This window comes from Ixodes scapularis, unplaced genomic scaffold (assembly GCF_016920785.2).
Source record: "Ixodes scapularis isolate PalLabHiFi unplaced genomic scaffold, ASM1692078v2 PGA_scaffold3__209_contigs__length_174095766, whole genome shotgun sequence".
NCBI classification, from domain to species: Eukaryota; Metazoa; Arthropoda; class Arachnida; order Ixodida; family Ixodidae; genus Ixodes; species Ixodes scapularis.
The window spans coordinates 135,263,511-135,335,599 of NW_024609868.1; positions in this window are offsets into that span (position 1 = coordinate 135,263,511).

The following is a 72,089-nucleotide window of genomic DNA, read 5'->3' on the forward strand; positions in this document are numbered from 1 at the left end:
ATAGAAAAGAACACTGGTATTCGCCTCGAAATTCAATCGGCACGGCTCACGTGGTAAAAAAGCAGAACTACGCTTTGTATTGCACTCATTTGGAGCAACGTGAATGCAACGGACAAGTGACCGAAGCCTTGCGAGCGTGGGAGACGCCAATGCAGCCCTCGCGCACTGGAATCAACTACTAAGAGCTCGTGCTCTGTACCCTTGCCCGTGCTCCATGCCGTTAGTGGGGATGGTTTGTCTCCACCTGCCTTGTCGAACGAAGGTATTACGATGTGCCTCATGGAGACGCATGGATAAACGAGAGCACGCTTCCCCAAAATTCAACCTGGGTCTCGAGGCGAATACAGCTCGTAATATTTAACACCGCGTAGACCAACGTTTTTAGATAATCTCAGTTGTGGAACTTCCCAGAGGCGCTGTACAATGGAGGGTGTTGGGAAGCGAGTCCGCAGCGGTGGAGCTGTCGGCGTTGCAGGGACGCGTTGTTGTCAGTAAGCTCTGCCGGTCGCTCTGCTTGCATGACATGTTGCTGGCTCCTCTTCGACGTTGGGTACGGTCTTCGCCAGTGAGACTAGTGGTTGACTCTCCGCTTTTACGCTGTCTATATTTTTTAAAGCACCTCCCGCATCGTTTTTCTTGTCAACGTGAAGTTTTGTGCTAAACAACGCGATAATTGTCGCGCTAAGCGTATAAAAAGAAGTTTTTTTTTTTTTTTTTTTTTTTTTTTTTACACTCTTCTTTTGAGTTTTGGGATCCCACTGCACTAGAGGCGCCATTTGGGCAAGGTAGTGGTATGGCTGGTCGCGGTCACAGCACGCTAATACAAATGTCAGCGTTCAGTCGTTTCGCCAAATAGTTGCGCCGTGTTTCCTGTTTGAACCTACGATCGCCACAGAAGGCAAACTATCGTGGGCATTATTGTTAGACAAAAGATAGATAGGTAGGTGTGAACTTATTTGCGGTTGTAAGCGCATAATTCATAAAAAGGCATGCATGGCGTAGTACATAGTGCTTATGAAAACCCACTGCTTTGATGCGTACTATTGCGGATAATAGGAGCTGAAACAATCCTCCATGCTTCTTTTCGCGTACCTGCTAGTTTTTTAGAGAGCCGTGGTTTGAACTCGGAATTAAATGAGTCTACTTTGGCGTTATTTGAGGAATGAAGAGATAATAGAACTTGTGGAAATCATAGACGCAAAAAAAAATAGTTCGGTCAGATTTGTCAGCTTTAATGTAATAATAACGTCTCGTTAGTATTAAATTGACAACGAGCGTCTTGGTTCAATAGATACGAATACATGAAAGGATAAAACACAGAGGACGGGGACGGAAACAACATTTTTTAAAGAAGGTTGGTTTCAGTCATTGTCCTCCGTGTTTTATCCTCTCAGTTGTTCGTACGGCTCGTTAATATAAAAAACTTCCGTTGCTCCCCCCAAAATCTACATACGAGTCTTCCATGAAACAGCAAAGACAAAAATACACCTACCATTTACCCAGTGTGTCCCCGGAGGTGTTTGTCTACACATAGCGGGTTATTTAATTAAACGGGAAACATGGTCGGCTTCTAATACGCAGTCCTCATAAATATAATAATATAAATGCTAACTTCACGCGTACACGTGAATGCAAAAAAAAAAAAAAAAAAAACGAAAAACAGGTAAGCCGTTTCATGACCCCGATACCTAGGAGCTTCCGTTCCATTACTATGCTGGTAGAGCCACGTGAGATGCTCTAAGTCATATTACACTTGTTAAAATCGAGTACATCCTTCAGACAAGCTCGCTGCTTGTAATTATTGTCTGTAGATATCCGAAAGCGATATCCTCATATTTTACGGCAACAGCAATGGTGAACAATTATACGTCGTTCGAATGGAGTATTTTGTATGTTTTTGTGTGTGTGTGTGTTCGTGTGCTTACACGTTTTAACATCTTGAGTAAAAGGGCTGGCAAGCGCATTAACATACTGTTTTAAGCTGCGTAGCGCTTAACGCCAGGGTAATTTCATTTGCAAAAACATAACTATTAATATTAATAATATTGTTATTATTAATATTATTATGAGTGGTATATTTCAATTTTTTATTATTATAATTATTATCATAATTTTTAGTAATATTATTAATATTACGGTGTCACTTGCGTCATAAAAACTTTAAATATAGAGCAGCCTTTTTTTGGGCCGTGGAAGTCTTAGGAACTCGTACTCTCGAAACTGCAAATCACGCCTTGTGCGACAGCTGCTTGTCTCTCGGGGGGAAGCTTGCTGTCCGAAAGGCTAGGCGCTCTTCATCTCAAATGGGCTTAAAAAGCTCTCTCGAATGATGCTTGCGGCCTGTGCCCACTTCGACACACGGGTGCGCAGCACACCGGCATGTCTTACGGCCAAAATACTCAAGGATTGTCGCTTGAGTTCCCGTGACGATTTCCTAACGATTCGTCAACTCAGATTCCGCAGACGTCTCGACCTTTTTTCTCGTAGAAGCGTTAAATGCGCACCAGGGTTGAAACACTCTTTGCAACAAATGGCAGACGACAAATGAGATGCTGTTGCGGAATTCCATAACTGAGTTGATATACACCATTACAATGTCTACGAATCTACAGTCCAGCGTGGAATGTCCACAACCCAGCACGCGCATGTTCGTAACTTCGGAAAGCGAGCAATTCACGCGCCGTAACCACGAACGCTGGAAATGTTACCGACCTGAGGCTGTTGAACGATTGCAAGTGGCGCGACAGGCCGCCGCCATGTCTCTGCCCATGGGGAAGAGTCCGTGCAATTGCGAGTTTGCCAGGGGGGCTACGCTCACGCGCACACTTCACATGCTTGAACACTTGTGGCATGCTATATATGGGACACCAGTCGGAGGGCAGGCTGAGCCAACGCTAAGCCATGGTGCGCTAGGCTAAGGCGCAAGAGCATGTTGGGACGCCATTCCAGTGCCACTCAGCGCTTGCGCTGGCTGTGGCAGTGCTCTCTGTCACGCAGCCTTCGCCAACATGCGGATTCTAGCAAGCGGGTCCTCATCATCAAGAAACAGTGGAAGAGAATGTCGCACAAACTTCGGCTGCGGCGAACGGCCGAAGCCGTCAAGACCCTGACGATAGCCATGTCACGACGAGACGGCGCCAAAGAAACACTTGAGAGAAACGCAAGAAAAAACAAAAAAAAAAACCGACAGGACGGCGAAAATCGGTTAGGTTAAACTAAGATACCAGGAAAGAAACGAAGTCGTTTGAAGTCTCGAAGGAATGACGAGATCAAAGTACCCCAACTCTCATATTCAGTAACCCGGTCTGCAAGAGAATAATGATCATAACGATTCCCCTGCGCCGTCATAGAATAAAAATGTTATTTTTGGGTCCCCACTTTTATTGATGACTCGCGATTATATTCTTTTGCCGAAATCCCTGAACTCGCGGTTCGTCTGATAAAAATCAAAAGAATCGGGCGTCATTTCTCTTTTATCTTTCCTGTTTTTAAAAGAGCAACACTCGGATTTCATTCAATCTACCTTGAGAAAGTAATGAATGTCGTGGTGCAAAGCACCGAGTATAATTCGGACAAACGAGCTTCTTCTTATCCGTGAAGATAGCCAAGCAAGCTCGATGGTGACTATTTCCGGCCCTGTGCTTTGCGCCACCACTCGGCAGAAATAGCCTCGAACCATTAGTCTTTTATATGTCAGTTTCTTTCTGCGAACGGAGCAGCCGGAGAAGAGTTTTGTGTGCAAAGAGTCCCGGAGGCCATGCGTTTACAGATTTAAGTTCTTTCCCGACCGAAAGCGTCCATTAAGGTCGGTGCTCGCTGATGGCAAATTCCTTAAGACCTAGGGTTGAAACACTTGTGTGTAAAACTATAAAAAATCAAGTACTATTCGTAAACTAAAAATAAAAAAAACCGCTTCACGCGATAATTTCTATTGCAGTCTAGTTTACTTGTGGCTCGCAACTATTATTAGTCTGCAGCGGATATCATCGCGTGTTTATTGTGTCTTTTTAATTATGTAAATTTGTTTTGAAGTTACAACTTTTATGCATTTTTTTTTTGCTAGGAATTTGGCACACAAGCTCCATTTCTCATTGGCCGTGTTCCAAAATTTACTTGATCTTACTCCAGGGTAAGGGATTTGTACCCTTGGCGTTCTAAAACCTACCCGCGTCCAGCGTCTTTCAATCTGTGCTGTCACGTGATACGATCCGTCGGAGTGACTCGGATCCATTTGGGTAAGATTTGGAACACAGCCATTTTTCTTCCATCGACAGAAGGAAGTCAATGAGAGAAAATCAAGTTAACGGGTGTTGCAGTTGAAAAAAAAAAACGATAACTCCAAGCTCCCATCGTGCCCTTAACATACGCCGTATAACTTGTTTGCAACTGATGATAAGTAGCCGGGATCGCAACTGACGACGTCTTGATGAGACAACTCTTGGCCGTGATGCGAAAAATAGGAACCACGAAGGATCACCGCTCAAAAAGCTCCGCTCTGTATGATGGCTTCAGGACACGCCTTTTCAATTCCGGTAAACCTCGTTTCGCCATGCTGAAAAGCAGGGTCTGCCCCATTTTCACTTCGTTTGCCGGCAAAATATTACCCATTATTATGATATTGGTGTTGGTGTAAAACTGACAAGCATGGCCGAGTGGCTCTGCCGACAACAGAACTCCACGTGCGCGTTCTGTAGTGGCTTAGGGAGTCCAAGAAGCTCGCGCTCATTCTTCCAGACCAGGGGTTTCCAAGCCCCGGCCCGCGGGCGAAATCTGCCTCGCGGAGGTCTTTAGACCGGCCAGCGGCTGACCGTGGTTCTTCCAATCAAGCCCGGCCCGCGGCCCTCTTCCAGCAGGCCCGCTCCTGCCGGCGAAAACATAAGCGACGCACCAACGCAGATCAACCGCGTAAACAAAAATACCACAAAAAAAAGGGGAAAAATTGCTTTTTTGAAGGCGCGTTTCCTGGTTATTCATTCATTGAAGATTGTCACCACCAGCATCACCAGTTTTAGTCCCCTGCTTTGTAGTGCTGTAATTATGTGTGATGAAATTCCTTTCCGTTCCCGTGTTCTTGCTCGGTGTACTTTGTCGTTTCTATTTCATATTGTCAGCAACAGTTCTATCAATTCTCGTTAGTCTTCTACCCTGTTGGAACATTCCAAAGTTCCTATTCACTTTGAGTTGTGCCTGGTGAGTTTTCTGAGTCCCAATAGTTGTGCAATACTACAATTAGCAAAATATTGAATTTATAAGCGAAGTAGATTTAGTCTTCTACCTTATGCTTTTCTTTTTTAAAGTTTAATGTACCTTTCACTTTTTTATTTAGATGCTTATCGATAAGATCATTTATTTTGTTTTTCACCATTTATATATATATATATTCTTTTTTTTCCTGGGGGGGGGGGGGGGGGGTAAGGCACAACTCAAAGTGAGTTCGAGGCAGCGGCCGTTTCCCGATCTGCCCCTGTTGCCAAAAGGTGTTGAAATCCCTGCTCAAGACGGCAAAAGGCTCGAGGTATACCTAAGCACTTCTTACGAGTTGTGAATGCGAGAGCATGCACGTCATTCTTCCGCTTCCTTAGTTCATGTGCTGCCTACTGGCGTGGACGTCCAGGTTTCGCTACTGCTATCGCGCGCTCTTGTGAAGTGGCTGCGCCGCGCTGAGATTGGCTGTGCAGCGCCATGGGGTGGTGCTGGTCTAAACTGACGCGCAGAGCCGTATATTAGGAGTCTGGCCAGTGGGTGTGGCGACGAAGGCGCTCGACAGGATAGAAGTGAAGGAAAGGGAGGAGAGCGCCAAAGGAGCGGGAGAGAAAGAAGGGAGCAAAGACGAGACGACCTCCATTTTGACGCAACGCTGTCGGCACATATCACTGGGCTTATTTCTTTTTCGCTACGGGCTTATTTCTTTTTCGCTACGGGCTTATTTCTTTTTCGCCTGATTCAAAGTTTGCGTTCAAACATGGAGAAACTTCATTCCTTAGCTTGTTAAGCCACCGAGCAATAACACTATATAATTCTCTTGCCAGAGTCTGCAAAATAAAAGGAACTAACCGAAATTTGGGTGTGGATCCCATGCATTCCGCCGGGCGAATTAATGAAAATGGCGTCCCTCCCTGCTCAGCCGGGAGCAGCCGGGAGTTCAGTGCGCATGTGCTCACGCCTCTCTCTCTCTGCGCCGCGGAATGGTTGGCTGACTCGGTTGAAGTGCATTACGGCGGCGAGATCATATACTGGCCAAACACACTCTTCTTAGACGGCCCTGCTGACGCGCCTACCAATGGGAGCCTCGTTCCTTGACCCTGTGACGCGCGCCAGCCAATGGGAGCCTATTATTCAGAATTCGGGTCCTTTCGATCCTTTTACCGCTCATTCACACTGAAAGCGGATCCGCGTTTGCAAAGCGGTTGCGAACGCGGTTGTAAAAAGATCCAGTACAATTGCACGCGTACTCGATGACATCAAGTGCGCATGCAATTGTACTGTATCTTTATACAACCGCGTTCGCAAGCGCTTTGCGAACGCGGATCCGCTTTCAGTGTGAATGAGCGGTTAGAGAGGTGAATTTAGCTGCCGTTTTGCGTGGCTTTTTCCGGAGCTTCAAAGCTGGGAGGCTTCATATCGCGGCTTCAGTTCGCTCCAACGGGAGGGGGGAATTTAGCTGTCATTTGGCGCGACCTCAAAGCTGATGACGTCGGCTCGCCCATTGGGACCAGGTGATGCTTTCGCATTAAAACGCAACATCCGGTTCACGCTACTCCGGAGCGAATGAGTCGCGCTCTCGTACACCGAGTTCTGAGACGATGCGCGAGGTGTGCAAGGGGCGCGGTATGACCTATTTCCGGCTCGCTGACAAAGTTCCGTTGCTGAAAGAGGAAAAACAAACAAAATGGCCGGACAAGCTGCGTTGGCTGTGGCGTGTGTCTGCGGTTCCCTTGATTTCGTTATTCAAAAATGCTCAAGGTAAAAGGGGTAACGCCTCCGAATTTCGTTCCAACCCAAGGTCTTTTTTGGGAAAATGTCTTGGAACGTCTTTCGTTGGTTTTCAATATGCTAAGAAAACAAATTAAGGTTCATTCGACCCCATGATCTAAACGCCTTTGGGCGAGAAACTAGGTGATTATCGATGGTAGTCCGGTCCGGGCTGAACGGTCTGAGGCAAGATATGATGTGACTTTGGTGCGCGGTTGGGCACTCGTACAACACATAATCCCGATTATTGTTTTTTGGCGTAGCTACAATGCGGTGTATGCGAGTATGAAACCTTGAGTGGGGGTTTGATGGGTTTGATGAGCGTGCCGTAAGCTAAAACTGGATGTTGTTTTGCGACAAACTGATAGTGTAACAGTTTGCCTACATTCCTGTTTTAAAGATTGCACCTTGTTTACGTTCTCCATGGTTTTCATCTAAAAATTAAACAAAGTATCCGAACAAGAAGCGTTCATATAAGCGAAAGTACAGCTCTAACTTGGACCGCGATTGTACCTCCTATCATGCGCATGAGTTATGCTGCGAAAAATTGATAAATGAGGCTTCGACGCTGATTGTCTCGAATATGCTACGGTCAGACCCGAGGAAATTTGAAGGGTTGCAAACCCACCCCTTGCAAGTGTGCTTCAGTGCTCGGGTTATGGTGGCACCTTAATTAGTGAATCTCAGTTGGCCGACCTGTTCAGCGAGTTTTTCAGCAGTGTTTTCACTGATGAGGATGTTCTTTTGTATTCTACTATATCAAAAATGTCAGTTGAAAGCAATATGAAAGATATTGTAATTCTTACGTATGGGTTTGTATGTGCCATTGACAAATTGCCCACTTACTCTAGTCCTCGCCCGTACGGCATAACCGCAAAGGCATTAAAGCTAGCCAAATCAATTTCTGGTCTTCTTCCTAAAAGGCTGTTTTAAAAACTCCTCTCCGTGGATGAATGACCAGACGATTGGAAATATGCCCATGTTGTTCCTATATTTAAGACGGGGGATAAAATTTCATTTGGAAATACAGACCCGTCTCACTCACCTGTGTTTCATGTAAACTTCTAAAACACTTTATATCATCGCAAATTATGACCCATCTAACTACCAATGAACTTCTTTTTATTAACCAGCACGGCTTTCTGCGTGGACTTCATGTGAGACGCAGATGTTTGAGTTGTTAAATGACCTTCATCATTCTGTCGACATGTCCAGACACGTCAATGCTACTTTTTTTTACTTCGCCAAGGCGTTTTGATCGCGTACCACATAACCGGTTGATATATAAGCTGACTAAACTAAATTTATGTACGGTTGTTGTTAAATGGATTAAAAAATTCGGCTAGCAGACGCCAACAAGCTGTGACTGGCAAACGCCTCTCCTCCCCTCTTCCCGTGATGTCAGGTGTCCCGCAGTGGTCCGTGCTGTGTCCTGATCTTTTTCTATATACATCAATGACCATCACTCGATTATTAAATTGTGTGCTTGTTTTTTTGCGGATGATCGTGTCATTTATTGTCCCGTTATGGACCTTCACGATAGTATAATTTTACAAGATGACATAGACACAGTTTCAAACTGGTGTCACAAGTGGCTGATGAAAACAAATACTCACAAAACAAAAGCTATGACCTTCACTTCGAAACGACATCTCAACCCTTAGACGTACTTCATTGGTAGTGACGCGGTTCAAAATGTCTAATCCTTTAAATATATTGGCGTTCATCTCTCACCGCACTTAACGTGCAACCTTCACATGGAACATAATGCTAACAAGGCGTCGTGAACACTTGGCTTTCCCAAACGAACTTTGTTGGAAGCAAACTCGGGTACAAAACTTCTTGCCTACACTGCACTTGACAGATCTCAGCTTGAGTATGCCTCAATCATCTAGCACCCTTATTAAACATATCTGGCAGATAAGGTTGAATCTATTCAAAACAAAGCTGCTACATTTACAGCTCGCGACTACTTCCGATTCAGAAGTGTAAGCAGTTTAAAACTTTGACTTAACTTGTCACCTCTTCATAAAAAAGGCACATCGAGCGCTTATCATTTATTCATAAACTTTATTTCAGTCCCTCGCCTTTTATGAACTCTTTCCTACTACCGGTTCATTATATGTCGTTCCGCTTAAACCACCTTTTCAAAATTGACCTCATATTTGCACAAAACAACAAGTTTAAAAACTCTCCACTACTCCTCGCTATACCGGATTGGAACAGCCTCCCTAGAGAAATTGCCTCCATCAGTGACCTTCAGTCTTTTTACTCCGGACTAAAGATGCTGAACCTTGAATAGTCTTATATTCCCGAATTATTTCTTTTTGTCAGCGTCTTGTTTCTGATCGACATGTATTTATTGTGAACCATCTTTTTTATATCTTATGTTTGAAGGCAAAAATTTAACCAAATGCTTTGTACCTTCAATTTCTGCTTTGTACTTCCATTTTTTTTATCTTTGTCTTTTTTTGTTGCCACTTGGTTCAGTTGTACCAATCTTTGTATCACGTTCCCTTTATGTTATGCCCGAAAGGGCCTTTAGGGCTAAAATAAGTAAATAAAAAACCTTGGCCGGCAAGCGCGGCCGACTTCAAATGTGTATACGAATACATTTGGTAGAAAGTTCGCAAAGAGGTGCAGAACGATCATACGGCAGTACACGAGTATCGTCACCGGTGGCGGAGGTTCGCCGAGCTCCATAGTTTGCGTGTATTGCCACGTTTTTGTCGGTCATTTAAACAGTAGAAGCCTTTGCACCACGCTGCGAAGGGCTCGATCGCTTTGAATTGCTTCGAACTGCAGCGCTGATGTCTGCGTTCACTCGCTTTTTCTCTTACGACCTAGTCTGAATTTCTTCAATACCGGCGCCGAATAAACGCGATCGTGTTCAACGTCGTCTGCTTCCATTTTATGCGGAGGCAGTCGGCCACAGGGGAGGAACCGGAAACTGCGTAGGAGCAGCTCAAAAGAAGTTGTTTTTTTTTGCCGTGCAGGAGGCGTTCCGAGAACTCCGAGTCGAGTTACTTCGTTCAGAGCTGAGGGAACCGCTTCTGAATGCGCCCAATATGTAAGACCGGGGACTCACTAAAACAGAAAATTTATACACGGGTCAACTCATCACATTATCATGTTCAGTAGACGCGGCACCGCGAGCCTCCATGGTACGGGCTGCTGCCTTTCTGCGGTGCCCCGGCTCTCCAGAGACAAATAAATAAAGACTAAAGAATAAAGACTAAAGACGTTTTCTGGCTTTTCAGAAGAAGTGAAGACCGCACGAGCGCAGCTGTGATCGTCAATCGATGTGCGCGAGCGCACAGATACCTACACTTTTGGCTAATAGCAAATAAAGGTTATCGCAAAGTATAGGCTTAATCGACATTTTTTTATTTGCCCCGGTAATATTCAGAAGGACGAATTAAGCTCCGACCTATCTGAATTCAAAATGAACGCTGGCACATAATAAGATCGAGCACCAGTGTACCAGAGTACCAGAGGATGCTGATTGGCGCCTTCGATCACGACGCAAAAGAACTCGAGCGAGCTGGACAACAATGGCTCTGCGCAAATATAGACCAAAAAGACATAGTAAAAACTAATCAACATGGCGACGGGGGGCGAGCTTTTCTCGAAATCCTTGTTCTTAGCTTCCCAGTGACGTGCGACGCTGTGGATGGTCGTACACCGTAAGATCGGTCCGCTAACGCGATTTGGTGATGCAGGTTCTAATCTGTCACCGAAAACTTTGTAGCTCCGCCAGTTCTTAAATCTCGAAAGCAGGAGTCGGTCCAGTGTCACCTCTTTTGATGTACAGGAATCAGTGCTTGTGATGTTTGTCCTTTGTAATTGAAGATTTCATAAATGATCCTGGGAATATGGCGACTAGGGAGCCTTCATGTGCGCTTTGCTAGGGTGATGCCACCCTTTGTAATACCACTCGCCGACAAACCAGCAGCCATTTTGTTCCTCGGCGATAATCCGTGGGGCTTATAACCCTCCCGGAAACAAGCACCTTATCTCAGAAGTTCGGAGCAGCGTTGTGGAACCCACGGAGGGAGGATTAGCATTTTCCCCTTCGGATGGGATTACCGATGGACACAAAGGCCACTTTCCGGCACACGGGGAACAATGAGAGAAACAAAATGGCAATGGAAGAGGGTGTGGGAAAGGGAAACAGGCAGTTGGCATCACTCTATGCGAAGCGCACATGACGGCACTCTAATGCGACTTATTTTTTATAAAGTGCATAAAGGGGCACATTGGTGTCAGAGCAGCGCGGCTGCTCCTCCGCCTGTATGGGGAGGCTCTACGTGTTGTGACGTTATCAGGCTTGCAATCACACGTGCTGGGTCGCTAAACTCGTCAACCACAACTTTGTGCCCGAAGTTTGCGAAACGCGCTAATTGAACTCTCGCGACGCTGACGTCGCGCCGAGCGAGGTGTCAATCATTATACTCCGTTCCACCTTGTGTTGTACCGCAGCGAAGGCTAGAAGCGCGAGCTCATAGCGTTGGCAGCTGCCCTCGGTGCACGAGACCTTGTGTCGCCGAGATGTGCCCTAGAGCAAGGAGCTCGCGCTTGTAGCCTTTCCCGCGGTACAACACAAGGTGAAACAGAGTATAGAACGCTCATTTCTTTAAGAGCGGCAAAATGTAGCAAAGTTCATCGAGGCGCGCGAGCAGCGCGTGAGGGGCGCAAGGAGCCCGCTGATTAAACGGCTTCACCGATGACGTAGCGCCCGTTTGTCCCTAAATACCTACGCCAAGCTAAAATATACCTATTGCTATATTACCCAAGCATCAAGGAGAATGCAGGGGTCGGTGTTCCACGCGCCTCATGTGCTGGCCTCAGCGGTAGTAAGTTTTCTAAAGCGAATACCTAAAACAAATGGCATCTTGCACGCGCGTTCGTCAACGCGTTATTTTGGCTATTTACTTCGAATTTTTAATATGGGGATGGCGTGCGCGTGTGGCGCGTGGAACACCAATCCCTGCATTCTCCTTGATGCTTGGGTAATATAGCAAATGGTCTAGGTGACCTGCTGACGCTCCAAATCCCTTCAAAATTTGTGTAAAAAAAAGTGATTAGAAACCTCGTTTGTCGATTTTGTCGCTAACGTCAACGTGACGTTTCGGAACTTTGCGAGAGTCGTGGTTTGAGCCCGAAATCTTCGCCTCGGATCGAGGCGAAGTTAAACTTCGTCAACATGGCGGTGCCGTATGCTGCGGCCGAGCCTATCTTCCGCCACCGTCGTCGTCGCTATACCGAGATCACCGGGACGCCTTTCAACTCCCCGACGACGACTTTCGGCGACAGTACCGGCTATCGAAAGTCGTTGTGCGTTGACTCTGCGACGAGCTTCGTTCGGCACCCGGACTTCGAGGCGGCGGACAATCGCGTCTACCATAACCGTGGAACAACAAGTTTTCTGCGCGTTCCGGTACTTCGGAACCGGTGGCTTTCAAGGTATGGTGGCGACTGACGTGCACCTGAGAGTCTCCCACATGACTGTGAGCCGGGCTCTCAGAGGTTTTGCGGCTGATGTCGTTTTTATCTGTATTATCTGAAGAGGTACTGCTAAGCTGGTATACAATTCAGAATGTTGGAAAAGAAACAAGAACCGGGGTAATTCTTGGGTAGGGTCGAGTCTCCCAGCAGCCGGCAGAATTATTTCCCCGAAATTCTACTGGCAGTCGTCACTCATTGGCGGTCAAATCAGTTTATCCAACGACGTGTCATCGACAAATCGTTTCATCGGCACGTGATGTAATCACACGAAGGAGATTTTCTTCACTTAGAGTTAAAATTAAACATTTTCACACCTTTATACATGTAATTGGGGTGTGCCATAACTCACACCTTTAAAAGTGTAGCGATAGACCTTATAAAAAATGTAAGCCTCATACCCTTAACAATGTGTGATTTTTAAACACGTTTCTTAAAATGTGTGATAATGCACTACACCTTTTCATAAATATGTAAAACTACAATACCCCTTCTTGTAAAGGTGTAATTACCAAAATACACTTCTTTTTTGGGGGTGAACACAGTGGCCCGGGACCCAACAAAAATGTCTTGACAAATAAATTACACAAATGAGTCGCCGAAACAGCATGTCGCTACTTGGCCAGTGTCGAGGCAATTTCGGCCGAAAATCGGCTCCAATATTGGCCGGATGTACGGTTTTGCGCCTCGTTCCGACATCGGGCAGGTATACGGACGTACCGATGCAAATAAACGACTTATGTCTAATAGCACTCGCACAACTGATCTCTCAGTAGGCTGGATCGCGGATAGAGGCCTGTATTGCTGGGGTCGAGTGGGCACCACCGGTGGTCATTGCGTGACACAAGCCGATGCATGCTTTAGGAGAAACGGAAAAACTCAATTTTATTTCCTTAGTAGGTTGTTCTCGACCAAGAAACTTCTATCGTGTTTTCCACAAATAAGAGTTAATATTGTTCGCAAGAATATCAAATGCGTTGGAATACGAATATTTTTTAGATAAATGTTTTGTGGTTGAGGGTCGTGGGCGACTTTGTTGGGGTTGATTTGTTAAATGAGACAAGGGTTACCGAGAGTTATTGTGGAGTCATTCGTGACCTCAAAGTCATCAGACCTTATCGAACGATAAGTTAGAAGGTCTTTACTGGGGATATTCGCATCGTTTTAACCGCTTGTACAGAGTACTTCTGGTGAAAGCTTGTTTTTTTTTTGAACTGCTGTGAGGGCTTCCGTGACAAACTGAAACTCGGAGCGTGCCGTTCAGTCGCTGAACGTGTCATTTATTTAGCAATCGAAGCGAGCGACGTCGGTAGAGTCGGTGGTGCTCCGGCCCATTTTTTTTTAATCAACGTTCGAAAGATTGACGAATGTCGATTTAATTTCCAAGCACCCGATATAATGATCACAGCACATATCACAAAATATTCGCCTTCGAGCACCACGTACAAGCTTCAATATTTCCACTTTTGCACGTTTCTCCCTTAGACTTGCGTGTATTGCCTGTTGTCAAGCAATGACCCCGGTGATGTCACCGACGGTTTCCCTATCCGCGATCCAGGCTTGAACTTTGAGATATTTAATGCATCGCACCTGCGGAATGCTGCACAGAGAACCGGCCCCGAACGAACTTGCCGAATTTACCGAGTGCAGTATGATGCTGTCGCCATAGGTGTTGTAGAAGAGTGCCGACCTCAAACCTAAACTAGCGCATTTCAGTTCGACGTGATGAGTGGAAATGCCAGAGTGTAGTTGCTGCCAACGTCTATCTATAAACGTTGGTTGTTGCAACGTGTCACTCATATTTGCGATGACTTCCAATTAAGCAACTCGGTTCTCAGAGATATTTACAGACGCCGTTAGTTTCAGAAACCAGCTGACTACAAAACAGCATACACCAGGAGAAAATTGATGACACTGTACGCGCAGAACCTTTCTCCGTTTTAAGCATGGTATTATGAGCGAACCACTTAAAGGATACGCCTTAAATCTAATTGCTGAAATACCTAGCAATACGTTTCGTATGACTTCTTGTTTCCCTGGTGAAGGCGTCGAGAACGAGAGCTTTCCCAAACAAAATACTGCGGGGCAAGATAGCTGACACTCAATTGTGATTTTGCTCAAGCCTCGGGTAACGTCTCCATGTTTTGCTTTCCCGGACGCTGAGTGAATGCGTCATAGCTTTCTGCCGTGGGAACTTTGTCAACAAATGTTCCATTTTTCACCCGCACTGGAATGATGTGAGATAACGCGGCCTTTGATGGGTTTGTCCTGAGCCTTTCATTACCCGCTGGTAGGTCTTAACGTCTGGGCAGCAACACATATAGCGACTCACATTTTGCAAATAAAGCACGGGTCATCGACTCCACCCTTCGTGAAATATCGGACGTTCACAATTCAAGCTCACGTTTGAGCTTGTGGCCCACGGGACGCGATTTCTAGCAGCGAATCTACGTTTTCTTTCAGTTCCGCTGCGCCAATGCCACATCGTAGCAGACGAACTCCCATCGTCTGCTCTTGCTCCTCGCCTGAGTGAGACATGACGGGATTGACGGCTCTACGGAGCTCAAACACAAGGTACAGCGAGCGACGTGAACGCTGGCCTCCCCGCGCTGTCTTGTGCTCTCGTGCACCGCCTAGGGATCGCGGGAAATTTTTCGCCCCTCCAACGTCAAAAGTTCCGAAGTTGAGCGCACCTTCCAATATGAGGGAGGAGGAAACTTCGCGGCGTTCTTTTGTTCACACCTCCCGCTACGTCAGAACGTTAAGAAGGTTTGTGTTCCACGAGTCTAGCGACCCTGGCCCATGCTCCCAATGAAAATAGGGCGTCTTCAGCGTGAGTATTAAATTAATAAAATATGGCTCTCAAGATGGGTAAAGCAGCAATGATCGCAACTACGCAGATAATGAGGTACAATCATTGTGTACTGTGTATGTTTATACAGCCTTAAGTTAGTCTGCCTCAGCTGGCGACTTGTCTCTTAGCTGTAGATGAGCAATTTAGCGTGTGCAGTACAACAGGTAGCCTGAAGGCTTTCAGGTACACCACGCAGCACTGATACACACCCGGACACCGGCAGAATGCACATCCGGATCGAAACGGGCAGGGGTGGGGATTGAACCTGAACGAGGTATACTCCACTATAGTCAGTGATAGAGTTAGAAGAGGAGGGCGTCTCATTCGAACGCACGGCCTCCAGCAAGCGTTTCCAGCTTTCAACTGTGCTTTGGTTTCGCGCGAGTGCTTGAGATGCATGAGACGACAAAGCGTTGTCGAAAGTTGCAGACTTGCGATTGAAGTAGGGTAAATTAGTTTTCTCCCTGCCGTTTTAAAATTGTGAGTGTCTACAGAGACAGCAAGAACATGCGATCGATGTATGGGACCATGTTTTTTTTGGCATCGGCAATCTCGGGGTCCATGAACAGGGTGGTAATCGTGAATGCCACATTCGACCGCCTACTCTTGTGCCAAGGACGAGCGTCTAACACTCGACTGGAGTCCCTGACAATGCGAGCTCGTGGAGTTGTCCCACCTCAGTTGTCCAACCTCAAGCGCGCGTGTCCTAGTTTCGATAAAATTTCAGCGCTTCGTAACCTGCATTAGTGCATGAGTAGGCAAAGCACGATAGAGGGCAAGGAGCGCGGAGGTCGAGCATCTGAAAAAGAAGATCCGCCTTTTTTTCCCTATCTGTGACTAGAGCAGTTTTATATAAAAAGAACCAGTTTAGACGAAATAAATCAGTAATATTAGAACTGCCGACGAATTGTTTATAATTTTTTTTTTTCACTTAAAAAGTGCGTTTAAAAAAATTGGGAGTGGGTTCATATTAACACAACATATACTTAGTCTGCCTCAACGGCCGACTTCTCTCTCTCTGCTGTAGATGATAAATTTAGCCAGTGCAGTGCAACTGCTAGTCTGGGGGATTTCGCGTGCATCGCGCAGTAGTGGTACACGACCGAACGCCGGCACGATGCTCATCCAGATCGAAACGGGCAGGGGTGGGGATTTAGCCCAGGATCCCTGGGTTCTGTAGCGCGAGCTTTCGCTCCACCTGCTCCGAGTTGGTGTGCTCTTGCCCATTCGGACTCCGATTCCCCGAAATGTGTTAGTTTTTGTTTTTTTTGTTTTCTGTGTATCATCAGATAGTACACTTCTTTCATTCGCTCATACAAAAAAAAAATAATTATTATGTCTAATTTACTTTGTACACGAAGCATGCGTTTTTAGAGAGTTATTCGCCTCAGTCAAGCTATGGGGCATGAGCTATTGCCCTCAAATGCTTCGACACGGATCCTGAAGTTTTTTGTCTAACTTAAAGTTAAGAAAACGATCATAAACTACCGCCATTTAACGCAGAGTGGGCGTCATTGCGTCATGCGAGCAAAAACATGTGCTTGCTAAACATTATAAACACACATAAATCGTGTCATAAACTGCATTGCCATGGCCGCCTGCGCCCACTTGGCACATGTATGTAATACAGAGATTTAGAAGATTATCAATATGGCTCCTGTTATTTCTCGAATCGTATTGACTTGTATGGAGAACCAGTTTGCTTGCCGTTCAGCTCACTCTGTCTCCAGTTTTTAACAAGTGTATTTAAACACTGTGAAATGCGTTTTTGAGAAAACTAATTTGTAACGAAAAAGGCAAGGAAAAAAAGTGAAGGGATTCTAGCATTACTTTTTACCACCGATGTAGGGGAGATTTAAATATAGAGGACGCTTTTTTCATCTTGTTTGCGACAGGGCTTTATGCTTGTTGAGACGAGGCCTGTGCACTAGATGCTAGTGGTAGTGTCCATACCTGGCAATAGTGCTCAGAAATGACACACTCTTAGAAAAAAGGGTACTGTAGTACCCTCCTTAGGGGGGTAACCGACTTGCACACAGGACAGCCCCTTTTGGAGGTAACGTTACCCCCTGCAACGAGGGTGCAAACTTACACCCTGGGTCAGGGTGCAACATTGCCTCCTTTTAGAGGTAACCTTAGTTCCTTTTGGTGTTAAAAATGCATCCTTTTAGGATCAGACTTTACCTTCTTTAGGGGGAACTTTAACCCTTTTGAGAGGTAAGACGACATAATTGAGGGCGCTGCTTTTATCTCCTTTAGGAGGGAACTATGATTCACGTTGGAGTTAAATGTAATCGATGAGGAAAACAGCTCAGAAAACGCGGACTACGAAGAACAAACACGACAGGACAGTGCTGTCCTGTCGTGTTCGTTCTTCGTATAGTCCGCACTCTCCGAGCTGTTTTCCCCATCATGTATAACAGCAATCAACTGGCACACTTCACCACCTTATTACAGGCGAAATGTACACTTGATGGAACCACTTTTACCCCCTAAATAAAGGTACTCTGGCCCTTCGTGGGTGTAATAGTACATGCTTCAAGGGTGGGCATTATAATAGATGAAGACGGCCTAGTTCTGAAAGTAAATGACAATGTTTTATGTGGCTGTCACAAACAAAATGGCATAAAAATCAATGGCATGACTAGACATCGTATAAAAGTTCTAAGATGAAACTACTAAGCGCAATGAAAGCATCTGGAACAACACTTTCGGGGCTCTAGTTCCCAACAGTCAAATAAATTATCACAAACAAGTACATAAACAATCAGTGTCTACCCGGAAAATAACAGTGAATATGCTTGGGGCACTGCTTGGAATAGCGAAGCTTCACCGGGGTGAATTTAAATGACGGAGTCTTGTACAAACCAGAATCAAAATGAACGCACTGTGATATAACATAGATTCTGTATCACACATATTGCAAACAGCAATACAAACCAAGACACGACTAGCAATGACTAGTGCGTTGTAACTCAAGGACAGCAGTACACTTTGCCCGTCCTATACACAGTAGGGGAATGAACGCTGGAGTAGAGGAAAGCAGACTCCGGGATTTGCTCTTCTAATGTGGAAAGAAGAAAGGGCTCGTATCTCCTGCTGCTAATGAGCCGCAACAAACTACCGCGAGGGCCAAAGGGATCTAACCCACTTCAAATGAATCGCGAAAATCGGCTTGGACCATCTTGTATTTAAACCCTGCAAGCCATCAAAAACCATCTTGTATTTAAACCTTGCAAGCAGAAATCACTGTGAACATGGAACCACAACCTTCGAATGCTTTCAGGCACCGAGTATGAAGTAGACTGAAATAAATTAAGTATGCCACTGCTTCACAAAGAAAAAAGTTGTGATTTTGGAAATTACAAAAATGTGACTATAAAGCAATATCATTGACCTTCTGTAACTCTCAGAATCAACCATCTTGCCTTATGTCAGACAAAAAAAAATATCATCCAACAAGCGACATAAAAAAATTCCCAAACCCGCATAAAAGGACATTAAAAAAAAAGAAAAAATACTTTATGTCATTTCTTTTAGGTTTGAAAGCAATGTGTTGCACGGGACTCCCAATTTGAGTGTTTCAGATCAATTAAGTACTATAGTGCAATGAATCTGCACCTGAACTGGTGATGATACGTGTAGTAAAAGATGAAGTAGAGGCAGAATACAACCAGCACTGCTTTAGCAGGCGACGCGGCTTCGAGGTCTCCCTCTACTTCCACATAGCTGTGCGTCTCAGGAATAATTAGGCTTGAGCTGACAGCCACCGGGTAGATTTCACTGCCTGCCTGGAACCAAAACAAATGTAAAAATCATGTAATATGAAGTTGAAACATATCGTCCCCAATTTAAAGAAACTGTGAAGAAATATTAGATTTTTCTAAGACGCATTTGAAGCATTTGATGGGCCACTGATTCCAGCATTATAAAGCATCAACCATGCTTAGCAGACGTGACGAGTCTAACTGTTGACTAACCACCATTGACTAAAATTATCACATGGCGGGTGGTAATCGTAGATTAGTAAACATCGATTAAAAGGTTAAAAGGCGCGAACAGACAGGACGAAAAAAGACACACGTACGACACGGGCAGGCGCCTGTTCGTGTCGTACGTGTGCCTTCTTCTTCCTGTCTGTTCGCGCCTTTTAAACTTTTAATCGACATGAACCAACTAGCCCGAACCAATATTTTATTAGTAAGCATCTTGTATTCACCGGTCATGTTTAAATTTGTCATCCCGATTTAGTTAGGTGACTAACAAATCTTAGTCAAAGAAATAGAACTACTGTAACAGGTTGTATATATATCTGCTGATTGTTGAACGACTTGGTATTGTACGTAAAAAAACATGATTGCGCTTTAAGACAAGGACAGAGGAAGAATATACACAACAGAGCGGTACACCACATTAGCTACTCAGCACCACAGCCGACTCCCATGTCCGCCAACCCTAACTGCCGAACTTCGGCAAATATGCAAATATTTTCGCCGAAGTGCTCTGCCAGATTAAAATTGCATGTATGTTTGATTTAGACATGAGAAGAACAGCACGCAAGGACGAAAAGACCCAAAAAAAAGAACACACCGAAAAAGACACACTCAAACGTCTTGTGTGTCTTACTCTAATTTATTTACTCGAAGTATACCCTCAAATTTCCCTGGAAAATGAACGAACACCACACACACAAAGAAAATATAAAAATCAAGAACCTGATTTCAAGTGCCCCAATGCGAACAAGAGCATCAAAATAATATATCCGACTACGCTTACCTGCAGTTGCGTTCAAGGTAGCGGGCATCCAGCACCCTCGACGAATTCACCCTACATCGTTGACGCAGGAGGAAAGAAATATATTCAATCAACTTCAAATAATGCAAACTTGAGCCATATCTAACTCGCCTACTGAATGATCAGACTTTTAGAAATGCCTGATCAAACGAAAAAAAAAAGCCAAGACAACAATATAATTGGTAGTTTCGCTGCCGGCAATACCTTAAAGACCTTATTCCGTAATATACTACTATTAATGTTTGCGAAGCGCACGAATAATTTCTAACTGCCGAATGTCCAACTTCGGCAAATATGTAAATATGTTTGCCGAAGTAATTTGCCAGATTAAAACTGAATGTATGTTTTATTTGGACATGAGGACAGCACACAAGGACGCAAACACACAAAAAAAATGAACACCGAAAAAGTCACCAAAGCGCCTTGCGTGTCTTACTCTAATTCATTTACTCGAAGTATACCCTCAATTTTCTCTCGGCAATGAACAAGCAGCACACACACAAAATAAACATAAAAATCAAGAGCCCCATTTCAAGGGCACAAATGGGAACAAGAACATCAAAATAAAATATCAGACTACGCTTACCTGCAGTAAGCTGTGTTAAGAACAGTCACGAGATGAGTCCAAGGTAGCGGGCATTTAGTACCCTCGACGAAATCACCTTACGACGTTGCCGCAGGACGAAAGAAATATATTAAATGAACTTCAAATAATGCAAACTTGAGCCATATCTAACTGGCCTACAGAAAGATCAGACTTTTAGAAATGCCTGATCTCGCGCAAAGAAAGTGCCAAGACAATATAATTGCAAGTCTCGCTGCCCGTAACAACTTCATGACCTTATACCGTAATATAGTGCTATTAATGTTTGTGAAGCGCACGAATAATTAGCTTAGACATTTATATTAGGTATTTCAAGGGAACGTGACTTTTTACCAAACTATTTATTAAACCTCGCTAATTTAAAAAAAAACGAACAAAGAAAAAACGTTGATATTAAAAATCTGTGTTTAACACTGAATTTTACAAATATCAACGACGTTGAAAATTAATCGCGCCAGTTAGCCGGCGCCGCCAATGAATGCCTGATCGACTACTGCTCTGCGAAAAAAAAAAAAAAGAAACACCTTATACGATTTTCAAATATTTGATCAGATCCTCAATTTAAGGTCCGACGTGACGCTCCAACGACCCCAAAACGAGAAAACCTCCTACCCCCTCACGCCCTAAACGTAGGCGACCCCCGATTCAAAAGGCATCTTGTCGCCCGGCTCCAGGCTCGCCGGGCCGCCGCTCTCCTCCTTCCTCCACCCGCACACACATACACAGGAAAAGGCTCCTGGCTACGCCACTGGTTAGCGTATATGCGCTAGTGCAAGCGACAGTCATTCCTGTTCTTGCTCTTTATGAACTTCGATGGTCTAAACCGTGTCTGCATTCGCGCCACACACTAATTTTATCGAACGCTCGACGCCTTCAAACGTGCCAACATGTCCGCCAACCCTTTGTCTAAGGGAGACGGGGGTCGCCTTCCCGGAACGGTCATAACCGACGCCAACTGCCGCCCGCGCAGTACATTTCCCTACCTGCATACGGTGCACACGACTTCGTAAGAAAAGACTGAGCCGAACAGAACAATAAAGAACGTTCCTGCGCTGGGACGCCTCCGTCGAACGTTCGAGAAGAAAGACCGTTATGACCGGAAAGGAGCGTCGGCGGAAAACGCGCTTGGCACCGGGCAGGAACTCTCCCACGCATCCGCGAAGAATGACATGTCATACGAGGAGACCAATTAGCGAACTCGTTTGCGCCTTTCCACAGCCAAGCGCAGCGCCCAGGTTTTGGCAGCGCCCAAACAGGTGCACCCTCTGGGAGGTAATACTTACCTCCTTGGTGCTCCTTCGCGGCGAACTTCACCGTGTAGCACCGCATTCTTAGTGTCTGTTGCGTCTGAGGAGGTAACAATCGGAGCGCTTCCCCCCTGGCCGGGAGGAGGGTGGTAAAGGCGGTCTGTTACCTCCGTTTGGTCCCCTTTTTTCTAAAAGTGATAGTAGAAACTCACCCCGAGGTGCTTGCGAAGGTTAGAGAAAGAGGACCTTCTGGCTGCGTACACTTTTTGCAGTGTTTGCAGTGAGTAGTGAAGTTATCGCCACTATATTCGACAAGGTTAAAGTGCAGTTCATAGCCAAACCACGGTAACACCTGCCGCTCGTTACTCACGACAGCATATCGTTTGAAGGATAAAGTTTCATTACTATCCAGCTACTTTCTTTTTTTTTTGACATTTTCCCTCCCTTACTCTTTAGCTTAAGACCTTTTTTATTCCCCTTTCTTATCTGACAGGAGGAGATACGGATGAACAGATGGGTCCATTACAGTCGCAGGGAGGGGACAGATTGATAAACCATTTGGAACGGATTGAAGTGAAAAATATCGTTAGTATCAAACAAGGTAAAGAAAGGAGTGAACAAAAAAAAAACACACAAAGTCGCCTCGAATTGCGTTTTCTTTTCTCTTTAATTACTTCTATGCAGGAATGGGCAGTATTTCAAAAACAAGTATTTGAAATACGTACTTCAAATACTTTGCGTATTTTGCATTTGTATTTAATTACAAATTGGGTAAAGTATTTGACGTGTGTATTTAAATAATAAAACCTGGGTACTTCAAATGCAATTGTAATTAAATACAATTTTGTGGGCGAAAATACATCCCTCAAATTTATTGTCACGATAATTCTTGTTTTTATGCATGTGGTTGTAAAATGTAGTCTCCGTCCTCTATTCGGCCATGGGGATTTTTTTCTTTTTCGTCTCCGGCTTTATTTTAAAGTCACTGTCCAGAGCAGGAAGAAAGCTACGTTCTGCGCCGAATGCAGTGTCTCTCAATCAAGCACAAGCGTTTAGTGACTTTGTGATTACGTTGCTAGTCTAGGGCAAGAATAGTGACAAAATTTACATTCACAGGCAGACTGGCTAAATAAGTGTTTGTGACAACTTGTGATGCTTCCCAGCCTAATTTCCATCCATATTTTTGCCTGGAACATTCTAAAGGCGCGGGTCGTCCAGACTTTCGTAACTGGTGCGAGTTGCAAGAATAAAAAATTCTCTAGCTAGTGCTGCACGTCTTGGTCGTCTCGGTTCTCTGTTGGTCTAAACTAAAATGTAATCGACAAAAAAAGCTGCTTGAAGCTCTGTACTCTTTTTTACCTATTACGCCCAAGCTGATTACATGTTTTTGTGATTATATTTCTGTTACGTTACTAGAGCCTCGCACACTAACTCCCGAGAGTGCGATGCAAAATTAGAATGAGCTACCAAGAAACCCGTTACAGGTGCCCTGAAGGCGCTGAAGCATATTTTGAGAAATGTATTTGGAAAAGTATTTGGAGGGGACCAAGTACATTTGGTTGTATTTCTATCTTGTATTTAAATACTTTTTTGGAAATGTAACTAGATTTGTAATTAAATACATTTTTGACAAAGTATTTTCTATTTGTATTTCGATACATATTTGGATGTATTTTGCCCATCCCTGCTTCTATGCAACGAAGAACAAAATACTGGACCGTAGGTCGCGGGCTCACGACCCCTGGAAAAGGAGAAGTCGACCAGTAGAGACATCGTCTGTGGCCCCGGTCAGACAGTGTCTACTGACGGCGACCCACTTTCGGCCGCGACTGCTGCGCCACCGACGACCGAGGCTTTCGTTCGGCGTTAAACAGTGCACCGTTAGGTGTCTACGCGTCGCGTGTTTCCACGAGGTGGCTCTGTAGCCTGGTTCGAAAAGCGGGGGTACAGTGAACTAGAAAAGATTGAGTGGGGCGAGCTACAGGCTCTGCTCGTGCTTTCAGTTGAGACTCAGAAAGTAGAAACTTGGCGTGGTGGCGCTGAGAATAGTGTGGCGTGCTTCGCTTGGAGTTTCGGCGTAGCAACTTGCTTGAGTTGGCGATGGTGTGAGAGGACTTGCCCCCTCTTGGCTTAAATTTCGAGGCGAGGAATTTCATTTTTGCCACCCTCTCTGGCAAATAAGGTTTCCCCGCTTAGAGCATTTATCTCGTTCATTAGTCCTTTCTATGCAGCGAGTCTAATTTAGTACCAGGGAACTGAACAAAAAAGTGATAAAGTGTTTTTAACACAAAATGTGCTTTCTGAGCCGATTTCTAAGAAAAATGCTCTTGGTTCCACCGCCACGCTCGACCGTTATCCTCAGGCGTTACGTTCGATCCATACACAGGTTATGGTCAGTAAGGTAATATAGCCAGTTATGCGCTATATTTTTTTTATAATCTTGGAGTGAGAGGTCACGTCAAAACACTACGTCACGACGACGTGACGTTACGACGACGTTACGCAACGCCAAGTTGCCGTTTCAAGGCCGTCGTGACGTCGCGTGGCGTTGAGGACGAATCCGTTACGCGACGTCGCCTTTGTGACGCTGTCGTGACGTCGCGCCGCGTTGAGGACGACGTTGACGTCGTTGTCGACGCCAACGATGACGTGAACGCCTCACGCAAGGTCAAACGTTGCTATGACATCACGTTAATGCTGTCGTGAGGTGTCGTGACGCCGCCGTCAACGCGACGTTACAACGACATGACGGCGAAGCCTTGACATTGTGCAACGTCGTCGCCTTCGCCAACATTAAAGTCGATGCGCCGTCCCGACGAAGTCTTGATATCATGTAAAGTCGACATATCATGTAACTTTACGACGTCGACGTGACGTCGAATTGCGTCACGTAGAAAACGAGGTTGATGACTTGACCCCAAGCGTCTTTATGAAGACGGGTTCAGCGACAAGAACGCCGTCGTCTGGACGTCGCATGACGTCGTCATCGTTGTCTCCAACGTCAAGTTTACATCGACGTCGTTTTCAACGCGATATGACGTCAGAACGCAGTCTTAATGTCGTGTAAGGTTCGATGTCAACGTCGACGACAACTTTTACGTCAAGGCGTCGTCGTGATGTCACATGGCTTGTGACGATACGACAGGTCGCGGGGACGTTTTATATTGACGTGACGCCTGACTTCTAGGTTGTATAGAAAATATAGCCCGGGTTTCTATGGCTTCTATGACCTTGACCTGTGTGCCTCTCAGGCGTGGCGTTGGAACGCAACACTTCTTTCATCAAAAAAGGCTAATAAAATGCATTTTGTGTCTGCCACTGCACTCGTAGCGCTTTCTAACAAATGTTTCGTATGCGGAGCTGCAAGAATAGCCCCCAGTGGTCCCAGTCAATCCTTTCGAGTTCACTCTAGCTGGGCTGTTCGATGAGGCCGTAAAAGGGTGAAGACGGGAAAGAGAGCCACGCTGAAAACGTTTGAAATAAAGCAAATGCTAAATGCGCTTTTCCGTGCATCGAAAAATGAAAAAAAAAAGAAAAAAAAACTGAGGTAGAAAACTTCCGCCATCTGCGCCAGCACTTTGTTTCGACCAAAGGTTTTCAGTTCTTGCTTTCTCTTGTCGCGTATAATGTACAGTCCATCTTACGCAAATGGTCGAACCCACTGTAGTATTCACAAAAGAAATGCTGCACACCGCAGCATTTCTTAATGCAAAAAAGTGAAATAAACGTTCCTACCTACCTACCACAAAATAGGGTCGTTTGTTCGCGGAAAGTATCTGTATTTTGCAGGTGCTTTTAGTTAATTTTTCTATTTCAGTTATTGTTACAGTTACTTAAAAACGTATCGAGTTACTCTTACGTTACTAAAAAAGTGACAAATTAAAGTATCTCTATACTAGAAAATACTATCATAGATCAAAGCTGATCATGACAAAACATAGTCTGCCGAAATTATCCAAGCGATTTTTTAGGTTGTATACTTCAGCGTATCTACGTCATGTGAACGTTTTCTTTAACATTCACTCATACAAAACCCGAGTTCAAGTTAGAAATATAAAAACGGAGAATAAAAAAAAAATATGTATATGTAGCTGTTATAACTGAATTTCTTTGTTTTTGTTTCTTTTTATTTGCTTTAACTATTTGTTTTCCTTGTGTTTATTTGCTATAAGCTTCAACCAGCTTGGCTACTCTCTGTTATCTTTCTTTAGGTGTATGAAAGAGCTTTCGAAAAAAATCTGTGAGGAGTTATTTGTTAGAGCGCGTGATCGTGCAACCTATATAGTTTTCAGGTGTACCTATTATTTATATTTCTCTTTCATTGGGTGTATGCCCCCGAATGGGTGACCGCCGTAGTTTTTAACTACGTTAATTCTGATTGAACAAGTTCGGTATTGCGTCCGTGCATTACTTAACAACCAACTATGGCAGATTCAAGTTCTGTGAGCACTCCTCGCAGTGCAAACTGTAGGGTGTCACCGAAAAAAACAAAACAAAACAAAAAACAAGAAAAGCTACAGAGTTTTTTTTATTGCAAACATTTACTACGCATTGCCGAAAGCTCAACACTTATGCGAATTCAGTGCTAGCGTTGAGACCAAAAGACAAATTTTTGGGACCAACAGTTATCTAATCCGAAAGTTGTAAGGGATTTTCTAAAACATTCAATGTAAAATCAGGGCCCGTTTTGGAGGATGACGCCATTCATCCGCATGGCATCGTGGAGTTCGTCTGCTGTCCTACACCCATCGAAAACTTCCGAACATTACCAATAACTTTTCAGTAGGATAGAGGTTAGTTCTAAAGCTTTGACATCTGGCGTAAACCGCTTGTACTATATTTAGGAGAAGGTTGAGCGTTCGGGGATGGAGTCTATTTTTACGGTGCAGCAAGCATTGCAAATGTTTAGGGGCACACCGTACTTCAACCAAGTGTGTGTAAAACATCTTTTTTATTCAGCTTCATCATTAAATGAATTCTTGAATTTGTGTCTGTTGACAAGTTGAGCCCACTATCGGTTCGTTTGACTGATTGTTTCCTCCTACTACCGCCACAAACAACATTGTCTTGTACAGCCACGAATTTGTATAGGTTGTCGGTGACCCTTATTTTCCTCTATAGCAGCGCTGGATCACAAATATAGTCCTTCGTGGCAAGTTGGCGATACTCCCGCGTTAAAAAAAAACAAAAAAAAAAAAAACTTGTTGACAGAAAGTAATTTACGTTGTCTGCTAGCTATAACACCTGCTGTTCGATGTGTGTAACTCGAGTGGGATGACAGCTTGATGGCAAAGCCAATTACTGCGAGAAAGTTCGCAAATCGTGTATCAACGGTATAGGAGTCGACCATTCCGCATCCGACTTACCAATCGCGGAATCCACCCCTTCCCTCCCCCCCCCCCCCCCCCTTGGGTGGCGGAGAAAAGCTCACCGGAGCAGAGCTCACCGGAGGAAAGCGCTGACCGGAGACAAGCTCACCGGAGAAAAGCTCACCGCAAAACCGTCAGATGCGGAGAAAAGCTCACCGGCCTTTCAGCGGATGCGGAGATTAGCTCACCGATTTTTTTTACCTTGCGGATTCTGCGCCAAACGTGGTAATTTAACACGATTCGCACCTGTCACTATATTAAAAATATGTCCTCTTTTTGTGATATTCTTGAAGTTCATCGTGCACATTTACTAATTCATCAAAAATTAGTAATGAACCATTCTGTATATTAATGAAACCGCAAATATAAAATCAGTACATCGTACACCGGTAAAAAAGACAACATGTTATCGAGAGCTGACAGTGCGCCGTCGGTGGCTCTGTCGGATAAAGAGGTTTGTTCTTTGCGAGCTAATATGAATAGCGGTGTGTGAACCATTTCGGTTCCAAATATTGTGTAATGCCTAATAGATAAGTAGGTGGTTGTTGATGTAATCAGTGTCGGCTACGCTGTTTTCCTTCTGTTAATTTCACTAACAGACCTTTAGTTGCGAGAACAGCTTCGTCCTTTCGTGTTTGTTGTCTTGACTCTGTAGCCGTCGTTTAAGTGGTTTTCACCATGTATAACGTTTACCGATTCGCCCGATTCGCTACCTTACAAAAGACGATTTCTTATATAGGTCACGAGTGACAGCGGTGCCAGTGTGCGGCTCTGAAGGTCATCGGTGGCTCACCGTAGAAGGGCACTATATCACACAAAGGCAAAGTGTGGAAACACCAGCACGAACGGCTGAAAAACATGCATGTCCGTAAAAGAAAGAAGCCTCGATATCCTACTTACTGTATTATCCAGACCTGTACGTAATCCGTGACAAGTAACGAAATTACTTGTAATCCGTTACATTTATCAGTATTTTAGTAACGGAATACTTACATATTTTCTAGGGTAATCCTAAAGTAATTCCCGTACATTTTTTATGTAACGGATTCCTTGTAATCCGTTACAATTTTTTGCCCCCCCCCCCTTTTCTAAAGAAAGGGTTGTTTTTGTTTTGCTATGGTTAAATGAAGGCTGTCCTGAGTCGCTGCCAAAGATGAATTATGCCCTATTTTTTCTATCATCTATTTCTTTAGACCCTAACAACAATGTAAAAAAATTCAAATAATCATTTCTACAAAAACAAAGGGGGGGGGGGGGCAAGTTATATCCGCTTTTTTAGTCTCTTTCTTTGTTCTTTGTGATCGAAGACGGGGAGAGGAGGTCACCAAGTGATTGTGTGCCTCTTCGAGAAGCTCGAGGCGGTAAGTGCAGAGGAAAGAATTAGCAATTTCCTTCTCGGTTATAGTGACTACGACCGTTTTCATAATGTCACAACACGAGACAACGCTCGGTCTACAATAAAATCCACTAAAAAATACGCGATATTATGTGAAGGTGTTATTGCCATAAACATCCTCGTTCGTTGCTGCACACTTATCATCTTCTCTTAGAAAGCAGGATGTACTTTTTTTCTGCTGCTCTCACATCAATTGACCCTGTTTTAAAAGCTACTTACTTTGTCGTAGTCCAACTTCTACGGTTGGCCCACTTTATTTGTGAATTGAAGCCAGGTTATCTGCATCTCAGTCACCCTTTTAGGGGCGAAGCTCCTTAGGGTCTGGCCTTGTCCTGCTTCCGTGCTCACATTGATTGCCATCCCATCTGTCTTCTTAAAAAAAGAAAAAAAAAATATTTGCGCAGTCGACAGGACTCGAAACTGTGCGGCGAGACCCCAATAGATTTCTAGTCCATTGCCTTAACCACTCGGCCACGACTGCGGGACGAGTTGGGGGCTCTGAGATGTGGTAGTAACTCGAGAGCTGGGGATGTCATGGATGAAACGTTGCATGTAGCCGCTCAACCTCTATAGAGGAGAGGGCGCTGCGGTCAAATGCGTATATAATCGCGTTAAACTTTGCATGCATTGGCTCAACGTTTATAGATGAGAGGGCGCTGCGGTCAAATGCTCAAATGCGTATATAACCACGTTTCATACCACACATTCTCGTTTTGACATGGACCGTTGACTTAAGCGGTGGAGATGCGTTTCCGCGGCTTCTAGCAGATCTAAGCTGATCCGCTAGAAGAACCACTGGCTCTGCATTTCACCGGCCATAAAGCAGTAATAATGAAGTCGAAACGGCAACCTGGAACTCAGCACTACCTATGAGCAATAAAAAAAATCAGCACCATCAGCACTACCTATGAACAGAATCAGTACCATCAGCACCACCAGAGATTCGCCCAATCAACATTATTTGCCACGTGGAGATGCGGTCATTTTTTTATGAGTCAGCTTTTTGCGAGCACTTGGAAAATGGTAATAGTCTTCCTTTCTTCTTTTTCCTGTTTTGCCCCAGCAGCACGTATCATATCTCAAGCAGATATTTTTACAAATAAAACATAACGGTGTATAGCGTAGACTTGATATTCTGGGCTTGAGGAGAGAGTGAAACTCGTCAAAATTTGGGGGTTTTACGTGCCAAACCTACGACGGGCATCTGGCACGCCCCAGCGGAGGACTGAGGATTAATTTCGACCACCTGGGGATCTTTTGACGTGCAACCGAAAGCTCGGTTACACGGCGCCTTCTCCGCAATAAGCCTCCGTCAGATTGCGGGCACCTCGGTCGGGATTCGAAAGTGAAACTCGTGAGTGTGGCCATAGCGCGGCTTACTTATACTCTGCCCTTCGCTGCCCGTGGCATCAGCTGTCGTCTATCTCGAGAACACCGGAATAAAGTGCAGTCGGTTTGTGCTCCGTGCGTTTTTGAATCGCACAAAGAAAGGTACACACAGCAAACGTGCGTTTACATTTTCTTCGTTTTAACCAACGTTCTAATTATTTGTTGTTATGAATGTCCTTTTTTATTACTTATATTTATAAAGTGGAAATTGTTTTTATTCACCAACATCTCAACCAAGACTCGACCTGTTCGGATCCAAAGGAAGAAGAATATTGAGCTAGACCTTATTTATTTAATTATCACCTTACCGTTACAACTATGTTTTGCTATTGTCTGGCAATATATTTCGTTATAGTAACGTGGACATAAATTAATTCTTATTCTAGTTTTGGCTTGATGTATGATGACTTCCACAGCTTCGCGACTTAGACAATGAAAAATTTTAATATATCGGTCCGATGACTCCGATAACAATACCCGATATCTCGCCGCCGCCTTTGCGCATGCATCATATCGTTATCGGGGGCATCGGAGGTAATGAACGATCTACTAAAACTCTCGAATATCAGGCAACGGCTGCAACGACGAAGCTTTGCTCTGTCTTCGAAGTAAATAATACTTCCATTTCTTCGCTGAAGAAGCTCAATGCAGAGCATAAAGCATTCCTGAGGAACAATATGGCAGTCCCATCCAGTGCCTCAGTTCAGAGGGTATGCAACGTAGCAGCCGACATATTGAGTAAGAAATAACGCAAAATGTCTGACAAGGCTTTCGAGGGCCAGCTGTTGCTCAAAATACTCAAGGTCATTGAATGGAACAGATTTCAACAATAAGAACTTCAATAACCCTCTTCCCTTTGTTTCTTATTTGAGGACAATAATGTTGAAAGTAACGCCACGAAAGTAACGGATTACTTTTTGGGGTAACGGTCAGTTACTTTTATGGGAGGGTAATTGTAATTGTAGTAAATTACAATTTAGCCTTGAGTAATTGTAAATGTAATTCCTTACTATTTTTCAGTAGCCTGAACAAGTCTGGTTTTATCCTGTTTTCAAAGGTTGTTGCGCTTGCAGTTTCGGATTTTCGGCATATACAGTTTTGATATTTAGGTTTCAGGTAGATATTATTAAGTTGTCGAACATTTTCCTGCTCTTCAAGTTCATAAAGTTTTCAGTTAGGCTTTCGTTGCCTAGAGAGTAAGCCACAGAAAACACTCGCCCGCAATTTTTAATTTGGGAGCAATGTACCCCATAAGCTTAACAAATATTACGAAAAAGGGCAATTTCTTTTTTACAAAGCTGACGAATTTTAATGATAATAAATTTATATATGTTACGCATGATCCATTAGCCTCCATATAAAAAAAAAAGAAAAAAAAAGGTGAGCTTTTCTCCGCAATCGACGGTTTTGAAGTGAGCTTTTCTCCGGTGAGCTTATCTCCGGGAGCTCTTCTCCGGTGAGCTCTTCTCCGGTGAGCTTTTCTCCGGGATTCCTCCTCCTTCCCCCTCGCGGTTCCTTCCACACAACCCGTACCCTCAAACGTCCCACAAACCATACCCGAACTCTTACGCTTCCTGAACAATAGACTCGACCGCATGATGGCTGTCGTACTAGACCATAGTCGCAAAATAAAAAAAATGGTCTAGAAGAGGCAATTCTGTTCCGACCACGCAAGATGCCCAGCTGGGCAAGCTTGGAATACCTCGATGAAATCAGGCGCGAACTACAAACGAGAGTTTCTTTCGTCAGTTTCACCAAGCAACGGCTTTTTCCGTCGGTTGCGTCGCAAGATGCATCCATCAGACAAGCCCGCTGCAATTCAGCTCGCCTACTCTGCCCCACACAATTCATGTAAACGCGATGACGAATGGCGTTGTCTAGATGCGGCATCAGCACGACCGACAAACGTTGCGACATCACGACGTCGCAAGATATTTCCATAAAACTAGAACTAGACCGGAAACGAAATGCGCAAGGATAGGCCTCTCTTTCTCAGTACTTAAACTAAAATGCAGTGTCTATATATATATATATATATATATATATATATATATATATATATATATATATATATATATATATATATATATATATATATATATATATATATAGAAACAATCTAGGGCCCTCGAATGCGTGGGGCGGTGGTGACTTTTCGAAAAAATAGGCGTAGAGAGGAACTGGCAGCGCGGAGTGGAGCTGTCATTTCGAGTCGTCGTTTGATCGATTGTTTTGTGCCCGAAGGAAACAACCCACGCGGCGGTGGCGTGCTTGCTCGCAGGCAGGCGAAGCGAGAACGAGCCCTTCGAATTTCGCGTGTCGTCCATTTCAACCCCCCGTCGGTTCGCGTCGCGGTCTTGTATCTTGCAGGGAAGAATTGAAAACAGGAAAAAAACAAAAAAAAAACAAGGAAATGTTCGAGTGCCTTTGTTTTTGTATTGTATCGCGACCGAGTTCGAGATATTGAAAAGGCTACGGGGGCACGCTCGACAGGCTGGAGACACGGGCCCTGGACTGGAGACTCTGAACTGACTCGCCCCCATTGTCAGGAGCGGCCAAGTGCTCGGGTTTTTTTGTTCTTACCAGTGTTGGACAAAATACACGATAAAACTATTTAAGCTAAGTTACGAAATATCTGAATCATAAAGTATATGAAATACTACTCAAGTTACTTTTACTGTAAAGTTGTAGAGTACAAACAGTTAGAAATGTAACTCAATTATTTTTAAAGATACTTCCGCATTGCGTAATTTTTATCCACATCAGTGAAAACGACAATTGTACAGTTGCACAAATCTGGTTTACCAGAATAGTGTATTAACACGTAACAGCACAACACAAAAAATAACAAAAAAGCAGCGTAGGCCTCTATTATGCGGTCTAAGTATAAGGAGAAGGTTATTATCACGAATGACAAATTATGAGGCAGCGAATAACTGAACAAACTAAACGTTCAATGGCACAAACTTGTGCCCAAAGCCAAATAGAGAAAGGCTAGCGTCGCAGGCGTCGATGTCGGAGAAACAGCTGGATCCACCGCAGGGACGAGACTGACTCCGGACCGCCACGCGAAGCACCTTTTGCACCCGCGTGGGTTTCTGGAACATTCGGCGTAGAACGTTCGGCACGTAGAACATTCGTAACTCGATCACACGACAAGGTTCTCGAACTTATTAGAATGTTAAGTTGAAAGAATAAAAAAAAAACAGAAGTCTGCTCACTGGAATCGAACCCGAAGGCTCCGCGCGGGAGCCAAGTGCTGTAATCATTCGGCCACGCGCCTGCTCGGCAAAGCGCGTGTCATTATCACTGATACATATTACAAAATAAACAAAAGAAAACCCCGACGTTTTACTGTAGTGGGGTTAAATATACAAGTTAAACAAAAATGTCTTCTTTTTTTCTGTCCAATTTTCTTTTTTTTTTTTCTTGACACTCAAGTCTGCATTGCTGTCGTAGGTCGATTTTTGGTCTGCGTTGGGCCTCAGTGTGCCAATCTTTACTTCCGTAAAACCACCCCTTTTGTTTGAGGATTTTTTTGGGGGAAACTTTAGGAAACAAAAGGTGCCTTCAGGAAGGCGAGGAGAAAACCTTATTTGTACGAACTTTAGGCTGAAATATGTCACAATCGGCAAAACAGCGATGTTTTCTCACGAGCTCAATCAAAGTCACCGTAGCTAATCGGAGCTAGCAACAGGATTTGGTTACTCGAAAGAATGCTCCCCTTTGCTCGTGCCACGCCCACGGCACTTCATACCGAGAAACACGAAAAATGGCGGACTGTCAAAAATGTATTTGAGATAATGAGTACACGATACTCAGAAATGTAATTAAAATAGAGTATCAGATACTCTCGATCAAAGTTATTTGCAAGATACCAAGATACTTAAAAAAGTATTTGAATTACATTATCTTGAGTGGAGTATTTGAGATCGGCAAAAGTCTGCTTCTTACAGATCGCTAACAACAACACGCTCGTTGAAAGCAACATGAAGAATTAAAAATGGGAAACTAGAAACTAAGAAAAAAAGGGGAAGAGGGGCGTGTTGGCTCCCTCAGAGAATGTGAAAAAAGAACTTGGAAAAATCAAGGGTTAAGATAGCCTACAGAAATTGGCAACTACCTTTGCCTCCAGAGTCCTTTAATGAATATTTGCAGTATTTAACAAGCGATCGTACAAAAATATATACAAGAACTATGGGTCACGCGATGACGGGTTATGTGGCGTAAATTTTCCGGCTACTTTTAGTGGAGAAAATTGATGGTGGATAGATCAAGTGGGCGTCATATCATGTAACAGCAATTTTCACACCAAATGAAGCAGGAAAAATAAATGTTTGTATAAGTTATGTGACGTCACCTAATATAGCAGGGAAATTGATTTGGTTTATAGGTGTCATGAGCAAGTCACGTGACATCAATTTCCCCCGCCACATTTAGCGGAGAAACTGAAACTAGGTATAGGTGGTGTGACGCCACCATGTGGCGTCAATTTCCCCTTAAGTTTAGTGCGAAAAGGGAATTGATGCATTTGTTAGCAAAGTAAGCTCACATGACATCTATTTTCCCGCTAAATTGAGCGGGAAAACTCACTTGGTGTTTATATCACGTGACATCAATTTTCCCCCTAAATTTAGTGGGAAACACCCGAGCGAACAGCATATTGGAAATATGAGATTCCGTTATAAAGCATGTCAGACTTTAGTAACTGGTTTAGTTGTAAATCTACTTTTACTTGGAAGCCGCTACCCTGTCCTTTACTCAGTCGAAAGTTGCGCAGCATTCTCCAGTTCATATAATGAGACTGTTCTAAACAATAATGTTGATAAATAAATAACTAAGACTAACGAGATGCCGAAAATTTTAACGTAACTTAAAATTAATTCCGACTGCACATCTTTTAAATGAGAAGTCAATATCTGAAACGATTGTGTTTAAATATTAATGTTAGAATTAATATTGCATATGTATGTTCTAAATTATATGGTGGACGTAAACGTGGCGTGTCTCTGGGCTACTCGTGCGTTTTTTGTTTAATGATTTATTAGAAAAAATATAGCGGATAACATTTTTTTTTAAATTTTAATCAAGAAGAATTAACTTCCCTTTACAGATGAACCCAGCGCTACTTACTGCAAACACATCATCGGATATTTTCTTCGCTCTTAGTCGGTCAGAATACTATAAAAATCGCAGTTTTTTTACAAAGTTGGTACGTCCGATAAGCCCATGTTACCATACCAGAGATGTTTGTAGCTACGCTCCTCCGAGCAAAATATCACTACGTTGAGATCACTTTTCCGGAAAATGCATCCGCAATGTAAGCATGGTTCGTTCAGTTTTCGCAATATAAATCGTGAAATAACTCTGCAGGTATTTTTCAGTTTTGTCAATCTTATGTCACGTGGCTGCTCCATGAGTTATTTGCGCATTCCGATATTTATTTCGCTATCTTCTTCTATGCATTACTAATTTGTTATATCTTATATTAAAAGACCCAAACGAAGAGTGAGTTATAATTTTTCGAATTGTTAACAGCATTACATTTTGTTATTACCACACCAAACTTTATTCTGGACGTGGATCCATTGATTACGTGTTTTGACTTTTTTAGGTATTTGAAGCGTTAGGTCACGTTAATTTTTCGTTTTTTGTAGGATGCGCAGGGATGAGTATCCAATTCAATAATATAGAGACTTTACCTATTAGGTTTGATCTGCCTGAGGCATGAACTCATAGGTATAAATGCAGGAACACGGGCGAGACCCAGTTCTGCGATATAATGTTTTTCTTTTTTTTTTCAGTCGATCAGACACTCGTATGATCAATTTCTCACAAAAAAACAAACAAATTTGAGGTTCCTGCTTACACGGCAGATTAGGAACCTAGCCAGTGCAGCACAAACCGCTAGCCTAAGGTCTTCAACGTGCATCACGCGGTAGGGATGAACGGCAGCACGCGGTGTACTGCTTTTTCTGATCGAGACGGGCAGGAATGAGTGTGATTTGAAACCAGTATATCTAGGTTTTTTTGTTTTTTTTTTCTTCTCCAGCGCGAGCTTTCGCTACACGAACTCTGAGCTTTGCAGCGTTAACACAACTCGGCCATCGATCCGTCGAACTGTGACATGGCACGGCGCTACCTGTTTTTTGACCGCCAGAGGCGCCCGAGAGTGGTGATACCTATGCGCTGAGATACTCAGGCAGGGCAGTTAACAGAAGCCCGTGGGGAAATCCGAACGCCGACTTTTATTCGATTCAGGGCCTGAAACCGATAAAAATGATAGTTGGGTTACGGTTGCGCTTGTGGTTTTTTTCTTCAAATCGGTTTCGCTTGGGTTTGTTAGGGTTTCGGTGTTTAGCATTTTGGTTACCGGTTTACCGCCCCTAAAAACCGGTCTTCTCTTCGGTTCAATGTCTGTTTTAATGAGCCGACTTCTCTTTTTCATCCCTGTTTGGTCGCGCACATCAGCTTTATGAGGGCGCCTTGAAAGAGTATAATTCCGAAAATCGGGGCTGTATTCTGGAAAGTACAATGTGGTGCTCTGCCAGATCAGATTCTGAATATGCGAATGCCTTTCCTAATCGACAAACGATGTGAGGCTGTTTTTGTTAGCACCGTTTCCATGATTTCCCCTAAAACCTAATTTGTTTGACACCGGGGTCGCAATTAAGCTACCCTACTGGCGAGCAGACAATGCGTGTCTCATTCCTAAGATGAATGTCTTAAACGTTTACACTCTCAATGCTTTCATTAGATAATATTTACACTAACGTTTATCCGCAGGAGATAATGTCACGAAATATTATAACATTTTCGGAAATGACAATCAAACGTTTAAACTGAGTTCTCTTAAATAAACTAATGTCCCCTGATCAAAAGGGCGACAGCATTCGTTCAAATGAACACCGTAATTCGTTGATATCTTGTGGACCACGTTTCGCTCTCGAAAGCTTCGTTCAGTCGAGCGAGTGCGCCTCCACCCAAATATAAGGAATTTACACATGATCGTGTGCTTTGTGTGAATAAAATATTTAAGAAATACAAAGGGCACACATCATGAACGAGTTGAACAACCGAGAGCCGCTAAGCTTTCACACGGCAGCCGCATACATGACAGAAATGAACGCTGACGCCCACCAACCTAGTGCCAGCCCTTTTCTTAGCTCTCCGTTATTTACATCAGAACGTCCTCAACGGCGTTTAGTGGTCCCCAAAAGTCACGCGCTTGGGGAACAGCTTTTTTTGTTTTGTTTTGAATTCGTTGAAATCTTAGCGTCCACAGATATTCCTGGACATAGCAGATGCGTCACCGTGAGCCTTAGCTCGGCAAGTGCCTACATCCATGGTTCTATGAAAGCCTTTAAGAGCATCGAAGAGAAAAATAAGTGACGGTGCTTCATGCGAATTCCTGATTCCGCGGTGCTTTATAACGTGCCTCGCTCCGGCTCTTTTATCGACCACCAAGCCCTGTTGGATACCGCGTCTGACAGGTTAAGTTAAAATAGAGCGTAGCAAGGGCAGCATGCCGCCAGCTCCTCAGCCAACGGAGGCAAATTCCCAGCCGTCGCACCGTCTGGTAAACAAACCCGCCGGCAGCTCCGAACGCCGACCCTTTCATTCTCGCTCCTGGCTCGTTTCCCCGGCTGCTTTCGCGAAGAAAGTAGCCAAAGTGAAAACGGCGTACTATATACAAATGCCGATGTCATTCGAAGATCATCGTTAATGTGCCGCTGAATTATTGCTGAAAAAGGAAATGTTAAACCGATATAATATATCGGTTACCGGTTAAGACTTCACGGTAACGGTTACGGTTAACATCGAGTGAAAATGGAGAGTTTTAGCGAACCGTTTTTGAGACATCGGATGCGGTACGATGGGCCCTCCGCTACGCACTGCGCATGTGCTACCGAAGAAGACTCGAACATGAGCAGTTCGTACCGGAGGACCTATCCTACCCTGTCGGATGTGCAAAAACGGTTATTTAAACTATATCTAATACCGGTTCTGTTCCGGCCACGGTTATCGAAAAAAACAATCCTAAGCGGTTTTAGGTTTACGTTACGGTTACGGTTCCAGTCCCTGGTTTGAGTGATTAGTGGGTAGACCTAAATCTGCCGCACGTTTCGGCAGATTTTTTGAATGCTGTTGTTTCGGTCGTTCTGAACCAGGTCACAACAATTAGATTTAGGTAATGCCACTGACCGCTCTTGCCGAGAAGGAGGAGCGGAGAGATTGTGTTCGAAACTGGCCTCGAACCAGGCGCCCTAATCTGGACACTTGGCGAGAACGTCGGCGAGAAATCCGGCGGCCCTGATTAGCCGACGCCGCACTTGACCTTAACGACGGCCAATCAGAATCGCGCGACTTTTCGCCGACTTTTTCACCAAGTGTTCAGATTACAGACCCAGGTCTGGTTCGTTCCACGCCGACGACGAGGGCGCTCGGACCTAGATGCCCCCAGTCAAATAGAAGGAGCAGAAGAGGCCCACGTTCGCGAACGTCGAACAGCGTGGCGATGCCACAAAGGTGAGCAGACCTACAAGTAGGAAACTCACTACGCTGATACAATGAGGAAAAATTGCTGATGTTATGGAGAAGAAGCAGATAGATGGTCAACCAGATTAGGGCGCCATCTATCCGCGTTCGAGAGAAGCGCCAATGGCGCCGAGCATAATCTGGACGATCCATCAGATCGACTAGCATCACCTCAACGAGGTAGAGGGGCTTAGAGCGATAAACCGGGGTTCCGGTCTGCACTCGAAAGTGACCCCCATAAGGAGGCTGCCATTGTACGCAAATTTGACCACACGTCACATGACCAAACCAAATACGTGACGTCACAGGAAAGATGGCAGCGCCCATGCAGCGGCTGGCCCCAGCTGGGCCGGAGCTTGTCGGATGCTTTGTTGGTTGTCGTTCGCCTCGGCGAGTTGATTTCAGACGCGGAAGCCGTCATATGAGGCCGGTCGAAAGCGCGTTCAGAGTTCAGCGTGGTGTTTGACGTAGGTATAACGTGAAAATACGGAGAAACGGTGTGCATTTCGCTGGTGACCGACCGGGATATTGCCACGGAAGAGACAATCTGACCTACGTTGCTCGGACCTCGGATTGATTCGGATACCACTAGGATATAATTTAAGGCGACGTTTCTGTGCTCTCGTTGACCATCGGAATCTTCGAGGTTTGCAGTGAAGCGTGTGCAATATATTTGGATACACAGTTTAGCGACGGAAATTGCGTGAGTAGTGCTTGGTGGTGTGTAATCGCGGTGCAGCTTCGATCAAATGACCGAGGGCTCACTTCGGTTGTGCGGCGCACCGGAAGGCTGCCTTGAAGCTGGTAGTTCCCGTGCCGTGCTGAATGATGCTGTGCTGCTTACAAATTGTTCCGGCGTAGAAGTGCACTTTCACGGAGCACAGGTGTGCGGCGCACCGAAGAGCTGCCTTCAAGCTGGTAGTTCCTGTGCCATGCTTTAGGTGAAGCTGTGCTGCTTCCGAAATTGTTCCGGCGTAGACGTGCACTTTCACGGAGCACAGGTGTTGCAGTTGTTATTGATCCCGCTGGTCTGCCGCACGTTTCGTCAACACAAACGTTTCATCCACACTCGTTACGCGGATTGCAAGCTGTCCGGACATTTCACCGAGCGTGTTACGTACCCAGCTCACGCCGCTTTGTGGCAGCAGTCTGCAGTGGCTCATTACCAGAAAAGTGGTCCCACATCCATTTCAGTTCAGTTCGTCCACGGCAGTCGCCAAACCCCAAAGGAGAGGATTTATTCGGACAGAATGCCACTAAAGCAATGCAGCTTCTTCAGTGGTCAGGATAGATTCTCTTCTGCTAGTTTTGTTATACTGTCACGGATCCTTGTTCCAGTCCTATCTCCTATCAATATTCACTATTCTGGGACACTGCAGGTCATGCTCAGCTGTAATCGTATGTTCAGGTGGAGGTGCTGGGCACTTTACCCGTAGCCCTTCACTCTGTGTGAACCCGGCGGCTCTTCAGCCGAGTTACCCGATAATGGGACACGGCTGGCGGACTATTCTGCGTCTTATACCCCTGTCGAGCCGTAGACAAAGTCCTGTCTCGAGCCTGGCAGAACAACCGCAAGACGACCGAGTACCACAAGGAGTAACCTCGGAAATACACCACGAAACACCTGAAATCCGAGCCAGTTGCTGCTACCAGGAAAAACCACCGGAATTCGGTCTCCTGTCAGAAAATCCGAAGCTGACTAAGCCAACAATGACAAACCTGTAGCAGCAAACCGTGTCCCCTCCCACCATTGTTTGCATGCCCGTCGCAAATCACACTCCGACGCTTTTTCACGCAAGCTGTATGAAGACGTCAAGGACTGGATTGAACAATATGACAGTGTCGCCCGCCACATTGGGTGGACAGACAACCAGCTCCTGCAGAACCTATACTTCTCGTGGAAGCAACTGCCGGCGCTGGTCTGAGAACCATGGATCCTCCTTAACGTCATGGGAAGTTTGCAAGATCAAGCTGAAGCGCGCATCCGTCAGCCAACATCAACGAAAGAGAGCCGCATTCTTGATTCTGTCCAGGACACTGCCCCAATGAGAGCGCCACCGCACTCGTGGAGGATGTTCTGCGCTTGATCGAGCGCCCACGCCCACGCCGGCCTTGATGCTACAGAAGCCAAGAGCCTAAGAATCCCATGCGCCTCACGTGAGGGACAACACCTTCGGCAGCCTTGTCCGCAACCCCCCAACAACAGTCGAAGTGTTCATATCACTGAGGCTTCCAACATGGAATGTGCACTGCATGCCCGAGCCTGCCACTATGAACAACTTCCCGGCGTCTCGACACTCGAGTTGTCCAGCTACTACTTCGACGCCAGCCTCCCAGGCATCCACGACATCACCCACGACGTTGTCTGGGAGGAGATCAGGACGCTACTTCCTGCCATCAGTTGCCCGGCTTTTATTTTGATTGCCGAGATTGTTTCGGAACAAGTTTGACAGGTATTTCAACCGAGACTTCTGCGAGCGAAGCGGCATCTGACAAACCAAGGGCAACTTACGCCACAATGGCACGACGACCGCCACCGGCTGCCCCTTAGTATTCAATGCCAATTCAATGAGACACTCTAACGCCGAAGCATTCCCGACATCGTGTGTAGGACTGTGCTCAACAAAGTACACCGAGGAAAACGTAGGTGATGCGAATGTGCGACCGAAAACCACTTTGCTACCACTGCATGAAGCCGACCATGTCTACCAAAGCAGCCCGTGCCAATGAATTGGTCGGCGAGGGTTCGTGCCAAACGACCCTCGATTACGTCTCGAGGAGCGACCACGGGAGATTAAGGATTACCTTCGGCGATCTTTGTCCCTGATGCCGAAGGTGCTGAATCGAAGATTCTGAATCCCTGATTACCCCAAAGCTCGTCATGTCCATCACCTCAACAAGAGGTAAGCACGACAAAGCAGGTGAGCGGCGATGCAGTGCCAGTGGATTTGGTGTCGGTTGTCGTCCAAGGACAATACCTAAAAATTTGCTGACACCAATTTTCTGTGTCCACTCCACGAAGCACACAATTTCCAACTTTGAGGGAGAATGCCCCTGAGTGACTTGAAGGAATAGAATGGTTGGTTGCCCTCAAAAGTGAACTGCAAGCATCACCAGACTTGGATAGCAAACAAAAATTGTTGCCAGCTTTCAAGTCAACGGTACAGCGAAAGGCACAGCCACTTAAACAATACATGCCCGAGCTTGCTACATTGATGCCGAAAACTACCAGGAAAATTTTCGGATTAGAAGCCAGCCCTGCAGCTTCAGTGCACATGACGTATGATTACAAGACAGCATCAGTCGGTCAAAGTTGCCACTCGACCAAACTGAACACCGACGTGCCAGGAGCGTCATCCGACAACAAGGTCCACAGGTACTACGACTGAACGCCTGACAGGAGACTGTCAGAGAAAGAACTCGTTATGGAACCATTTACTAAGAATCAATAATTATGTAATCAAGTGGAAATAAAAATATTTGATACACTAACCAGATAAACATATTTCCGCTTGCCTTCATGCCTTGAGAGTCTACACACCGAGAATTGTGTCCATTGCACGCTCTGGACCTTACGAGGACACTCGCTTCTCTGACTCCTCAATATTAATTAAGCGGTCATACCAGACTGGCAGACTTCTTGCAAGGGGCTGCACTCGTTCAACCTTTCCTGAACATGTGGTGCATCCGAAAACCAACTGCAGTGATGTGAAAATGTTATTCATTAATTTATTCGTTCCAGGGGCCTTCGTAGGCATTGCAGAGAGGATACTTAGAACTACACACATGATAATAGCATTAAAGCACACTGCTGTAACTTGTTAATTGGAAAAACAAACACACCTCTGAGCATATAGTTTAATAGTATGTGTTGATGCATTGTTATATAGCATGACACTTCCTATATGTATGACACAATAGACCCTTTGCAGAACCTTTTCAAGCAACACAACCGTCACCATTTTTTTCGGCGCAAAGCACACGAATGGGCCCCAGTTCATGTCGAACGCCAATGCAGCATTCGAGTCCAATAGTTGCAGAGCCGAATTCACAGGGATGGCGGACATAACATTCTTGTCGAGCAAATACCCAAAGTATGAAAGCCTCGGGTGATTACAGCAGTAGCTACTGTAATTTGTTTCATCAGAATTTGGCAGACGGCAAAGGCTACGGTCTCGGTGAGTCAATACACACATTGGAGAGAGGCACATTACAGCATATCACCAGAGTGCTCGTCTGCACAGATTTGTCACACACCTTCGCTCCGTCTCTCTGATAGGCTCGAGGGGGCTGTGGCGGTTGGCCTTTTCCAAGTTACGGTGATGCGAAGTATAGACAGCCCACACTTTTAAAAAGAGTCTATTGAAGAGACCGAAAGGAATGGTAGTCAACATTTTTCAACAAGACTGCTCTCCAGGCAAGGGATGAACACAAATATGAATCATCTTATCCAGGTAATTAGAAGAATTAAATAATTGACCGACTAATACATTGCACTCTTGATGGAAAAAAGTATAGCTGCAATAAATCCTACAAAACAGAAAAAATGCGCAGTTAATCTATGCATGCACCAAAACAGTTGTTCTTATAGCAAGTCGAATAGCTTTGAAGCAGGTGCCTGCAACGATTTATTCTTCCCCATACTCAATAAAACGCCAACCTCGTAGCTGAAAATAAGGGTGCACTTCGCACTCACACACACACACAAAAAAAGGAAGAAAAGCGATCGAATGTAGAATCGTGGATTAGCACAAAAGGTTAAAATCGCAGGAGCTTCCTCGCTAAAAGTTGCTATGGTTGTTCGGTGACGGAGGGCTGAAACAACTTCCCTTAGGCCCTAACGCGACGTATACATTTCGCGTAGATTCTCAGATATTTCAACGTTCAAACAAAGCTAAGAGAATGCGAAAATTTCATGTTAAAAGCACTCAAAGTTCTATCGATCCTCGGACACATCCCGGAATCCAAGCACCGGTACGGCGATGCAGAGCTGATGCTGTCTCACAGGCGTTAATATCCAGATGATCCAGAGCGATCTTGCGCAAAAACGGTATAAAGTCTCATTCCTTCATATTTTCACATTATACCTGCGTCAGCGAGCACGAAGAAGCCCGAAGTCGTCGGAAAGCAGCTGCACATCACGGCTACCGCGCACCGAACAAACTCGCATCCGCCAGCTCTGGGCGCTGCCATCTTACCTGTGACGTCACGGCTCTTGGGAGGTCACGTGACGAGTGGTCACATTTGCGTAAATTATGGCGGCAACCGGGGGGGTGCCACTTCCGAACTTCCGGTTTATCACTCTAAGCCCCTCTACCTCGTTGCATCACCTAAATCTTTTTTTTGCATCATCCTCTGAACGCAACTAAAATCAGGTTCGCACTAGGGCGCCTTCGTGTTCACTTTGCCTGGGGTGATGATATCTGATCATTTTGTTCCGAACGCGTGTTTATCTTTTTTTGCTCTGGAGCGCGTGAAAGAGCGTCTCCCTCCACGCGCTCTTGTCGTTGACTGTGATACGGCGGCATTTTGTTTTCGGCAATCCCGTTGTATTTTTCCTTTTAACGCGTTCTGCTGGCATTCGGTATTAGGAGGGATGTCATCAATATAAACAGAAGGCCATTTAGACACCCTAGTTCACATATTTGCGTACGTTGCATTTACAGCAACAATAACCACAGCAACGAGCGGAACACTGTGACGACCGTGACTCACGATTGCTTCAGAAAGCGCCATCTTGCGTGGCTTGAAACGTTTTCTAAGGCGATCACTTGTCCTGGTGTCTTCATTGTTGTTGTTGCGGTCACTCTGAACGTAGCCAACGCAAACGTCTAAACCAGGCTTTGAAGTTTTCAAGGGGAATTGACACTCCAAAATCGCTATTCACCCATACTGCTTTAAGCCCTTCAGACTAGCGCCGTAAAACAAAATCAAAACCCCCCTCCAAAAAATAACAAATTTTTGGCTGCAAACGCGTTTTGACGAAAGCTCCCCCTTCTCTCCTAGCAGACACCTCACTGAGAACCAGAGCCCTCTTCACTGGAAAGGGAGAGGTCCCTTTTTCAAATCCGGGACCAGGCGGATTTTTTTTGCCGGTCGCACACCAGTCACTTCGCTACGTTTCTCCTTTGTCCCCCTTCTCCAGGGCTGATTTTGGTCATTCTTGTGCAGCTAGCTTCCACCTGTAAATTAATCGCATTATCACCATAGCCTCGTTTAGATAGTTTTCCCAATTACGTGGCGCGACGTCCTCGACAGTTAAATGTGCAGACCTTTTGAGGTTACAAAATTTGCATTTTTAAAGAGCTTTAATGGCGTGCATGGAACTTATTTCGTACGAACTTTGGTGGCGTGCAGGAACGACGGTTTTGTATTGTCAAAATACAATTTCGGATGTGGCTCCTTCGTAACATGAACGCATCGACGTCGCCTCGTCTCAACGTTTTGTCATCTTTGCTTTGATCTCTCGAAATCGCGGCGCCGGATTGTTGCTCAGCAAGCAAGCGCGACGTCGGTGGTGGATCTGAAGGTCAGGTGTCTTTTTCTTCAGTACCAAACGACCTTTCCGTCTTTGGGAAGAAATTAGTTGAACATTCGCAGTGAATTCGTCTGGTACTTTACGAGACGCCTGATGGAGAGCAGGAAGATCGCGATGAGGACGTCGCGAAATCGTCGGTACTTTCGCTTCCTTCAGATATGTTCGGCCTTGACAACAAAAACTGACAACATCGCTTTGCATGCCCCGAGAAATTGCCCTGCTGTAATCTCCTACAGCCACCCCTTTCCCTACGCCTTATTCTTTGGCAGCTTGTGTAGAAAATACTTTCGGACGTGCAAAGGCTGAACCGTCCTTGACGCAGCCCCGACGCGACATCGTTAGTCACGTATAGCTGGCTTATGCCACCAGCGCTTAAAAGAAGAAATAATAGACGGACAACGAAGTTTGAGATTTCACGAGGGCCTTCGGCTTCGGCTTCGGCGTCTGGGAGGATACAAGTAGGTTTAGAAAAATATTCGAAAAAAATTAAACATATCTCGTGCTTCTTGGTTATTTTGCCGTTCGCCTGAAGAATTGGTGGTTAAATGTTTCATCAACTTTTCAAGCAGCTGTTTTAAGGTGGGCTATGTTCAATCTTTTATGAACCGTAAGTTTTTTGGGACGTCAAAGACTGGATTACCGTCTAGAGGCATTTGTAATTTAGATGGTCTATACCAAAACACGCTACTGACGCATCGTCTGCTTACGCTGGCATTGCCGGTGTGGAGCGATATTCGAGAGCGAGCGATTGTTGTTGCTGGTTTTTCATTAATCTGGTGAAAAGAGAAAAAAGGGGGGGGGGGGGGGGCAACGACACTTCCGTTTAAAGGGCAGGATAAAAAAAATAACATGAGTACACTTAAAACTGTCGACGGTTAGGAAGCCGAAAGGCATTATAGTCCAGCAGCCGAAATGTTTTTGAGTAATGTTTCTACACGTATTAAAGTTCAGACGGCGTATAGGATGGCGTCGAGGACGACGTCCTAGAGATTCAAGCCAAGTACCGCGTCTAGGACGCCCTCTAGGACGACGTCAGGGACGGCGTCTAGGACTAAGCCGTGGAAAACCTCTCGGGCGACCTCGAGGATGACGTTGAGGACGACGTCTAGGATGACTTCTAGGTCGACCTCTAAGACAGCCTTAAGGACGACATCTAGAGCGACGGCGAGAACAACGCCTAGAGGACGACGTCTAGGACGACCTCTAGGACGACGTGAAGAACAACGTCTAGGACGACGCCTAAAGGAAGACACTTAAGGAGGCTGTGGCGTGTTTGCGAGGCGGCCACGTTTGCCTGCGGAAGCCGCCGTAGATGTAGGCGCTGCTGCCGATGTCGAGGCCGTAGATATAGGCGCGGTCGCCTCACAGTCCATAGCACGAAACACAGAACGAGCATAGATGAAGTCCGAAGCGCACCTTTTGCATACGGGACTCCGGCGGTGACATCACGCTGATGATGTATGATGGTGCTTGATGACATCACGCTGATAACGCTGGATGACGTATTTTATGGGCATCTTTCGGGCACAACGCCACCACCGCTTGTTTTTCACGTAATTTGACAAGTGAGACCGTCCTAGATGTCGAAAACGCCTTCTAGGACGACCGCAAGGACGACCGCAAGGGAATGGGACAAGTAAGGTTAGCGATTGAGCAGCCGCTCTGTCGTATTTTTATCGACTTTTGCAGCAACAGAAATGACAGAAAGGACAGTCACCTGGACAAGATTTCGCAGAACTCAACATGGCAAGCTTTACAAGATTTTGCTTTGCGAAGCAATCATGAGTTACGGTTGTTCCGGACTTTTCCTCATGCTATTCATTTCCGTGGTTGTGAACGCAAATGTCGCAAATGTGTAAAGTCACGGGATCCTGAGAAGATAGCGCCATTGCCTTCCCTGCCCGCCAGCCGGACACACACAGATGCTAAGATACAGACGTTCGAAACCTCTTAAGGCCACGGTCCCACTGAATGTGGCAGTTTAGGTACTTTTTGGCAGGTCATTGCTCATCTCCTTTTAAATACTGTTTTGTGGGATTGATGTCATTCGAAAGGCAATGCAATCCTCTTTCATTTGATAGTATGTATGTGTTGGTTTTTACTGTTCATGCGCGTTTGTAGCGTTGCGAATATGATGGCGCGGACCCGCACTTGCTCCGCTAGTTCATGTTTTATGAACAATCCATTAAAGATAGCACGGTTTCAATATAGCAGTTTTGCTAAGATGATGTCGGAGCAGAATCTAACGATACACTTTTTTGGTATTTGCACTACTTTGTTTTTTTCATCCCTCCAAATATTGCCCTAAAATTGACATTTTTCAGCACAAATATGTTTTTAATGACAAGCGCTAGGGCAATGAAATTAGCTACAGATGTAGTGCTTATAATTGGTAGTATGCAGAAAAAAATTTAATGTTTTGTAAAATTTTTTTGTTTAGATATTTTATATCAAACGTAGCACTTTTTTGTGCTTCGAGTCATGGTAGTTCAAATGCCGCTGAAGAAATAATTAAACTATGATAAAATCTTTTATAACATTTAGAGGTACAATGGTTGCCCAAGAGGTGGACGATGGCTTTTTTTCATTTTCAAAGCCATAACGCTCCAGGAGCCCTTCAAACTTACCTGTTTTTGACGCATATCTGTTTTGGACATCAAACATATTTATTGGCATTTAATAAGATTTATTGTTTGGAATAGATATACATTGCAATGTATTAAATTTTCACAATGATCTTGCTTTGGTTTCTTAATAGGTGTAGAGCTTAGCTAATTTAAAAAAAAAAATTAAAAACTGTTTGGGTGTTTTGTTGCGCTACCTGGCGGATGGCAGACAAACTGCTGATTTCTAGTGTTCAAAAAATATCCGAGGGCGGTGTTGGCGTCTGTATCATCATCAATCTCCGTGTCTTTTTACCTTCACATTTAAAAAAATATATTGGAAGATTTACTATCGATAAATGAATGGTTTAAGTGCTGCGTCAGGCTAATAAATCTAAGACAAATAATTACACAAGCGAAGCGTGCTATAATGCGTTCATTATTCGATATGATTGAAATCAATAAACAACAAAGACGAAGAGGAAAATAATACACCCGAGTTAACTTTATGCCTAGAGTCACTACAAGAGCTTTAAAGTATCGGGACCACTGATCTCTATGACAATTGCTGGATCGCGCTTCCCCGCTTGTTCGCTGCAGCGCAAGTGAAGCCACCGGGCTTCACTTGCGGGAGCGGCAAGCGCGATCCAGCAATTGACATTGACATCAGTGATCGGGACTCAGTTCCCCAAAATTGGTTTGGGCGCCGGCATTTTGGGTATTGCTCAGAGCAAACGCAACTGCCGATCATCATGATCCAAAAATACGACTTCCTCAGCATCAGATGCGGTGCTAGGAAGCTGATGCAATATTGAAATGCTCTGTCGCGGGTTGTTTAAACATTTGTGAGGGACGGAAAAGCGTTTCCTGTGATTTTAGATAAAGTTCCATATAACTGGCAACCATGATTTAAGCCACAATTTTAAGCCAAGTGTCGTTACTCGGAACCGCAGCTAATTTACTGGCACAAGCGGGAACAACGAAGAAGGGGCAGGTGTCAAAAGGTAGTGGCTTGTGGAATCCACGTGGCTTACGTCATGGCCCCTCCAGGTATTACAAGCCTCTTGAACAAGAGCATGAATAGTGTCATTAAATAAGCTATGCTTCAGAGTAGCGACACTTGGCCTTATTGTGACTTAAAATCATGGTTGCCAGTTATTTGAAGCTTTATCTGAAATCACAAGAAACGCTTTTCCGTCCCCCACTTTAAACAGTTTTTGACAAAGCAAAGCAACATTACATGAGCTTCCTAACACCGAATCTAATGCTGAGGATATCGCACTTTTGAATCATGACGATCGGCAGTTGCACCTGCTCTGCACAAGCAACAAAATGGCGGCGTTCACAACACTGTCGGGGAAGAGAGTGCCGATACTCTAACCGCTCATTCACACTGGAAGCGGATCCGCGTTCGCAAAGCGGTTGCGAACGCGGTTGTATAACGATCCAGCACAATTGCACGCGCACTCGATGACATCAAGTGCGCGTGCAATTGTAGTGGATCTTTATACAACCGCGTTCGCAACCGCTTTGCGAACGCGGATCCGCTTCCAGTGTGAATGAGCGGTAAGTGCAGCTCATTTATTGGCTCTAGTTCTCGCGAAACTCCTTTTCCCTGACTGAAACTGAAAGTAAATATGAATAATACACCATTATTATAGCTTATTTAGTTATAACAAAATACACATAATGAGAGGAGGAAGCGGGCGGGTAGGAGAAACGCGGGTTTTATGTGCGACCGTTCTAACCGTCTCAAAAGAAAGAACGCACGAGCGTGCGCTGATTTAAAAAAAAAAAAAAAAAAGACATCAAAAGAAAAGATGCGGCACGCTGTGTTCTTTGCTATTATGCGTATAATTGCAAATTGCTGGGTGTATGTTCATACAGCCGGAAGTTAGTCTGCCTTAGTGGGCGTCTGGTGTCTCAGCTGTAGATGAACAATTTAGCCAGTGCGGTACAGCAGCAAACCTGGAGTCTTTAACACGCAGAAGTGATACACGACCGCACGCCGGTACGATGCTCTTCCAGATCGAAACGGGCACGGGCGGGGTGGGTTCTGCAGCGCGAACTTTCGCTCCAAGTGCTCCGAGCTGGTGTGCGCTAGACGATGCACTAGGCCACCAAACCCCCCCTCCCTCCCCCCTTGTGCGTCTAATTTATATACAGGTATAAGTATTTGAAGATCGACGATGGACGTCGATCGTCTCGAGGTAATGTAACGTAATAAAAATGTATAAATAATAAACTTGTTGAAGGACTGAACGACTAAATTTTTCAATTTTCGGATTGTAACATGGCGGTAGCCTATTGTACTTACTGTTGATGAAGAGCAATATGAGGTGACGAGGTAATTATTAATTGATGAGGCTCCATAAGGACGACGACATTAGTGGGTGTCAAACCACAACGTACAGTGCCAGGCCTGTTTCAAATATCGTGTACCCAAAAACTTTCTTCACCCGCAACAGTATAAGATAGAATCAATGAGGATGCTGCTTTACAACTGTACGTTGAACCGGAAAACTGCACTGTGCAGAAGTGCTGCTTATTTGTTAATATGAGGGACGGATTTCTAGCAGCATTCCCTGATTGACTACTTGGAACAAATGGCCTCGTTGACGTAAAGTGTCCCCGTTCCAAAAGATCCTTGAAGCATACTTAAACCGCAAAGGAGTATGAGGCGAAAAATAAGAAAAAGGAGCCTGGTGCGAAAGGTACAAATCACCACCATAGCTTCTACTATCAAATACAAGGGCAGTTACACAATACACAAAGAGGGTTTTGTGATTTAGTTATATTTACACTGAAGGGCATTGATATCCAACGTATTCAGAGAGATGACACCTCCTGGTCAACCAACATAGAGCCTTTTCTACTCAAGTTTTACATGGAAGGCCCCACTTCCGCTGAAATTCCTCACGTAGACGAGTTGTCCGACCGATTAAACTGCCATTACTCTCTATCTGGGAATCTCTCGGTCTTCGTACGTAGGCCACTGTATTATGAGATCGAGTGGTGTGGCTCTTCGTCCGCCGAATATTGCTTCGGCGGTCTTTTTTTTTTTTCGTGTAAGATCAGACCGTCGCGTGCTGCCGGAACAAGAACCTGGCGATTCTTCTCCGAACTGCTTCTTCCGTAAGCTTCAAAAGGGCTTTTTTTTTTTCGTTTCACACATCATCTGCTCTGCTTGCCCGTTAGTTGCAGGATAATATGGTGCACTAATGTGATGCCTCATGCCGGTTTTTTTTTCTTCAAAAACTTGTTTATTTTATTTGAAGCAAAATTTTGCGCGTTATTAGAGAAAAGTATTTTAGGTAGGGCAAAAGTAGGTAAAAGAGACCGTAGAACGTCAATGACGTGTTTGGACGTCGTGGCAGGCATCGTGTAAACTTCCAGCCACTTAGAGTACGCGTCGCCCATGACTCCGTAGATGCGGATACGTTTCGCCACCCACCGACTGAATAGTGGATCGTTTTCAGTTACTGTTCATGATGGCGTTGGACTCAAGGAAGACTTCGAGTCTTTCCACAAAGTTACCTCAGGTGCCAGGACTTTTGTCGAAAGCGGTAAGTGTTCGAAACGTCGACAACGTCAATAGCAAAGTGTGTTGTGCTTGACACTGCACACCTACCACTCGCTGAGAAGAAACTTGCTTGTTCGTCTGCCATGAGTCGTCCGATATCAGGTCATCACCGCAACACCATCTCCCGACAAAACTGCTCTTCATTGTTCGCATCTCCATAGTTAGCAATCACATCAACTTATAAATTCCCGAACGCTCATAACTTGCCGTCGCTAAACGCCGTTCATTCATAGCGTCTTCATTGCAAATAAACGTCTTCCTATTTCTTCTGATGATTTTCCTAAGCTGTACTTACAACATTATGTGTGCCGGTACTTCCGAAAATATTGCAACGGCGTTTGTTTTCCGTGAACTATAATGTAACAACCTTTACAGCATCTTCCGGACCCCGTGAAACACAATATTTCGTGACGTTATTTTAGTCGTCATTAAAATGGTGAGGTAAGTACTGTAAATCGCGAAGCAGTTCACTTGACGTCCGCTTCCACTGGTTGAGAGCGTGCATTCCTGCAGAGGAAATTTTCATTGATAGAATATTGGCACGTCAATCAACATTTGATTCTTTCTTGGTAAGATTTTTTGCGAAAGCCCGTTACAACCGCCGAACCGTATGTCCCTATATCAGAAAACAATTATTACCCAGCCTGACATTCTGGCATACATCCGTTTGATGGGCCACGCTACTTGAGCTAGCTGAGCACAGCTGGCAGCGGCTCGAGCAAGGCCACGAGGGGAACGTGATGGTGCTCGAGCCATCTCATTGTGAACCAATGTTTCGGCCACCCCACGGGTGCGTGTCGCCATCTATTGGTTGAACTAACGCCTTGTTCAAGATGGCTGCCGTGGGACCGCAGCCTTAAGGTGATTGACTAATATGTTTTTGTTGTCATGAAAATCGCAATTTTGTTCTGTTCGTATCTCCCGAGCTTCGTAAATGTCGTTCCGAACAAGTCGCGCCAAGATCGCAATGGAGCTTCATCATAATGAAAGCGTACGTTGCTCGCCAATATAAGCGTCTTTGGGGCTATGTAGACAATCAACTTGTGAATTATGTCGATTCACGCAGATCTCTTATGATTCAAATGTTATTCTTGCGGGCTTCAAGACAGGAAAGTGATTTTTAGTGCTGCCAACCACCGATGCTGTATTAGGTGGCGAATCGAAGATGTGTGCTTGTTTCACTGGTGTGGAACAAGAAAATCTCGGTACAAACAAAAAACAACCGCATCTCCACGTGGTGAATGATGGTGATTGGGGCGAAGCTCTGGTGGTGCTTGTCTGCGTAGACGGTGAGCCACAGCACGCCGAGCCTTTCGTTCGTTTTCATCCATGTCAGAAAGAGAATGTCTGGTATTGAACGTGGTTATATTAGCGGCGAGATGTTTTTGTGGCGCCCTCCTCTGGTTCCCCCTTGTGACGTCACTACCTTGCGAGCAACAAGTTCGATGGTGTTTGTAAATAGCATGGTGGAAGCCTGAAATCATTGCGCTCTCAAAGCAACACTGCCAACACCGTAGAAATTAAAGTTCTCTCATTCCTCTTATTTCCGTCGATGGTATACCCTTTCCGACGTCATAGTCAGCTTTTGGGCCAATCGTGGAAGGCCGACCACAGCGACGCTTTCGGTCGCGCACGTCTCCAATACGCATTTGGGCATTTGACCGCAGCGTGACACGGATGAAAACGAACGAAAGGCTCGGCACGCTGCGGCTCAGCGTCTACGCAGACAAGCACCACCAGAGCTTCGCCCCAATCAACATCATTCACCACATGGAGATGCAGTTTTTTTTTTTTGCCCTACAGGAGCACGGGAGCACGTGCTCACGTGCTCGTGAGCACGTGAGCGTGTGAGCTCACGAGCAGGAGCACGTGCACCCGACGGCGGACGGACATACGGACATGGCTAGCCCTTAAAAAGCTTCGCCCCTAAAAAAAAAAGAAAAAAAAAAGAAAGCACTTTTACACGCAGCATGTCACCGGGAATTTCAATCGGCTTACCGAGAAGAAGCAGGTTAGAGAGAAACTGTTCCTTTTTTATGTACCAAAATGACGACAATACGGAGATTTTGGCTTCATTTTCCCAGAATACACTGACTTTTTTTGTGAACCAGCCTTTGGTCAGTATGGATGATGATGTTGGTTCGTGCGGGGTGGAGTTGGCAGCGCACGTTGCATCGAAACGCAAGTACAAAATTCATGAACCCGTACTTCCGTTTCGGACGTACGGGGTAATTACTTCAGTAATTCCTACAAAAATTACCGTTATTAAAAATAATGACTTGAGACTTATTGAAATGAACGTCTTTAAAAAATATACACAGAAGGGTAAGAAACAAAGAGATCATTACATTCCTTTTTGATTTAACGAACTTACAGAATCCCTAATGAATGTAACATTCAAAGTTCGAGTATCGTAGCCTGACCGCTGTAGAATTTGTTTTATGTTTATGCTTCGAGGTGTTTTTGGACAATTTATATTGGTTTCTTTTATTTTTCTTGGCTTCTTTGATGATTTGTGAGTGTTAGTTATTCGTTACACAGTGTAACTTCGCTGGCATTGCGAAGTTATTTTTTTTTTGGTTCGTGTACCATATGATGTTAGTCTTTGTGTATTCTAACATGTATTTCATTGGTCGCTTGACCCCACATAAAAGCAGAAGGCTTCTTTCGTGGGCCAGTCTTTTTATTTTTGTATGACGATGTGAAATAGAGATTCTTCTTCTTCTTGTTCCTCTTGTTCTTCTTGTTGTTTTTGGTGTTGTTGTTGTTGTTGTTCTTCTTCTTCTTATTATTATTATTATGCCCCACCGGAGCAGCCTTTTCGTTTAACAATCAATGTTTTCTCAAAAGTTTAAGTTTTTTTTGTTTTTTTTTTTGTAATTGCGTGTCTTTGTTTAGAACCTTGTAGCAGAGCGCAAGTATTAATGCCGCTGTATCGCACTGCTTCGGGTCTGTCGCATAGAATAGAATAGAATAGAATAGTTTTATTTTCCAATACGCACATTTTCAAAAAGTACAATGACGAGCCGGTGTAAGCCTCAGGGGCTTGTGTACCTGGCTCAGCGCAGTAGGTGACAAATTCAGTATGTGTAACATTAGTATAAAATGCTCACTCAGCATCAAAGTACTTATTCAAAGAAAAAAAAACATTTTACAAAAACATGATATACGATGCTCTATTTGTTTTAGAAGTAGAAACAAGCTGATATTATGAGTTTTTTTTCTTTTTATATTGGACCGATTTTTTTCATCCGTGACAATATCATGTTCTAAAAGTTAAGACTTCAGGGGCTAAACAACCAGGCGCCTTATCTCCTGTATAACGGTAAAGCGCCCGCGTCTTGGATCTGTCTAAGTTGCCTAAAGATTATAACATACAGTATGGCGCAGTAGTACATATACAGACATATCTGAATGTGTCCAACAATAACATTAGAAGAGATTAGGCCGTAAATAAACCTAAAACAAAAGCGGTAGTCAGCTCGGTTACTTGTATTTTTTTTTGAAAGGTGCCGAGAATAGCGTAGAAGTAAAACAATCAATTAACCATTTTTTTTTTAATTTCACTTATACACAGAAAACCGTTTATAAAACTCGTTTTTTCCTGTATCTTGAGCTTACATTTAGAAAATGCTCTTTACTGCAACGCGTCTAGTTAGAGGATCGTAACAGTTACGGCAGACATCGTGACCCGTGTAGCCATTTTGTCGCTTTCGCGCGAAAGAGATTCGTAGTTGCACCTCGTAACTACAAATCGTCAAGCTATCTCCCCCTAACCGTCTTATTGTTCCCCCGCGTCGAGCCTTCCGTGCTCACCGGCCGAGGGGCGCGGCTTAATGGCCCCCATCAACGCGTCGCCGCTCCGGTGGCTTTGAGGGGCTTCGGGTCTCGTACAGTCGGCTTCGTTTGGTCCCGGTTCTGTAGACCGTCCCCAAAAGTGGGAACGGGACAAGAGGAAGTATAAAAAACGCACAATGGGTCCTTGAGTGCTTGGACGGCGTGAAGATTTCAGGTTGTACAGTTTGCGCAATCGCTTAAAGTTCTACACGATAAAGGAATTTTTTGATTGTCGTATGCAAAGTAGAATACTGAAATGCTACAGACGTTAAAAAAAAAAAGATACACCGCGTCTTCCTTTTTGAAAAGCGAGAAGATGCCGCTAATAGAAGCCCCTGTGGTGGTGATGATCGATACCACCTCTGGTGCTCCAGAGTCGGATGGGCATTCTGACGCTGAAGGTGTGTCGCATGAACACGTTTAAAAAAAAAACGGCGATGAAGTATTTGCGCATTTTAAATTGACAAGAATCAACAAATATATTGTCGTAGACGAAACGGTTCGACGAACGAAGAATTAAACATAATTTTTTATTCCGCGACCTTGTGCCAGAAACAAAAGAAAGGACGAGCATCGGAGACCGCAGTGAGCGTCGCAGTGTTGGCGTGACAGCTGGATAGCGCGGGAGTGCCGCGTCGGGGGGAGAGTGAGTCGGCGGGGCTACGCTGGGCTCCTTATTTATTGCACTCGGTATCTCGAACATTCCTAGAATGTTCGAGTTTCGACCTTGGGGCTTGGAGTAGAAACGAATCTTCTCGAAGTAGGGAGAAGCATTCTTTCTCGGCCATGGACGCGGCAATGTGTCCCTTTTCAATATTCTGGAAAATTAACGATAAGTCCTTACTTCGTTGTGGAAAACCGCACTGCAGCAATAGGCGGAGAGCAAGTATCCCGAAATGCATCTTTGGCTCATCGGAACGCAAGGAGGCCATGTCAGTTAAAGGGCAACTGAGTACGGGCAGGGGATGTGCAGTGACGATGCAGCCAAGCACAAGCCGTTATTGATTGCGGTAGGGGGATGCAAAAGCACCTGGACGCATATGGAGGGTAAGCAAACGCACGAGGTGTGCAAGGAGCCGACAAACTTGCACGGCGTAAACATGTGCCGGATTATGTCTAGCGAGCTGCTTTCACCTGGAACTCGCGAATATTTTACTGCAATTTGCTGACGGCCGCATTACTCTGATCTTACATTACCGTTATCAGCTGAGTGGCGACGTCGAAAGTACGCTTAGAGATGTAACTATACATTACAGTCTGAGAACAACAAATTTTGTATTTTTATGATCGCTGTCGAACGACAGATCGAGCTATTGGTGTGAACAATCCTTTGCTCTGTGAAACGGTGTATATTCAGTGATAGGGCGTTTTTTCGTGATGACGACGGTACCGAAGGATGCATGCGGCAACTGCTCCGTGGGTTTTCGCGGTCGTCAGAAAGTAATCGCTTGCTGTGTATGCTCGACGCAGTTTCATTGTAAATGCGTCAGTGTTTCGAACGAGGACTACGACATGCTGATGGAAGATGACGTAAGCCGCTACAAATATTTAAAATGCACCAAGCGAAGTAACCACAACGGCGACGATCTTACGCCCATAACAACGCAAGGTCATGGTAGCGAAGCTGCAAAGGATGCCGCGTTCCGTCACGACAACAATTCTGATGCCAAGGACCCTCCACTTCCAAGAAGATATTCAGATGGTGCTTGAAGAGCTCGTCGAGAGCTTTGCGCTATTGAAAACGGAAAATGCGGCTCTTCATCAAGAGGTACGTCGCCTCAACGATAACGTTCATCTGCTTCTGAACCAACCCACCTCGAAGACGCACGATGCAGCTGAAAATTGTGATTTGCGTTCATACGCCTCAACTACTGCAGCCTTTCCGCCCCTGGTTCCCCAACACCAGCATTTAGAGAGGCCTCGGAGCACGGCTTAGACACATCCTTCGAAAGACGCCACCGGTCAAACTGGATCTGTTCCACCGGCTCCTGCAATGAAATCGGATGCTGCTCAGCGAAACAAAGTGGATTGTGAAGGCTATACCCTTGTTGCACGCCGCAAGCCCACCCCGCTGTCTGTCGGTACTTCGAAGGCATTCAAGATAGCTGCGATACAACGTGCCCCCAGAAAAATGCTGTTTTCGTGTCAAGGCTTTTTTCACCCGAAACACTAACCGGCGACGTGGAAGAACTGATCAGCGCTGTTTTGCAGGGTAATCCATATGTATATATGCACGATACTGAAAACTAAGCTCCCGTATTATACATCATTTCACGTTCTTGTTGAAAAAGATGCATTTGAAAGGTAAACAAAGCATCTGTCTGGCCAGAGGGCTGTATCTTCAGACAGTTTTTCGGACCGCTTCCTGTATCACGCGACTTCGATAACGTGGACGGCAACGCTAATTCAGGCGCTGTTGGTACGTAATTCTTTCAATCATGCATCATGGCAGGATAGCAGGAACCTGTGTTGCCTGAAGACGTAAAGAATAATGCAAGAATAGAAGGCTCAACTGCTGTCCTGCACCTGAATATACGTTCGGTCAAATATAAAACTGTCAGTTTTATTACACTCTTAGATCAGTTTTGTTTTCAATTTCAGATAATAATGCTATCTGAAACATGGTATCAAACCGAAGACGATGTTCTTGTTTTGCCTGATTACAATCATTTTGCTTTTAAACCGAAGTGGGAAACGAGGGGGAGGGATTTGTATTTATGTCAAACAATATATCCAGGTCGAAATAGTCGGTCTATTTAACAAAACTACAGACGACTATGAAATTGTAAATATCAGGCATGGGCGTCAGCTACTTTCTATCATGTATAGACCACCAGCCGGTAACTTTCAAAATTGCTTGTCTTTTATTGAGATATCCTGATTTTGCCTCTAGAAATATGTGCTCGCTTGTTTTAGGCGGTGATTTAAATGTAAACACCTTAGAAAACTCTTCCATTTCGTTGCGTCTGAGAAGTGCCTTAACTAGTAGTGGTTATTTTAACGTCATCAATTCTCCCACCAGAATCAGCCATTCAACATCAAGTGCTATTGATTGTTTTATTCCTAATGTGGGTACTATTGTCAACAGTGCCGGCACAATAAGGACCGACATAAGCGATCATTGGCCAATATTTCTTTGTTTTAGAACACAAGGGTTATCAAAGAGCGTTAAAAAAGTGTTTACTTATCAACCTATGACAGACTGCGAACTGTACTCTTTTCGTAACACAGTTAGTGACACAGACTGGAGTTCTGTTTTTTAAAGCAGTGCGTGGAGGAAGCGTATGATGAGTTTCTTAATATATTTAAATCTATTTATGCCACTTCTTTTCCGTTTAAAACGGTTGTCGTTAGAAAGCGATTACGTAAACCATGGGTTACCCCAGCAATTTTACATGTGATACGAACAAAAAATTGCTTATATCAGGCGTACCTTTCTCCAAGAAATGACGGGGATCTTACAGTTTTCAAAAAAAATATCGCAATCAGCTTACATATGCTCTAAAAAATCAAAAACAGAATATCATAGACATCTATTTCACGACTCACACAAAAAGCGCCCTGTCATTGTATGGCAATCGACAAACAAAGTTCTTTAACACAGTAAACGTAAAAAACAAATAGATTCACTTTCATTGCGGGTGTAACCGTATCAGGGGTACAGCTTTCGGAGAATTTTAACCGCCACTTTACGAACATACATTCCAAACCACACAATGAGAGTGCGTCCTCGTTCATCGTAAATCGGGCAAATGAAATTATTTTTCTGGCACCTACGGAAGAATCAGAAGTGTTTCGTGCCTTTATCGGACTGAGTAATAGTAAACGTCTTGACGTAGATAACATACAAATAAAACCTGTTAAATTTGTGATAGATGTCATTTCCCCATTATTAGTTCATATCTTTAACTTGGCCTTCTCAACTGGCCAATTTCCAAATAACATAAAACTCGCAAAAGTTTTTGTATTACATAAGGGAGGGGTCAAAAATATAGTTACGAATTATAGATCGATATCTGTTCTGCCCACCTTTTCTAAAGGGCTATAAAAAATTAAAAAACGACTTCTTTTTCAAACATTCAGTGTTAACGGACTCTCAATTCGGATTTCGGAAGGGAAAGTCCACAGAATGTGCATTATTATCTCAAAAGGAACTTATTTTGCGTAATATAGAACAGAAACAATTGACGCTGGGGCTTTTTATTGATTTTAGTAAAGCATTCGACTGTCTTAATCATACAACGCTCCTTGATAAGCTCTCGTCTTACGGTGTACGGGGCACCTCTCCAGCCCTTGTTCATTCATACCTAGCAAAGCGCCATCAATGTGTCTCAGTGAATAATTATGTATCTTCTTTGCAACTTCTGAAATATGGTGTGCCGCAAGGCAGTATACCTTGCCCGCTATTGTTCAATGTTTATATCAATGACATACTGAATATTTGCCATAAATCACGTTTTATTATGTATGCCGACGACGCTAGTATTTTCCTGTCTGCGACGGATATTGATGAACTTTTTACAAACGGAAACAATGTGCTGGAAAAGTTTTTTTTATGGTCGGAGAAAAAACGGTCTGAAGGTAAATACTGCCAAATCAAAGGCTGTTGTTTTCAGACCTGTAAATAAACTCATTATTACTAGTTATGCTGTAACTATTGGTAGCAGTCAGATTGGAATAGTAATCTGTCATAAAACGCTAGGTGTAATTTTTTCAGAATTTATGCAGTGGGATCATCGCATAGATTATTTAGCGCACAAACTGGCAAAAGTGGTTGGTATCATCGGTCACTGTCGGTCTCTATTGCCCACGAATGTTAAAGTCAAGTTTATCATGCCTTGTTTAGCTCACAAATTAATTATTGCCACCTGGTATGGGGCACCACCACTAAAACAAATATCAGTAGACTAATGATTCTACAAAAAAAGATGCTACGTTTTATTGCGAATGTTCCCTATGATACTCATGCCGAACCATTGTTTTCATACCATAATCTTGTGAAAGTCTCTTATGTTTATGACTATCGTTTGTTGTCTTCGTATTTATTTTGATCTGCAGAGGTCATTGCTTTTTTATCCGATCTATCAAATCTAACCAAACGCGAATTCGTCATCAATATCCGTCGCAAAGAGTTCCGGAATGTTCCTCACTTTCGCACCAATTATGAATTACAATCCCTTGTTCATAACCTGCCTAAAATGCTGAACAGATTCATTACAAATGGTGTTAATATTCATTGTTTAAAGGAGCTATGCAACAATTTTTGTACTTTGCGCAAATACCGCTTGAAACGGATCCCTAACGTTAATGACCTATGAAACATCCGTTCGTTTTTCACCCCACGCAATAGAAGTCCCAGAAACAAATTAAAGAAAAACGAGCAGCGTTCACCCCCTCAACTCGCAGCCAGAACAAGCGGCCACGTGATCTGGAGCCGATTATATGCCGCCAGTGTTGATCATAGCCACGCGCTGGGGTTGGCAAAGCGCAGGACACGCGCTGAGTTCCAGACATTGTTATAGTTCGGGTATTGTCGTCGTTGCAGCGATTGGACACGGGTCACTACCCGAATGCTTTTCGAGCTAGCAATTGTCACGAGCCCAAATCGAGCGCCCACGCAATGCTCGGGTCCAATCTATGAACCGCATTCAAATATCGTCACTTGGGTGTACTGCGATCCCCGAGTTACGTCATCAAATTTTGCAAAGGAGAGATTGAATGAAAATGATCGCTTTTGCCCTTGAAATTACACCGCAAAAATGGAGTTTCTTGGCCAATGGCGTTGCGTGTGAGTATCCTTGAGTCCCAGGTGTGCCAGTAAGCTCGTGTAGAGAGAAAAAACATTTCAATTAAATATCGTTGCACAGCTCCTTTAACAAAAAAAATCACTGTATGCGCACTTTGTTTATATAGATATTCTTTTGTCCTTTTGCTTTCATTTATAAACGATGTACTGTACCTACAAGGGCACCGGACCCTGTCAAGTCTCCTGATGAACTCTTTTTGTCCGGCGTCCTCGGCACAATGTGGCGGAAATAAATTCAATTCAATTCAATTAGAGTTTGATGGTGTTCTGATGCCCGTAAGCACAATATCTGTGAGAACGCTTTACAAGGGACGTTTATACGTAACTAAGCATGGTGTGCCGACATGCTGAACAGCGGTCCCACTTTGCTCCATCAGTTTACACGTGGACCATCAGCTATTCGCGACTCCAAAACCTATATAGGTCGGCACTATCGGGCATCTATGGCGGTCTAAGCAGGTCGTGCCATGCCATTTGCAAGCCGAACGCACATTACTCGTGTTTCAGCAGGCAAGCAGTGAATTCAAAATGGTCTGTTGTTCTTTATACATCACCTTGGAAAACTACGGCGATGTCTTGGAGTATGCGAACTTTGAGAGGCTCGATCTTCTTTGAGGATGCGATGGAGAGGCGGTGGTGCTGATGAATGTTGATTAACGGATAATGTATGGTTCATGCGGTGGCGTAAATTGCGTTCAGAGCGACCTGGGTAACACGCTGATACGATAGTAACAACGGAGCCACCGGGAGAACTGTTCCATCGCGCGAATCGCCGACAACATGTAATCACGGAAGCGACAAGGGTCGAGAGGTAATCGCGGAGGGACCTGTTCCGTTCAGTTGTGTGTTTTCACTCTGAGTGCCGTTCGTCTTGCTGGATTCGTGAATTGTTTTTCCTATAGGCATAAATAAAACGCGAGCGGTTCTTTCGGCGACGGATCTAAAGAATAACTATCGGGATGCATTTAGGTCGCTTAAACCCATGCTTCTCGGCTGGTCGTTCCCCCTCAGAGTCTCTCCGGTGGAATGTGTCCTGGACATCCCACTCTAACAACCGATATAAATAAAGTTGAGTACCGACTTATTTTTTTTACTTTGTCAGATTTCAGCAGGTGCAATGGATTCCTGTGCAGAAAAGGTTGAAGTAAAAACGCCACTTTTGCTTATAAAAACTTAAAGGGTGAACCCTTCAGCATGTTTCCCTTCGAGATATTAAGATAAAAGTGTTTTACGTAAACCGGTCTGGTATAGAATAGTACCCGTCACTAACGTTGGCCATATATTCTTTAAGCTTGTGCAAGTTTCGCTTTGTACAAGCTGCACTAAATTCTGTAAGCGCTGCTTGAATACTGATTCGTTCACTCATAAAGCGTTTTTACAACTGGTTTCAGGCACCAAGAATTCTTGAAGGACTGTCCAAGTGGGTTCATGACGAAGTCCGTGAGTACATTTTGTTTCTTTTAACCATGTGCTAGTTTTCGAAACTGCAGGTACTGCGTGTAGAAGTGTCAGGCTGTCCAAAACTTGAGCGTTTTGATTTTAGAACATTTTTCCCTTCATTCTTATCCTCGAATCCTCGAAAATTCAAGAGGGCGCTAGTTGTTTGACAAGCAGAAATACATAAAATGCTCTGCTTATGACAGGCTCAAATAAAAGAAACGTGCACTTTTTATCGACAATACATGACATCTAATATTTCATACTTGGCGCACACTATTTCTCAAAATATCAGTTACATTGTTTTTTCAACATTGCGCCAAGACCTGTTCCCACAAACTGTTTTTTTTTGTAACATAAGTCATGCGTTCCGATTTGCGATTGTATATGGAAAAAGACGTGTTGTTTGAAGGTTTCTCTATTTTTCGAGCCCACATATCGGTACACTCTGGCTTTGTCACTTTTAAAACCTTAGCTTTATATAATAAAATCCTACACGGCCCTTGCCTTCTCGTGTTCATATAGGTCATACCATAGCAACAACCCTTTGCTTCATATTTGTTTTTGTTTGTCAAACACTTCATATTGAGCAGCGCTACCGGACTCTGGTAGAAAATTATTTTTAACTGAGGCTTCAAGGCTATCATACACGGTCTGCGTTGATAAAATTCCACCAGTTTGTTTCTACACCAGATGTGGCGATATCAAACGAAGACCCATTTTAATGTTACTCGCTCTCACGTTTTTGCACGAAGTAGGGTTTCAGCTCCAAATGTCGATCATAAACATCAGCCTCTATTTTAGCGGGATTTACTATCACTTTACCACAATACCTACGTATTCCTTGGATGTATCTTTTTTCTCTCTACTAAATGTTTAACTGCGGGTGCTTTCAGAATGCTTGCTTACACAAGGCGTTCCCCCAATAACGTTTTTTTTTTTTTTTCTTACCTGGATAGTAAACTACGCTTTGCCGAATGCTCATTCCCCGACGGAATGTGGCCTTGGTAGCCCGAACCAGATACTAACCAAGTTTTCAGAACTGACCGTTATATTATTCAAAAGTTATAAGTGACTACAAGAAATTTAAAAGGAAAATGATGGCCGACGGAGCTCTCAAATGCCTGAAGATGAATTGCGCCAGCTACCCCTAAAACTGTAGAAAAGAGACAGCATTTTTATATTAAAAATATCTGAAACATTTCTAATAACTTTTCAATAAAATAATGGTTAGTTTTAAAACTTTGGTAGCTAGTGCTGACCACTAGTGATATATTTGGGCGGATAATACGCATCCATCCGTGAATGCAGTTTTCTTAAAAAAAACTTCATTAATATTGTTGTTGTTTTTTCATGTTTTTTTTTTTGGGGGGGGGGGAAGGGGAGTTACTCTACATTAGAAAAGGATTAGTACATGGGGATGGTTTTGTTTGAATTCGACCAAAATTGTGACGATAAATATTCAGATATTTAAAACAAAAAGTATGCGGTAGTTTTATTTATCCGATGAACAAAGTTATGGTTTAAAATATTAAAACAAAACACTTTTAGAAAGCGAAATCCCAAGCGCGACAATTTGAAATATGCCAAAAACTCAATTTCATTTCTTTGTCTCTCAAATTGAACGTCGTTTCAAGACTTATGGCTTTAATCGAGCGGCTAATTTATTTTTTTGCGCTTCACAAAATGTTGGTGTTGACCTTTTTTTTTTTTTATAGATACAACGGTTATTTTTAGGTGCAGTAATTTTAGATAAAATAGCGAACTTGCTACCTCGTGAAATTTCGCCTTGAATTTGAACTGCTCCAGTAAGCGAACCGCTAGAGATAATGACATGAATCGAGCATAACTGCATAGCTATGATTGAAGGCTATCTGGTGGTGTAAATTGACCACGGTATTATTTGCTAAAAATACTTTCCAGCTCCAAAGTACTTACTTCTCTGTCTCTCTCTCTCTCTATATATATATATACACATATGTATATAGTGAACCTTCGTTCACAAAATTACTACGGCTGCACTTGTCAACCTTCACTCATTCTTATTATATATATATATATATAAATATATATATATATATATATATATATATATATGTATGTATACAGGGTGTTTCAGAGAACGCAGGCGAAATCGCTCCTGCGAAAACTAGTCATCGCAACGAAAAAAGGCTTGTGGCGTTTTGGTCCTGATCCAGGGGCCCATTTAGGAAAATTATCAAAGTCCGAGATAATTAAGTTGTTAATTATTTTTGTAGAATTAACTTTTTAATATTGTGGTTAGAGGCATGGTTTAAATTAGAAAATTGGTCACCATCATTGAAAAACACTAAATCAACAAATTTCAGAACAATAAAAGGCACGCAAAGCATTTTACGGCTTTCTGAAAAACCTCACCAAATCGACGGGTTCTTAAGTTTCGGTTTGCTATCGGAGCGCATCTCAGCACCGGTGGCACCGCACCCCGTGGAGAGATAGTGCAACCAGCTTCTGTTACGTCGCGCGATGACAGCGCAGCAGAGGTTGGTTGCACTATCTCCACGGGGCGCGGTGCCGCCGGGGCTGAGATGCGCTCCGATAGCAAACCGAAACTCAAAAACCCGTCGATTTTGTGCGGTTTTCAGAAAGCCGTAAAATGCTTCGCGTGCCTTCTATCGTTCTGCAATTTGTTGATTTAGTGTTTTTCAATGAATGTGACCAATTTTCTGATTTAAACCATGTCCTTAAACACAATAACAAAAAGCTAATTACGCAAAAACAATTTGCAACTTAATTATCCCGGACTTTAATAATTTTCCTAAATGGGCCCCTGGCCCAGGACCAAAACGCCACAAGCATTTTTTTCGTTGCGATGAGTCGTTTTTGCAGGAGCGATTTGGCCTGCAGTCTCCTAAACACCCTATGTATATATATATATATATATATATATATATATATATATATATATATATATATATATATATATATATATATATATATATATATATATATTAAACGCAATTTGTGGAAAAAAGGTAAAAAACAAATATATATATTATATTGTTTAAAAACGTTTTTACTTGATAGCCCAAAAGTTCTAGAAAAAATGTATAGAAGTCTTTAGTGTAATATTTTTGTGGTATTTAGGGGACAACCAGTTGAATAAGGCGATTTCTAGCCCGTCTTTCGATCCTTTGTTCAAGTATGCTGGCTTCCCCGCAGTGCTAGTGGCGGCCTCGAAAGTAACAGCTGATTTTGGAAGCCACTCTGCCATTATTAATTTTTTTGTTACTCAGGCTCCTATCAACTCTTGATCACATCCGAGAGACGTAACGGATGGTTGAAATAAACCATTCATGTTAACAGTAATACAGCCTGCACTTTGAGAGCTGGGCGAGCTACATATTATCTTTCAAGCTGTGACAAGCAAGTGTTCTTACAATCGCTGAAGAGAGTTAAGTAGTTTGGTAGCAAATTTGATTAAGCTCAGGTTTTAGTAGCCACAATCGCTAATTCGTCCGAGAGCCGAAACTATATATAATGCAGGAAGGGCTCTTAGAGCTAGGGATCTGATTGGCCCATCGACTTCCGCCCTTCTGAAGAGCCGCATAGAGCACCGTTTAGCCTCACCATGGAGCGCGGAATACGCTACGAGTCCTCTAACCGAATGCAATACCGTGGCACTCTTACGTAACCTTGGAGAGGGGCACAGCAACGCGAGCGGCGCCTAGTCCGGCTACACGTTCACAGCGCTTGATTGGCAGGATTGGCTCGTAGCAGCGACTGAGGTTTCTTGCAGGGAGAAACAGAGTATAGCCGCGAACGCGTGGCACGTTGGGTTCCCAAGCTAAGTGCCCACTGAACGCTAATGAAACAGGGGAAAAGCAAAGAAACACGAGCGGCTAAAATTAGGGGGACCGGGTTCCGTAATTGCATAATCATCGATCACGGCCGACCCTGCGGGCCGGTAACCGTTCAGACGAACAGAGAGCGCCTAAATTGCGTTCCGGAGCCGCGTTGCCAACCTCGAGGGCAGTGCCGGCAAAATCCGATCTGGGTGGGTGAGGCACGCGAGCGGCGCCCCGATCATGCTTTGAGTGCTCTTCACACTGGACCGCAGTGGAAGCTCAACCAGTATGCAGAGGCAATTGGGTAACCAGAATGCTTCCCGAGAAAGTTTCGGTGGAACAGAGCGACACGCAGACTGCACGATCACGTGGCAAGCTCCCTGCCCCTATATTCGCTCGTTGCCCTCGTCGTAGTCCGGACTAGGATAAAAAAAAAAAAAACACCCATTGCAGCAAATAAGTCTAGCGAATTCCAGTGACACTACTCTTTTCTTTCTTCGGCAAGGCGTGCCTACTCGTGGTTTAATTACTGTGAACATTCTAGACTGCTGAGATTACAGAATTTTTGTGATGGCTAAAACACAGGAAAGTGTGTGGATGCCATCCATGATTAATCTGAAGTTAGGCAAATAATAATAAAAATAATAAACTGGAGCGATGTTTTCAGTGTGATACACAGCATTGTCGTAAACATTTGTAGCGGACGAGCAAACTGTGGTGGTAGAAAAAGAAGAAGCGACACGCGGGCAAGGCGGCACGAGACAGAACACACCGCCGGGACAGGTCTGCGATGTACATTGGATGTAGATAGTTCCTATTGTAAATAGTCTCCGCTGTAAATAAATTGAAGAGACCTTTGGTTACTTCAAGTGGTGACCCGGATCACGCCCGACTGACCAGCTTATGGCAACCTCTGAAGACCATCCACCGTCTGACCTCGGTGCCCTTCATCAACTACGCCTTCCAAAATTCTGGTCCTCTGATCCTCAAGTATGGTTCGCGCAAGTAGAGAGCCAGTTTATCACCAGCAAGGTTATTTCTCAAGCGCAAAAGTTCCATCACGTCGTGGCCGCATTACCGCCCGAAACCGCCATGGAAATACGAGACATCATCCTCGACCCGCCTACTGTCTCTCCCTACGACGTTCTGAAAGCAGAACTTGTGAAAAGGACTTCAGAGTCAGAACAACGTCGACTCCAGCAACTTATATCGTCGGAAGAGTTGGGAGACAGAAAACCTTCCCAACTACTTAGGCGCCTTCAACAACTTCTGGGCGCGAAGGCGCCAACCTTCGACACAGCTGTCTTGCGAGAGTTGTTTCTTCAGCGGCTACCCGTCAATGTACGGATGATCCTCGCTTCTGCATCTGGGCTGGTTTTACCCGAACTTGCCCAACTGGCAGATGCTGTCATGGACGTCTCGACTCCAACGTCCACACAGGTCGCCGTTCTTCAAGATCAGCGGCCACACCTCTCGGAAGCGGCGCCTTGCGATACACCTTGCACGCTCGAAGACATACGAGCGGAGTTCCATCGGGAGATGCAAAACCTCTCAGTGCGGATATCAGCCATCGCAACCCGCTCTACTTCACCACACAAGCGGCGCCTTTCAACTCGTCCTCGCCACGGGTCACCGGCCGCAACCCGGGCGAAACCACCGGAGACTAGGCTTTGCTGGTACCACCGAACCTTCGGAGAAGACGCCCGCAACTGCGTCTTCCCCTGCTCAGCCTCGGGAAATGCGTCAACCCACCACTAGAGGCGGCGAGTGGTGCCGGTAACCACCCTAGCCGCTTGTTCTTTATAACTGATCGTGACTCTGGTTTCCGTTTCCTTGTCGACACCGGTGCAGAGGTAAGCGTCTTACCCAGCTCTGGTGTCGCAAAAAGATCCAAGCAAACGCCTTCCATACTACAAGCCGCAAATAAGACGCCCATCGCCACTTACGGCGAACAGACCATGACTCTTAACATCGGGCTACGAAGAGTTCTCCGATGGATCTTTTTAGTTGCGGACGTCTCGTATCCAATTCTCGGCGCCGATTTTCTTCGCCATTACAACCTAATGGTTGATATGCAGCGCAAACGACTAATAGATGCTACAACAAATCTGGTAGTGCAGGGAATCGCGTGCACCACTCCCATCATTGAATGTGTGGGATGCTTGACCCCTCAGTCTCCCTACCAAAAGCTACTTCAAGAATTTCCAAGCTTAACCCGCCTAAGCAATTTCCAACGTCCTGTTAAACACGATATCACCCACCACATTGTGACGACTGGACCACACACCCATGCGCGTGCACGACGACTGGCACCAGATCGTCTGAAAGTAGCCCGCCAGGAGTTCGAGCACATGCTCGAGATGGGAATCATTCGCCCGTCCTCAAGTCCCTGGGCGTCACCACTCCATATGGTGCCGAAAAAAGAGCCTGGAGACTGGAGACCCTGCGGCGACTACCGGGCACTCAACAACGCTACAGTCCCCGACCGTTACCCGTTACCGTACATAGCGGACTTTACAAGCTCCCTGCATGGTGCAACAATATTCTCAAAGATAGACTTGGTGAAAGCCTATCACCAAATACCTGTCGAACCGTCCGACATCCCAAAGACTGCAATTATTACGCCGTTTGGTTTGTATGAATATCTGCGCATGCCGTTCGGCCTCCGGAACGCAGCGCAGACATTCCAACGATTTGTCAACCATGTCACCCAAGGACTTGCTTTCTGTTACGCCTACGTTGACGACCTGCTCGTTTCTAGCTCCAGTGAAGAGCAACACCTCGAACATCTTAGGCTTCTCTTTGAACGCCTAGAGGAATACGGCTTGATCGTCAACAACGCTAAATGCGAGTTTGGCGTAACGGAATTAACTTTCCTCGGTCACCAAGTGGATCAACGCGGAGTTCGTCCGCTCCCTGAAAAAGTAGAAGTTGTTCGAAACTTTCCACGCCCCTCAACAGTTCGGCAACTTCGGGAGTTCTTGGGATTGATTAACTTCTATCGCCGCTTCATTCCGAATTGCGCCTCAACCTTGCTGCCTCTTACGGACTTTCTGAAAGGTGCCAAGCGTGACTCCACACCACTTACGTGGTCCGAAACAGCCTTCCATGCATTTTCGTGCATTAAACATCATCTGGCCAACGCGGCTCTTCTCACCCATCCACAGAACAATGCACCCATCAACATCATGGTAGACGCATCAAACGCCGCGATAGGCGCAGTTCTGCAACAAAATTTTCATAATGCATGGAAACCAATCTCTTTCTTTTCAAGGAAACTCACGCCAACAGAGTGTCGGTATAGCACGTTTGGCCGCGAGCTTCTCGCAATCCACCAAGCTATCAACACTTCCGGCATTTCTTGGACGGTCGAGATTTCTACGTGCTTACCGACCACAAGCCACTCACCTTTGCGCTCAAGTCTGCCAGTGACAAATTCACTCCCCGCGAGATACGCCAGATGGCGTATATCTCCGAGTTCACGACGGACATTCGCCATGTAAAAGGTGCCCACAATGCTCCTGCTGACGCGCTGTCACGCATCACGACATCTTCTTGCTCCTCGATCACACCAACAGCTATCGATTTTCAAGCTATGGCGATCGCTCAGAAAGACGACAGGGAACTTCGAGAGCTCCAAGCCTCACATCCACGCCTAGAATTTAAATCTATTTCCCTTCCACTGTGTGACACGCCTATTATTTGCGACTGCTCAACACCTGTACCGCGGCCCTTCGTACCCAAGGCGTTTCGACGCCAATCTTTCGAGTCCCTCCATTCACTGGCACACCCGGGAATTCGAGCGACACAACGCCTCCTAACGCAGCGGTTTGTGTGGCCAGGGATCAATAAGGACGTCCGAAACTGGGCACGAACTTGCCTTAGCTGTCAAAGGGCCAAAATCCATCGGCACACATCGGCGCCCGCCGTGACCTTTCCATTGCCGACTGCTCGTTTCGATTTCGTTCATTTGGACATCGTAGGCCCACTTCCACCATCTGACGGTCACAAATACATATTAACATGTATTGACAGATTTACCCGCTGGCCGGAAGCGATACCCATGCCAGACATCACTGCTCAAACGATAGCGAAGACTTTTGTGGCTGGTTGGATAGCCCGCTTTGGGGTACCGTCATCGGTGACTACCGATAGAGGCAGACAGTTTGAATCCGCATTGTTTCGTGAACTTTCGCAACTTCTCGGAACCACACGAATTCGAACGACTGCATACCACCCCATCAGCAACGGCATCGTCGAACGCTTTCACCGAACCCTTAAAGCTTCACTGAAAGCTCAGGAGGATCGCGTCCACTGGAGCACACTACTTCCCATGGTACTTCTCGGGCTCCGTGCGACACATAAAACGGACATCAACTGCACCCCGGCTGAACTTGTGTATGGAGGACAGCTTCGCCTTCCAGGAGAATTTTTCAACTGCACCCACAAATATCCGGAAGGTGATCCTACCGACTATGTGACCAAACTTCGAGCCGCCATGCGTGCTCTTCAACCGGTAGCCCCGCGGGTGCAACGACCTAAACAATCGTACGTTCCTGACGACCTCACAACGTCCACCCACGTATTTGTTCGTCACGACGCAGTTCGAAAGCAATTAGAGTCTCCGTATGATGGTCCTTTCCGCGTCATTGATCGTCACGACAAGTATTTCCACCTCGACATCAATGGACGCAACGAAACCGTGTCAGTAGATAGGCTGAAACCTGCATTCATAGACACAAGCCAGTGTATGCACCTGACTACACCAAACTGTTCTCCACACTCAAACAAACGACACTACTACCCTCATGGGAGCACTGGCCACCCCGCACATTACATTCCATGCGAACACTCTAAGCTCCCAAGTCCTTTCCACCCGACATACCACGAAACCCCACGAAAACGGCGACCGTCTGTTACATGGCACCCGACACTACTCGCAAGCAGGTCCTAATCTGCACCTTCTTGCTAGGGGCGGAGCTTCTGTACCGGACGAGCAAACTGTGGTGGTAGAAAAAGAAGAAGCGACACGCGGGCAAGGCGGCACGAGACAGAACACACCGCCGGGACAGGTCTGCGATGTACATTGGATGTAGATAGTTCCTATTGTAAATAGTCTCCGCTGTAAATAAATTGAAGAGACCTTTGGTTACTTCACATTCTATTAAATGATGTCCAATTATCGGTATTTATGATCATCACCAACGCGCAGCAATATTTCTTGTTTCTGTAAATATCTCTTACTCCGCTTTTTACCCGAAATTTTATACTTGAGACCGGTCCATACCAAACCAAATTTTTGGTTGCGGTCTCGGGAAACCTCAAAGTTTGCCAAGATGGTGTGATTTAGCCTCCGGTGGCATTTCACGACTTCCATTAAAGGGACACTAACACTCCCCAAAATGTATTTTTTTTTTAATTTTTAGAAGCGATTTATTATGGTGTCGGATGACTACCCAACTAATATTTTGCTAGAGTCTGGTATATTTTTAATAAAACAAAAACAACAAAAAAATACGCCACTGCTCCAAACCGAAACCGAAACCTCCGAACTAAGGTCGGAGAAGTAGAGAGGAGAGAGTGAGTGGGGGGCGAAAGTCACGTGGCCATACCTAACCGTGCGCTTTTTTTTTTTCCGCGCAGCAGTCGAGGTGCGTTGTGGGAAACGTTTACCGTGTGATTCCTTTGAAGTTACGTTTGTTCCGCTCGCTGTTCTGTACTTCAAGATGAGTTGTTTTGTACATTGAAGAGTTGGAGATGAGTAGTGAGAGCCTGTGGTGAATTCCCGTG